This window comes from Cyanistes caeruleus, chromosome 26 (genome assembly GCF_971803275.1).
Source record: "Cyanistes caeruleus chromosome 26, bCyaCae1.hap1.1, whole genome shotgun sequence".
Classification (NCBI taxonomy): domain Eukaryota; kingdom Metazoa; phylum Chordata; class Aves; order Passeriformes; family Paridae; genus Cyanistes; species Cyanistes caeruleus.
Window position 1 is genome coordinate 5,150,001 of NC_141726.1, and position 59,591 is coordinate 5,209,591.

Here is a 59,591-nt window from a genome sequence, read left to right on the forward strand (position 1 = left end):
CTGTAAAATACTTTTCTTTACCTCTTTTTTTTATTACTCTACTACTTATTCAAAAGATGTTGTTAAACTTCAAAGCCCTGATTGTGTCTGTACATTTGGCATCCTCACCTAAATACAGCATTAATACGATGGAGGAAAAGCAACTCTACACTCAGTGCCCCGAGGATAAATCTCCTCAACTATAGAAGTTAGATAGTTGCTTTTCACTGGAATTTGTGATTGTGACAGGTCTTACTCCCCTAGAAGGCGACCCAGCCCGCGGCGCCGGCCGTCCCCGCGCAGGAGGAGCCCGCCCCGGAGAATGCCTCCCCCACCCAGGCACAGGAGGAGCAGATCCCCCGTGAGGCGGTAAGAGCCCTGCTTTTTGAGACAGCTGCAAGTGCTAAACCTGGAAAGTTAAAGGGAACTTGTGGCCATGTTAGCAAAATTCCCTCCTTCATCTCAACCTTAGCACTGGCAGGTGTGTGATGAGAGTGATGGAAAAGCTGCGGTGTCACATTTCCTGAGTGTGTTGTGGGGGAACACAGTCATAGCTGTGAAATTATTTCTTTTGAGTTAGGATAGTGATGAGAATTCTGCCTTTTTGAAAAGTGGCAATTTCAGAGCTTTTTTTTTTCTTTTTTACTTCTTCAAATGGCTCTGGGTAGCTCCCAGCACAGACTGACATGACATCTCTTAGGGCTTTTTTGCTTAAGTCTTAGTACTTTTCTTTCCTGCCTGGGGAAAAAAAATGAAAACAAGTAATTGAATTTTGCTCGTTGGGAATTTTAAATTATGACTTGTATTTCTATGACATAAAATTAAATTTTCAAAGTATGTTTCTTCTTCATGTTCTCTTACTTAAGATCCTTCTAGATTTGCTCTTTGGTGTTGAAAGTCACATTTTTCAGAGCATAAGAATTGTTCTAGAGGCAAAGCTCTTAGCTGCCTTGCAAAGTAAATTATTGCTTTTGGCAGTGTCAAAAGAGACATTTGTCTTCATGGGGAGAGAACAGATTCTGATCCTCTTTATAGGAAGAGAATCAAAGTGATGCTTCTTGTGTACAGCAGTTGTTTTTGAGGAAGGATCACTTCTCTTCCTTTCTGTGACAAGGTGTTGACTATTTCCTGAGTTTGTCAATATGTTCATTTCACACAGTTACTGGGAAAACTGTGAAAAGTATCAAACATGTATGTTGCAAGATGTACAAGAGCTCCCTTTCAGCAAATGTTTATCTCACTCAAGGTAGGGTTTCTTTTTTCCAGGTTCTCAGGAATTCTGCAGCCAAAGGTGGATTCTGCAGGTACACAATTGCAACAGAACTTGCCACAAATTTTGCCGCAGAATTCTGAGGCCCTACCTTTTAAAATTACAAAGTAAAGATGAAAGACTAAAACATAATGATGGATAGATCGATTCTGAATTGTTAAGTTGTTAAGTTGTCCGAAATTTTCACCTCCTGGTGTAAAACATTTTAGTGTGCTCGCACACTAAACTCTTACCCAGATCTGATTTGGAGATCAAGTCACACGTGCTAACACAGACAATTCTCTTAACCACCCACAAGTCAGAGAGCCCAACCAAAACTAATTGTTTCCAGGGGCAAAGCTTAGCTCTAGCCTGTAGATTGACAGAAAGCCAGTGAAGGTGACACTAACAATTTTTAGCTCACTATTATAGTTTAAGAATAACTGTGAAAGATTGGTCATTATCCTCCTCTTCTCCAAACCGAGTGTCGCAGGCTGTCCACCGTGTTTGGGAAGCGCTGTTGTCTGTGGCTCAGTGTCTGTGCTTGCAAACAACTGCAGTTCTTTGTTCTTTGTGCTGAGATGTTCCCTGCTGCAGCCAGGCAGGACCTGACGTGGGCTTTGATTTGCAGGAGAAGACGCTCCTCGGCCTCGCTGTCCGGCAGCAGCTCCTCCTCGTCGTCATCGCGCTCCCGCTCTCCACCAAAGAAGCCTCCCAAGAGACCCGTGTCCAGCCCTCCCCGCAAAACGCGCCGGCTGTCGCCCTCGGCCAGTCCCCCCCGGCGCCGCCACCGGCCCTCGCCCCCCGGCAGCCCCCCGGGCAAACCACGCCGCTCGCCCACGCCGCAGCAGTCCAACCGCGCCCGCAAGAGCCGCGGCTCCGTCTCACCCAGCAGGGCTTCAGGTGAGGGGCGCCAGCAGGGCTTGGCTTCCCTTTGGGGCTTCTGCTCCCTCAAAGAGCACGTGTGCTTTTTGTAGGGGCAGAAAAGCGTGAAGGAACGGCGTGAATTGCAGCTGAGCTATTTTGTTTTGTCTTGTAGCACCCAAACATAAGAGTACCGAGAAAAGAGAATCTCCTTCGCCAGCACCCAAGCCCAGGAAAGCAGAATTGTCGGAATCAGGTACAGCACTGGCTTCTCAGCTCTGCTCCTGGCTGGGGTTTTCAGTCAGAAATACTTGGGCAGTGAGGTGCTGAGCCCTCCTGCAAGTCTGGCATTGAAAGCAAGGGTTTTCAGAACTCTAAAGATGATCATTCCTACTGCCTCATTCTATCCAGATTGCTCAGAATAAAAGTTCAGCCAAAGTGTTCATCCAGCCTTATGTTATCCTGAGGTTTGAGTGGGGGAAAAGCCCATACCTGATGGTCCATAACTTTGTTTCTGCCTGCATAAGACAAACCTGTACCCTTGGTTTAAGTGCCCTGTCCTTGTGTGTCTTTTCAGAAGAAGACAAAGGAGGCAAAATGGCTGCAGCAGATTCTGTCCAACAGAGGCGCCAGTACAGGAGGCAAAATCAACAGTCTTCATCTGGTATGGAGCACAGAAATTCCCTAAAACTAAGTTGAGTTTACTTTTGCAGGAAGTAGCTAAGTTCAAATACAGATTAAAAGTATTTGCTCTGTGCTCTGCAGGGCTATTGTAAACTTAATTACAGATTTGCCACTCATAATGAGGTCACTCTAATTATTGCTTAGGAAGAATAAAAGTATGACTTTAAAAGGTTATTCCATCTTTTGTTAATGGGTTTGCATCTTTAAAAGTTGCGCTTTTAAACTCTTAAGATCACGCACAAATATTGTGTGCTGTGGGTCACTTCATCTTTCCTTAGTTTGGTTCCTTTGTGTTTGAGATCATTCAGCTGGATGTTTTTGTCCACAAAGCTTCACAAAGCAACTGCAGTTCACCTTTTAAATTATCTGTCTAGCCAGATTTTATGGGGATAGATCACTGCAAGTATTTTTACCCATTTCTGGTAGATATATTTATCACTTCAGTTAACCAACACCTTTAGTTGATCTGCTTTTAAATTTTGGGTCCTCATTTTGCGGGAGGTTGGTTTGAACTGCAGCATTACCCTGTCAGTGACCAATATCACAAGGATCATTTTCCAGAGAGTGATTATTCTACGTTTGCAGATTCTGGTTCTTCATCTTCCTCAGAGGAGGAGAGGCCCAAGAGGTCGAACGTGAAGAACGGGGAGGTGGGCAGGCGCCGCCGGCACTCGCACTCGCGCAGCCCCTCGCCTTCGCCCCGCAAGCGCCAGAAGGAATCCTCCCCTCGGTAACTGAACTTAACTCATCCCTTCCTCTTATTTAATGTTTATCTCTCTGCAACTCACACCAAAAACACATCAAGTCATGCCCACTCTGCCCGGTCTTCTTTCAAGATTTCCTTCCCATTACACTCATTTGGTAAAAATTGCTCTGACCTTTATTTGACGGTGTTCATTTTTACCTCAGATCTGTGGCAGATAGATCTGTTTTGTTTTGTTTTCCCTCCACTGCTCTCAGGATGCAGATGGAAAAGAGGTGGCAATCACCAGTGATGAAAAGGTTGGTTAGAAATTCATCTCTTACACAGGCTGTCGTTTATTTTGGCGTGGATAAGCATTTGCCATCCTTTGTCCTTTAAACTTGCACACTCACGGTGAGGGAAGTTCAGACTGATGTTCACCTTCATGTGTTGGACCTGGAACCATTTCACTGGCAAAAAGAGGAGGAGCAGCACCTGCTCTGTGTCCCTCACTTCTCACCCCTCATTAATTCACATCAGCCTGTGACATCAATAACTTTGATGTTATTGCATCTCACTTATGCCTGAAAACAGCTGAACACTTGTGTTCCTCAGGGCTCCTGACACCCAGCTTTGGGTGAGCAGTGTTGGATTCCTGCTGCCACTGACTCAAACCCTCCTGCGCAATTGCAAGGGGGTTTATTAAGCTTATTGCTTAATTAAGCAATTAAGATCTTGATCTTCCGGGTCAGAGATGATTGGAATTTTCAAAACTCTCGTTCTTCAGTTCATGAAATACTTGGAATTGCTAGAAGCAGACAATCAGTAAAACAGCAGTGACTTTTTTATTTGTGACACTTTTTGCTCTGTATTGATCTAGGAGTACAGAAGGTGCAGGAAGCTTGATGGGTTTATTAATTGGATGTAATGACCCTTGAGCAGGCTGTAATTAAGCCCTAGCTAGCAGATACTCACAGCACACATCATGATATAGGAGATAAGGACGACTCCCTCACCAGTGCAGACCTTCCTAATTATGGATCCTGTCAAACATTTCTGTGGAAAACAGGTTGGGATTGAAAGCCTTTGATCTTGTTTTGCAACACACTGAATTCATGTACTGCCTGTTGCATAAATACATGTTTATTAGGACAGTTAGTACATTTGAAGGCTGGGGGATTTCTGGATCATAAAAGAAGGTTGTATTTTGGAGCAAACTCTTATCTATAGAAGTGTGTCTCATTGCCTTGGAGAGCAATACCCAGCATATTTGAAATCAAATCTCACTTCATGTAAATGAGCTGTTTTGCTTTTTAATTGCTCTCATTTTTCTCTTATCCAGTCATTTTAGCTTAACTGCTTTTTTTAACAAAAGGAATATTTCACTTTACTTTATTCTTCTCGTTTAAAATTCTATGCAAGTGTGTGTTGGATTATATTTCCCCCTTCCAGAAGTCTGTCATAAGCCCTGCTAAGCAGAAAATGGCTCATTTGGTGAATGGCTTTAATCCAGAGAGCTGCAGTTTACCAACCACTTCATTTTTTTCACTGCATTTCAAGAAATAAATAGTTTTGGATTTCAAATGGAGCACAGTTTCACACTGTGAAGAAAATTAACTCCACCCAAGGCAAAATCAGCACATGATCCATTGCTTAATCTAACCATTGGGTCTTTCTCTGGCTGCAAGGTGGTGATGGATCAGGTTTTGCAGATGTGGAATTGTGTCCTGGCTGATGTGGTGGGCTCAGGGTCACAGTCAGACACCCGTGGTGGGCTCAGGGTCACAGTCAGACACCTGTGGTGGGCTCAGGGTCACAGTCAGACACCCACAGTGGGCTCAGGGTCACAGTCAGATACCCGCAGTGGGCTCAGGGTCACAGTCAGACATTCCTCATCTCACACTCTTCAGAAGGATTCAAGTCCATTTCTTTCCATTAGTGCTCCCAGTAGAATTCCATTTCGAGGTGCATGGAGGAGCAGATTTTGTGTAGTGAAAGCAGAGCACAAAGCAGCTCGTGGCTCAGCTGGCAGTTTCCTGATCAATCCCTGTTTTCTGCAGCAGCAGGAGGAGGAGGAGCCCCTCGCCGCCCCCCGCGCGCCGGCGTCGCTCCCCTTCCCCGGCCCCGCCGCCCCGGCGTCGCCGCTCGCCGTCCCCGCCTCGCCGAAGGTACCACACTGACCATCACCTGCCTGCCCTGGGCTTGGGGACTTGCTCTGGGCATGGGAACAGGGCCCTGCTCCCAGTTCCTTCGCTGGGGAGCTGAGGGGATGTGTTGTGCTGGTGAGGTTGGGTTTGGTGGCTCCATGGCCTGGATGGCATCGGGTTGCTGCTGCAAATCCTGAATCGGAATCACAGAACCATGGGATGGTTTGGGTTGGGAGGGACCGTAAGGATCATCCAGTCCCACCCCCTGCCATGGGCAGGGACACCTTCTGTGAGCCCAGCTTGCTCCAAGCCTTGTCCAGCCTGGCCTTGGACACTTCCAGGGATGGGGCAGCCACAAACTTTCTGGATAACAGTTTTGTTTTGAACTCTTAGAACTTCTAAAGAATTCTGGTTTAAATTTTGACAAGTTTAAAGAGCTCTAGAGTCCTTTTCCCCCTCTTTGGGTGCACTGCTGACTGATTGCCATGCCTGGGTGGCCCCTGAACATTTGTTTCTTTTGCAGGTCTCCATCACCACCCCCACGCAGACGTTCTCCCTCTCCACGGAGATACTCCCCCCCGATCCAGAGGCGATATTCCCCATCTCCCCCTCCCAAGAGGAGAACAGCTTCTCCTCCTCCCCCTCCCAAAAGAAGGGCCTCCCCTTCCCCCCAGTCCAAGCGCAGAGTCTCCCACTCCCCACCGCCAAAACAGAGGAGCTCCCCTACTGCTAAACGGCGCTCCCCTTCCGTATCTTCCAAGCACAGGAAGGGATCTCCTCCCAGCAGATCCAACAGGGAAACACGTTCTCCACCACAAAACAAAAGGCATTCACCTTCACCACGGCCTCGAGCTTCCCACCCCTCCTCCAGCCCTCCGCCGCCGCGCCGGGGAGCGTCGGCGTCGCCGCAGAGGAGGCAGTCACCCTCACCCAGCACCAGGCCCATCAGGAGGGTGTCCAGAACACCAGAACCCAAGAAAACAAAGTAAAAAATCCTGTCTTGTCTCCTTTGGGTTGATATGGGGTTGTTGTTTAGTTGTAATGCAGTGAAAGTTGTTGAGGAATCATAGAATCCCAGGATGGTTTGGGTGGGAAGGGACCTTACAGCCCATCCAGTGCCACCCCTGCCATGGTGACACCTCCAACTGTCCCAGGCTGCTCCAAGCCCCATCCAACGTGGCCTGGGACACTTCCAGGGATCCAGGGTGCTCTGGGCACCCTGTGCCTGTTGCCCACCTTCACAGGGAAGTTTTTCCCAATATCCCATCTAACCCTGCCCTCTGGCAGTGGGAGGCCATTCCCCCTTGTTCTGCCTGCATAAAAAGCCTCTCACCCTCCTTTTTTATAAAAACCGGGAATACTGACACAAGGTCTCCCCAGATCCTTTAATTGCTGGCTTTAAAGAAAACCTAACTTTGTCTTTAAACCTAACTCTGGAAGGGGACCAACATTTCTCATAAACTCAGAAATAATTTCTTAAGTGGCCATTCCTGATAAACTGCTAAAATTGTAAATATTTTCATCTTTAGTGAGATGCTGCTTTTCTGAGCAGACAGTGAAAAGTATGGTGCTGGCTTATGAATTTTTTCAGAAAGAAAATGTAGCTGAATGGAAAGCCATGCACAATTAAATAGCATTACTGTTCTCTTGACTTTTAATGTGATTATAGCTTAGTTAAACCAGAAAGGCAGCAATCAGTTCTGAGCAGCAGCAGCAGGGTTGTTTAACAGCTTTTCAGGCTGCATTATCCCTCTGCTTTATGGATCCACTCTGCTATTGAACTGTTTTGCCTTTTTATCACATCAACAATGCAATTAATCTGTTTATTTTTTAAAATCAATTTAAATCTTCCAAGTGCAGCTTGGCCAAGTTAAAGCACAGGTGTTCATTTGTGTCTTGTGTTGATATTCCCTTGTTTTGTGTCTCACCTCTGACTCTTGTGTTCCCCAGGGCTTCCACCCCCAGCCCCCGGCGCGTGTCCTCGTCCCGATCTGCGTCAGGGTCACCTGAGACAGCTCCCAAAAAGCACCAAGGACCTGCATCTCCTGCCCGGTCTCGCTCTCCTTCTGCAAACTGGTCACCTGCAAAAAAGGCCAAGAGCCCAACTCAGAGCCCATCACCTGCCAGGGTAATTTGTCTGCTCATAAAGCAGCTCTGCTTTGGATTCTAGGCCAGGCTCGTGTCGGGAATGCTGAGCTGCTGAGCAGCCCCAGGGTTATTCACAGCGGGGGAAAACTGTTTGGGGTCATTCTTTGTAGTTAAAAACTTCTAAAAATAATTTGTAACAAATTTTTCAAGCTTAAGTGTGGAAGAAAATGGTGTTCTATAGAAAATCAGAGTTGTGGGAAGAAGTCTGTCTCATTTCAGGAGTGTACATGAGTTTCATGGTTTACAGAGTGAGGGGGGCTTATTTATGCTCAGTGTCCTATGTGCAAACTCAGAGTATTCCCAGTGGGAAGAGAACAGTTTGTTTGGTATCTTCACCCCTTCTTCTGAGGTGTTTCCCAGGGGCACTTCCAGTCTTTGCCAGAGAAGCTTGAGGCCTTAGAGATGAGTTGTAACATCTGTGGAATTATTTATTACAGAATTCAGATCAAGAAGGTGGTGGCAAGAAGAAGAAGAAAAAGAAGGATAAGAAGCATAAAAAGGATAAAAAGCACAAGAAACACAAAAAGCATAAGAAGGAGAAGGCAGCAGTGGCTGCAGCAGCTGCTACTGTGGCTGCACCAGACACCACCTCAGTACAGGAAGACCAGGAAGCAGAGACAGAACCCAAAAAGGTGAGAATTTGGGACTTTGTAAAGCAAACAGGGTGGGTGTGCACTAATTGCAGAGTGGGATTTGGGGGGGTGGGGATTTCAGTGCTGGGAGGGCTCAGCCTGCCTGGGCCTGGGGTGTTTGAAGCAGCTCTTTGTGTTTGTTTGAAGGAGACAGAGAGTGAACCCGAGGACAACCTGGATGACCTAGAAAAGCACCTGCGGGAGAAGGCCCTGAGGTCCATGAGGAAGGCGCAGGTGTCCCCCCCCTCCTAGGCCAACCCTTTGATATAATGTACATTTTATTTGGTTTGTACTCAGAATTCAATTTCAAATTGCTAAATGTGTTTGAGCTTTAGAATATAACATTTGTTGTAATAATTGCTAGGTTGAGGTTCACCATGTACAAAGGGCATGGATTTACATTACAAAAGGTGTCCACAGTGTACTAGTGACATTCTTTCATTGACAGCATAATTTCATTTAGGGTGAGACTTCTTAGAAGCAGTAGGAATTTGTTTTGGAGGTTTGAAACATGACTGTCAGTTCCCTCGTTTCTTTGAAATCCAACAGAGCCTTGAGCAGAATTTGTGAGGGTCTCATTTGACTTCTTTTGTATCACTTACACGACGCTACTAACCTTTGTGGTTTGTAGGCTTGCCCAGGAGTAAAACCACTGCAGAATTCAAGGAAGTACATCTCTATTTTAATGCTTTCTACTGTTGCCTGTATAGTCTCCATTAAAGCCAATCAAGAATAGCAGTTTAGAGTGGTACATAAATGAAAGCATGTTGTTTACCAGGACACTGTGGGTTTATATTGATGTAACATGTTGATTTGGAACACTGGAATTTCATTTGTATTTTTATGTTCTTTTTTTAAAGGGCAGTTTCCATGATCAGCAATCCCAGAAAAAAAAAAATAATAATTCCTTCAGTTCCATAAATTTTGTTTGTGAGCTGTCGTTGCCCCATTCATAAATCTTGTCTCGTTACGGTTCTTCAGAATGGTCTGAGCAACTTTCAGAGCTGTGTTCTTTGAAAGTTTAGAGGAACCTGAACTTTGGATATTGTCATGTTTTCACTGTTCTTTGTTTTTGTTTTTTTAACTAAAGCTATATAAAGCTTGTGGATTAAACAAAATAAATTTCTAAATTTAAACAGATGTTGGCTATTTTTATCTGGACATTTACATTTGCTAATCAGCTTTGTTTTGTGCAGGGTTAATGACTGCTCAGAGATGAGAAAGCATTTGATCCACTGTGCTGGCTCTGGAAAAATTGGTGCTTTTAACTGGCCTGGTGGAGCAGGATAAGCCCTTTAATTAGTGATGCTCCTGTGGAGTTCTTGCCAAGCAGGAGTCAAACAGCCTCACCTGGGCAGTGTTCTGAGAGGATGGAGAAGCTCAGACTCAGTATTTGCTGGGAGAATTGCTGGTCAGAGCAAGTGTTTGAAGGTCCTGCAAGAAACGAACAGCAGGTTTGATTAACTTGGAGAAGGAGCTGTAGTGGTGTGAGAGCTCATCTGAGGAATCCTGGGGGGCTCCCTGCCTTTCCATAATCATGGAATCACAGAGTGGGTTGTGCTTGGAGGGGACCTTACAAACCATCAGTTCCAACCCCCTTTTAATCACACAGGAAGCTTGCTGGGTTGCTGCTGTGGAGTCCTTGTACAAACTCCAGCTGTGTTTCTGAAATAATTCTGAAGCCTGAGGTTCCTCTGGAAGGTGCTTTTGAATTCTGCTTGTGCTGTAGCTGCAGTAGCTGTGATGTGCACAGTGAAGTGTGGGCATTGATGAGGCTTCCCTTGCCCTTGTGCAGGTTTAACCTGAGGCAGGGCTGCTCCAAGGCTGGGAGGGGAGGTTTCAGAGCAGCTCCTGCACTTCCCTCCGTGCTGAACCTTTTGTTTCTTCACATGAACATCATCGCAAACCTCCTCCAGCAACTGCAATGCTGAGGATCACCTGTTATTAAAACGTGTGTGATAATTTCCAAGAAGCTTCTGGACACAGGCATTTTTCAAAAGCCATCTGGGTGAATCTGGTGGAGCCACAAACCCGAACCTGGGACGTGCTGATCCTCATTCACCTGGGTTTTCCCTGGATGTCCTGGGCAGAGCCCGCAGGGGTGCAGCTCCCCAGGGTTTAATGCCTCCTCCTTTATCATCCCAATCTTGCTTCCACCTGGGTTTGGTGACCTCTGAGTGCCTTTTAATCTTAGCACTAATAGGAGTTCTTTACATTCAGGACCTGAGTCACTGCTTATCTTCCCTCACACCTATTTCCATCTCCTGCCTCCAGGACTGATAAAGGACCTCTGCTGGGTTTAGATGGGCCAGGCCTTCACCTTTCCATCTCCCTTGGGGTTTCTATTGTTGGTGCTCCCTCTGCCTCTTTTTTTCTTCTATCCATAAGGAATGGTGTAGGCTTAAGAAGAGCAATTAAATGCAGTGTTTAAAAATAATATAACCTTTAAATTATGTTTAGCTTAGTGTTTTAATTCCTTCCTACTTATCCATTCAAGTTACTAACATTTCATTTAAATACCAATTGGGATAATGAGCCCCCTCTTCTCCTGAGCTGTCTCTGCTGTTGCTCAGACCCTTTTTAGCAGAGAATCTCTGCTGGGCTGGGTTCCACCAGTGTCTCTGCTGTTCATGACACCACTGAATTCACTCCTGATCCTCTGATTGAGCTCCCCTCATCCAAACCCAAACTTGTCTGATCCCTTCTCCATCCCAGCTTCTTGGTTAACATCTTCTCTCTGTTTTTAAATCCTTGTATTTGTAGCTCAGAAATGACCCTGTAGGAGCTGCCTGGATCTCACTTCTTTTTATCCTGGATCTGCTCATGCTGAAATTTGGCTTCTTCACCCTGGTGAAGTGACAGACATAGGGTCTAGGTAAGGGACTTGCTGCAATAATTGTATCCAACTCCACGAGAAGTTTAATTGGGCTGTGTAATTGAAATGGAACTGAGTCCTCAGGAGTGAGTGCGAGGCTGAGGTGAGTCACGGGCCAGTCTGTGTAGCTGCTTCTGGAAGAAAGATGTGTTTGTTGTGTCAACAGGTGAGGACAATGGCAGGTGTGTGTGTGCTACAGTTCCAAGTTTATAGAAACTCAGGGCTGGATTGTTAAATTTTTCCACTTGTGTGACTTTGGCAATTTGCCTGGGAGTGCTGCGTGGAGCGTCCTGAGCTGAGGGATTTACCTGAATTGCCCCAGGACACAGAAGTGTTCTGCTGCTGCTTGGGCAGGGCCTGCTGCTCCCTGGGAGCCCAGGGATACATCCCAGCACCAGGGAAGAGTTCTGTGCTGGGAGCCATCCCAAAACCTCCCTCAGCTGACACAAATCCATGTCCTGAGCAGTGAGGGCTGCAGGGAGGGACCTGGGCTTGGAGGAGCAGTTCTGCACACTGACTTCATTCCTGCAGCACCAAACTCCAAATCTCTGTGTGTTAGTGTAAAAGCAGCTCTGGGAGGAGCAGCTCAGCAGGGCACAGAGCTGTATTTTGGTGGAGTTCCATTCCAGCTGTTGTGTGTCATAACTGATGATTTGGTACAGGATCATCTCATAAACCATTGGTTTGTCTGCTTGAAGTCCACTGTGGATGTCATCAATGTCTCAAAATTCAATGGAATTTTGTTTCTCTTAGATTAGGTCTTACTCATTCCAATAAATTACTATTGGAAGTAATTATATCTCTTCCAGGATAATAAAAAGATTATTGAATCTCAGCACAATGGGATAGGGAGTTGTGTATTCCCAGACTAATCAGCAGCTTGACTTTTGAACTGGATGCAACAATCCTGAATGAGTGCAGCGAGGCTGGAGCTGCTGGAGTCCCTTCAGCTGGGTGTGAAACAGCTGGCTGGAGGCAGAGGATGTCCTGTACCAGCCTCTCTTATCTGGGCTCTCTCTGGCTCAGGGGTCAGATAGCAACTGGAGCTCCTTCTGCTGTGTGGCACTCAAGGGGTGACACAGCCTAGCTGTTCTGCAGCCCTGGGTTTGTTCTGAGACAGGTTCTGGGGGGAAGAAGTGCTTGACTTTGTTGTTCAGTTTAGTTCTGATTTGAGCCAGAGCATTTCCTTGTGCTGTGAGGGGAGCTCAGGGAACATCCAACATGGTTAAAGATCTTCTGGTCCACTTGTGATGGTTTGTGTTTGCTTTCTTGGGTGGCTGGAGGCAGCCAGGCAGATACATGGTGAATTTTTCATATGTCCTATCCTGAGTGTAGATTAAGCCTTGGGAAGAGGGCTGGGAAAAGTGGGGTTGCTTTTAATTGCTGTTAAAGTAGGGGAACAACCAATACACAGAGGGAGATGATGTTCAGAGGGGCCCCCAGTTCTCACTGCAGGTTTGTGCCTAAACATCCCCCAAGTGGTTTTGGCTCTGTCTCAGGCTGGGGGTGGACTGGAAGCTGTTCCTGACGGGATGAGGATCACAGTTTGTCACGGAGCTAGAAAGGAGGCTTTGGGTTTTTCTTCCCTTTTCTCCCCAATACCTTTTATTTAAAATCAAGAGCCACAAAGTGCCTCCTCTGGGGTTTGCTTGGGTGTCTTGTGTAGGGGCTGTGCCCGAGCAGTGAACGGGAGTTGTGTGGCTCCAGCCCATCTCCCAGGGACAGAAAACGCTGTGAAATTCTTCCTTAGCTGGGAGTGTTGGATTTTGTCAGGGGAACCGGCCAGCTCCCGGGGCAGGTGAGTCAGGTCTGGGTGAAGCCGGCACCGGAGCGGGGCTGACTCACGGTGACGCAGCCGCGGGGCCACCCTCACTCGGCTGTGCTGTGCTTTGGGGTTGTGCCCAGCCTGTTTTGGGGTTTGGGTAATCCTAAAAGTCAGCGCTGCAGGAGGGAACGTGCTGGCTCCCAGAGCAGGGCTGGGGTCAGTGCCAGGAGTGCAACTCCCCACGGCTCGGGATTTGCTGCAGGGGAGAGCACTGAGCCTCCAGTGCAAGGTGTTTCAATCACCAAGTCATTAATTATCTTTAGTGTTCGTGTTGTGGCAGATTCTGTAGGAATCGTGGTTTTTTCTCATTCGGGATCAACGGGGAATTGTGTGGTGAGCACCTCCCAGGGCCAGGTGTGGGACTTGACCTCCGGGCCGGGCTCAGGGGAGGCCGCCCAGCTCGGGATGGGGTCAGAAATCCTTCTGAACTCCCACATCTGCTTCCCCAGGCCGAGGAGCTGAACGCAGGAGGGATGTGGGGTCCTTGGTGAGGGATGAGCGTCCTTCCTCCCACACAAAGGCAGGATGCGGCCGCCCCGGGCAGCTCCTGGAGTCAGTGCGGGCTGTGTGTGCCGGGCCTCGGGCAGGGCCGGGGGCAGCGGGGCTGCGGCTGCCTCAGTGACCCCCTGCAGCCAGGGCTGCTCCTCATGGAGCTCTTCAATCCCAGAGAAGGACCTTGTCCGGCACATCCTGCAGAACCAAGGTTGCTTTTGGCGTGGGGCTGGTCCTTGTGCTGATCCGGGCGTGGGGGGAGCGATGCTCCGAATCCCTGGGAAGTTCAGGATCCTTCTGTTTTTACTTAAAAGAAAACACGGAAAACAGCTGTCCTGGGAAAGCAGCGCTGGGGGAAGGGAATTGTAAGGAATTGTTCATTTCTCCCACAGAGGCTTTGTGTTCGGGCCAGGGGCAGAGCTGCAGCTCGTGTAAATTGTTGTGGCTGTGAAAGAAATGGAATTCTGCTGGGGAATGGCCCCTGGAGAGGAGGGTCAGAGTGAGGGGCCGGACTCTCTGGGGCACGTGTGGTCCTTATCTGCTCAGCCAGACCTTCCTCTGACAGAGCCTCTGGGCCCTGTCCCCATCCCTGAGCCGTGGCACAAAGCTGGGCTGCCTCCGTGGGCTCCAGCCCCTGACCCACACGTGCAGTGGGAGGAGGCAGTGCCTGTGGGGGCACAGCCTGGGGAGCTCTCAGGAGGATTTTCACCTGGGGGGGCTTTTTGTAATTCCTCGTTCAGGCTTTAAAACTTGAGCTTTGGATGAAACCAAAGCCGATGGAGCTGTTGTGAGAAATGTGAATCCCTTTTAAGAATAACCCCCCCAGGCTTCCCCTCTCCAGGAGGGAGGAAGCTCCCATTAAAAATTGATAGTCTCCCTGTCAGCTGGATTTTAATTCAGCAAGTGGATTTGACTACTGATGTGAAAAAAATTACCTTTGTCACCGTGCTGATATTTTTTTAATGAGACAGAAATGGTTTGGCACCTTTCCAGCTTATTAAAACCTTTGTGAGTCCACAGGCACCGGCACAAGGGGATGAGAAGGGAAAATTACATTAAGTGCATGATTGGCAAAACAAAATCGAGCTCTTTTTTATTTATTTTTAATCTATTACAAGTCTGTGAATGAATCTTCTATTATTTATGGGGGAGGATAAAGGGAGCCGTCCCTGTGGCTGCAGGCAGACTCCGCTTTCAGTTCAACTCTTCTTTCCAGACAGGGAAAGTGGACACCTGCTGTTATCCAGGACAGAGATAAGTGAAGGGAGCTGTGTGAAAAGGGAGAAATCCACATGTTCTGTGGGAGAACAGGGCCTGGGGATGATGGATCTCCATGGGTGCTGGGTTTGTGTCTGTGCTCTGCGAGTTCCCAGATCTCCATGGGTGCTGGGTTTGTGTCTGTGCTCTGTGGGTTCCCAGCTCACCACAGGGTGAATTTCTCCACTGGATAAAAACCTTCCCCTCTCCCAAGGGGATCAGAGCCTTTCAGCCACGAGTTGTGTCACCCCAGGGTCTCCATTCTGTGCTGGACCAGCTGCAGGAGCTGCTGCAGCCCCGAGGCTTTGCTGCTCGAGCTCGGCCTGGCCCTGTCCAGCTCGGGCCCTCCGCTCCTGCTCAGCACCACGGACCCACTGCAGCCAAGGCCCATCCTCTTCCCTGCTGCTCACCCTTCTGGGGCCGAGCTGGGAATGCTGACACATGTGGGAATCCTCGTGGGATATTCCCAGTGAGGTAATGGAGATTCCTGTTGATAAAGGGCTTGATGGCACTCATGTGTTGAACATTGTGTGCTGATAACTGAGACTCCTCCACAGCTCAGAGGCCACTTTGCTGAGGAGGGGCTGGCCCTGACCCCTGGGAGAAGGGGAATGTGGAGAGAGGGGTTTCCCCTGCTGCCACCACAGGATTTGGGTTTATCCTCTCTGACTGCACATCCCACTATTAATGAGCATCCAGAGTACCATTTGAATTTTAATGACATCACAGATGCAGCGCTGCTAATTGCTCATTTGCTTATCTGGAATGAGTTTTAAATCTGTGAAAGAAACCTGAATCACAGGAAACCTCTTGTGCAGCTGATCAGGGCAGGGTTAGAAAAGCAGCTGCCTGTGGTTTAACCCCCTCAGTGGCAGTTCCTCTCCTCTCCATCCCATTGCCCACCTTGAAGCACTCATCAGCTGGGATTCATGGCTGGGATAAAAACAAAGGATTTAAAAGGGAAAATCTCCACAGCCTTGGTACTCACAGAGATGTTCTGAGAGCCTGGCTGGGTTTGGATGTCCCTGGCTGGGCCGAGGGACAGAGGAGTGGTTTCAGTCCTCAATTATCTCTCCCAGGTTTGTGCTAAATTTTTGACTCTAACTAGCTCTTATCGTTGCTCAGTAGGAGCCCGAAGAGCCTCACAGCAATCATTACACAGACAAACCACCAGGGTAAAGAGGTGATAATTAAAATTGCAAAAGAAATACCCGATCATCTGAAATACCAGAATTTCAGCCTGAGCAGGTTGAGCGTGTGCTGCAGATAAGGAGCAGGGAGATGGGAAGATTTGGGAACTCTTTGGTCCTGCCCTGCAGGATTGTTGTTGTTCTCTCCATCTGCAGGGCACGGTGCCTTTGCTGGGGACCGCAGCTGCTTTTTGAGGCCGTGACTCAGGAGGTTTGGGTTCTGTTCTGCATCTTGCTGTGGGTATCTCAGGGATTTGGGATGTCATTCCCTTAGCAGTGCCTCAGGCTGCGAGGTTTGGAGAAGGTGGAGGAGTTTCTGTCCCTGTGTTTGGAGAGCTGGAGCACTCTACGTGCTGCTGCAATGCAAATAATTTTATCAGAAAGATTATTTCTAAATCCTGGTAGAACTGCGAAATCTTGGCCTCTTGTCCTGCCCACAATTCCTTTCCTTTGCTGAGTACTTGGAAAAAAATCTGGCTCCTTCCAGTGTGACTCAGGTAGGAGGAAATAAACCCCACATTCATCATGTCACTGCTTGAGTCAGATCAGCATTGACGCCATCGGTCCAGAGCAGGGTGGCTCTGGGAGAGGTGTTCCCTTGTTCCTCAGAATGAATGTCATTCATCCCAGATGTGGACTTTGCCCAGAGAACCTCCTGGAAAGCTCAGGGGGTTTGGGATGCACAGCTTTACCCCACAGGCAGAGCAGAGATGTAAAACAGCAGTGGTTTGGATTTGTGAAGGTGACAGTCCTGCCCTAAACTGGGATGGATTATCAGGTGCCTGCACTGATGGACTCAGAGAATCATGGAATGGTTTGGGGTGGAAGGACCTTAAAGATGATCCAGTTCCACCCCTGCCATGGGCAGGGACACCTTCCACTATCCCAGGTTGCTCATCCTGGGACACTCCCAGGGATCCAGGGGCAGCCACAGCTTCTCTGCACAACCTGTGCCAGGGCCTCCCCAACCTCACAGGGAAGGTTTTTTTCCTATTATGGCTTTGGATCGAGCCAGCCTGGAGATAAAGAGGTTTTATGCTGGACTTTTTTTTTTTTTTTTTGTGGATCTTTTCCTCTCTGCTGTTGGGCTGCACCTCAGAGAGAAAACAGAGTATGTTGGTGTCATTGCTGTGACTGGAGTGATCGGTGCAGATCCATGGGAAGTGTGGCTGGAAGCTGGGAAGGAGCTGCTGCTTCCCTTTTCCCCACCCAAAGACACAGGCAGCACACAGGGCTGTACAGCTGCCCTTCCCCAGCTCCCTCAGACCCTGCAGCCCATTCAAAACCCACAGCAAACAGAGTTTCTGCCATTTCAGCTCCGTGACAGAAGCCAGTCCGCGGTGCTGAGTCCCAGCTGGGATATAATGGACAGGGTTCATTAGGAGAACCCCCAGCTACCGGCGACTTCCAGGCTTTTCAGATGATGGGAATTCAGCAGGAAACCTCGCTGGTGGTGTTTGATTGCTGCTGCAGGGGAGTGTGGCTGACTTAACCACTTAATCAACCTCAGCCAGGCAAAACTGGGGTGGTTATTTTGGGAGAAGTAAGTTGTGTAGTGCTTTTTTCTTCACCAAATCTCCTTATCAGCCCAGGTGTTTGAATCACCTGGGGACTAACCTTAAAAGAAAACAGCCAAGACCTGAATTTATTTACTTTCAAGCAACTTCTATATATAAAGGTGAGGAAATAAGATTTTAATCAGGCTCACAGAACTGTCTTGGGTTTTTTTCCTCTTTCCCAAATAACTTTTCAAACCAAGAATGCAGTGGATCTGGGGTTTCTATTGAAGGACTCCTTGTGTGTGTGCATCTGCACAGCACTTCCATGGGAAGGTTTCCCAGCACTCAGACCCAGCTCCATCTCTGCCTCTTTATCCTTTCCAGGTCTCTTCCTGCAGAAGGGAGAAGCCCAAATCTTTGTTTCCTGATGCTCACAGCAGAGGCCAGGCTGATACCTGAATTTGGAAAGTAGGGCAGCGAGAAACCCCGGGCAGAGCACAGCAACAGCTTCCTGCTGAAAGGGGAGAGCCAGGCATTCGATTACTCCTGCTGTGTGTGGTCCTGGGAGGCAACTTTCCTTTTCCCCCTCCTCGGATATCACCTCCAAAGGCAGGGAGGTGACAAGCAGCACTTCAACTTCCCCCGTGTTCCAAAGGAAGCGAGGTGAAAACTCTGCCTGTGTCAGCATTCCCAAAAAGCTGCCGCCGGTGCCTCCGTGGAGGGGACCCACTGCAGAGGGAAACCTGCAGACAATGCCTGCTTTGTCCCCTCCCTGCTTCTCGGGAGCCCTGAGATGCTGAGTCCAAACATTTAACCACAAAATGCATTAATTACCATCCAGCTCCCCGGGGAAAGGACCATATGCCAGTAACCAGGGGAAACAAAAAAGGAAGAAGCACGCAAAGGCCACTGATTGTTAAATGACTCCAAGTGCAATTACTGCCACTGAAAGTTCTTGATGAGCATTTCCTAGAAACATTGAGTTCTCCAGCCTCTGCGCTCCGAGCGGTGCTAACTTGGACCGTGGAGCAGAGGAGTGACCCAGATACTGTGGGATGAAGTCACCTTCCCACATAATGCCACAGGACGTGTCCTGTGCTGCTCTAACTCTGCCTCAGCCCGCAGCACAGAGCTGTTCTCTGTGGGTTTCTCCCCAGTGGCAGCTGTGAGCTCTGGGGCCGGCTCCACTCATGTCCTCAGCTGCTCACTGCGGCTAATCCTAAAGCCTGGCAGCCACCCCGGAGGAAAATGAGCCATCCAGGGACAGCTGGTTGGGAATCACAGCAAACTGCAAACAGTCTGACACCGGCAGAAGTTGGATTTCCCCCACAGTCCTTGGAAATCTGGTGGGTTCCCACCCTTCCAGCAGCTCCAAACCAAACTCTGCTCGGCACAGAGGCAATAAAAGAGGAATGAGCCATAATAAATTCATCCCTCCCAGGAGGCAGGTAATGGATGGAGCCCAAAATCCCTCTCGGTGCCTGGATGGGAGGGAGGAATGTGGAGCTCCTGGGGTTACTCTGCTGAGGGGGCAGCAGCTCAGCAGAGCATCTGTGACACGAGGGCTGGGCCCGCCGTGGCTGTGCTTCCGCTGCTGCATCCCAGGATCCCGAATTAGCTGTGGAATGGGAGTGCTGGTATTTATAACCAGGGTGTGCCAGTCCTGCCTTTCCTTTAATAGGTGTCCCTGGGCAGGTTCCTCTCCCAGCTGCGTCCAGCACGGCTTTCAGGAGCTCTGATGAACCCGACAGTCAGGACAGGCTCCTGCTTCCAGCCACAGCCAGCACTGGATGCTCTCCTTCCCAAACCACCTCAGCATCTTCCTTCTCACAGCAGTTTCATTATGATTAAAAAATTGGGATGCTCATACATGTGTCCCACTGAGTGACAACATGACCTGTGTGCTGAGCTCCTCCCATGCCTGGAAAACTCCCCGTGGAAATAAAAACTCATTTTTGAGCCCCAGGGTCAGCGTGGCAGCGAATTCCACCAGAGGAACATGCACAGCCAGGGCAGGAGAGGGCCTGCTTTGATATCTTTAACATCTGATGCCTCCAGTTTCAAAAGCACTTTGAAAGTTTGAGATGGAAAAACTGCTGCAGAAAGGCCAAAAATGCTGGAGAAGGGAAACAATCCACATTGTTTTGCTGCTCTGCCAAATGGGAATGAAGCTCCTGAATGCAGCATAAAATAATATTGAGGGAGTGACCCACTGAGCACATGTGGGGGACCAGAGTTGCTTTGTTCCCACTCTGTGGCTCGGTGCAAATTTAGCTTTCAGTAAGCCACTGAACTTTCCTGACTCATTCCTCACTGCTGTTAAAGGTGGGTGATGCTCATTTCCCTATGGATTGTTAGGAGCACTGGTGATTTATTATGTAAAGCGTGGACAAATTAATTCTAAGTGTTATAAAAAAGAAATAAATAAATCCAGTATAATACAAGCAACAATCACTGAAGGAGGAAAGAATCGAGAGCTTTCAGACTGAGCATTGTTAGAGGTTTCATTTGAATGGGGAGCATGAGGGGTTTGGTAAGTGGCAGCTGGAAACAAGCAAAATGTCATCTGAAAGTGAAATAATTGAAAAGATATTAAAGCAGAGCCAGGGCTGGTGCAGCTGGGTATAAATGAAATAAGCTATTAGCTGCTCTGTGAGATACTAGCAGGGGAGAGTTTTTGTTAGAGCAGAAATGCAGCAGTGGTGAGGGAAAAACAGCCCTGGCAGCTCCTTTGTGGGGCTGGGAAACATAAAAAGGCCCCCAGTGCTTCGCAGACCTCAAATTTGTTGCTCTACACCCACCTTTGTGGGTGCTGTGGGAGAGCTGATCTTTGTGCTAAACCACTGCCTGTTCTCGAGCAGGTGGGTCTGGGCTGTGGGGAGCCCTGGAAAGTACTGCAAGTTTGACAAAACCCTGGATTTTAAACTTTTTGGTGAAGCAGAGAGGGAGGCTTTTGGTCCTTGGCTGAGGAGGAGTACCTGGCTCAGCGTTCCTTGTCCTGATCCAACTTTGCTTTGCCCCTCATTAAACCAGTCCCTGAATCCACATTTGGCCCCAACTGGTGCAAATTTCTTACTCTGCCATGCAAAAAAGTGAACGCAAAGCCTAAGACAGATGCTTGTGAAGTCTCTGGGACAGCCCTATTTAACCTTCCCTTCTGTTGGAACCCACGTTCCAACAATAATTGTGGGATGGTGTCCTTCACGGTGCAGGCTGCAATTAATTAATGGGTAATTATCAAGGGAGGTTCCTGGCCAGGGCTGGACTGCACAGCCCCACATCGGTTTGGTTCCAGTGACACATCGATTTCCAGCCCAGACTGTCCCACCCCATGAATCAGTGAGATTCCCTGGACTCTAAACCAAACAGAGATGGATATTCCACTGGCTCCTGGGGAGTTGGGACTGTCCAGAGGCTGCAGGAATGGAAAGGACTTTGTCACATCGGTGACCCAGCCCTATCAGCTCCGGAGAGGAGCTTGCAGCAGTTTTTCCTGCTCGAGATGAATTCAAGGGCATTCAAAGCTGATATTTGTGCAAAGACATCCGGTTATGCAGAACCGAGGGCAGTGAACGCCTGGAGGGCCAGGAGGTTTTGTTACTACCAGCGATCGCTCCGTTGGTAACCACTCCATGTGGAGCCATCCCGGGCTGCATTTGGGTACAAATTACAGGGAGGCTCATCCCGGGTCACAGACGGCATTGAAGTCACTCCGTGTCACCTCGGGGGATGCCACAGCCCCGGCCTGCCCTGGGAACGGCTCTGCCGAGACGCTCAGGTGCAGCTCCACTCAGACTATTAAAAATAGAGTCTGGGCTTCCAAAAGGAAAGGCAGGGCTGGCAGCAAGGGCGGGAGGCGCCGGGGAATGAAAGCCGCTCTGTTGCCGAGGGCTGGGCTCGGCAGGCGTGAAGCCGCATGGGGAAAATGTGATCGCGGGCTCTGCTCTTGTGGTGGAAAGGCTGGAAAAAGCGCGGTTTCATCCCTTTCCGACGTTTTACCCAGTTCTCCCGCTCATTTTTTCGTCCGGCTTCTCAGTCCCTGACCTTAATAGTGAGGGGAAAATTAGGCTGGTGACTGAACTGCCTCTTGGGACGGATTTTTCACCCTGCCGGGAAAGGAGCTGTTCGTGCTGCTCTGGCTCGGTGCGTCTGTGAGGGGGAAGTCTCTAGATTTTAAGTTTTTCACTTGAGGGTGAGGCGGTCTGAACCGATGGCGGAGGGGACACATACGCCGACCCTCTCCTCGGGGCTGGCAGCACTCACCGGGCTGTGGCACCTCCAGGGCCGCTCCCAGACATTGTCACCGATCACGGCACCAGCCGCGGGCGGTGTCGCACAGCCGGGGAGCCCATGGCTGACACGGGGGTGTCCCTGCCGCCACGGGGGGGACCGCGGGGACCCCCGTCCCTGAGGGGAATCCGCGACCGCCATGGCCGGTGCTGCCCCTCAGAACTGTCCCCTCACGGCGGCCACGCCCCTCAGCGATGTCCCCTTACGGGGACCACGCCCCCTCATGGAGGCCACGCCCCTCAGCTATGCCCAGCATTGTCCCCTCAGGGAAGCCACGCCCCACAGCATAAACCACGCCCCTTTAGCGACGCTCATCAATTATTGCCCCGCCCCCTCCTGAGGCCCCGCCCACCCCCGCGCGGCCCCGGCGGGCTCGGAGCGCGGGGCGGGGCCGCTCTCAGTCGCGCGCAGGGCGGGTGAGGGGAGCGGAGCGGCGTCGCCGTCCCGGCTGTGGCAGCGGCGGGCGAGGCGGGGCAGGGGCTGCAGCAGCGAGAGCAATGGCGCTGTCCGTGCCGGTCAACGGGCTGAAGGAAAGCGACAAGGAGCCCGTCATCGAGCTCTTCGTCAAGGTACGGCCGAGAGGAGGCAAAGGAGGGGAGGGGAGGTGGGGCGGGGGGAGTCTCGTCCCGTCTGGGCGCCGAGCGCGCGCGCCGCGACCGTTGGGCGCTCCCCCCTCCTCCCTCCCTCCGCTTTCCCGCCCGGGGGGCTCCGGCTCCCCTCACGGCTCCCTGCGGACCCCGCTCCCAGCGGACCCCGCTCCCCGCCCGGGGAGCCCCTCGGAGCTCCCCCGAACACCCCTCGGGCGCGGCGGGCTCCGCTCGGGGCGGCTCCCGGCGCGGTACGGGCACAAAAGCGGAGCCGAGGGCGTGTGCCCGGCGCCGGGAGGGAGTGCGGGAGCCGCGGTGAGTCAGAGAGCGCAGATGGAGCGGCCGATAGCGCCGGCGGACCGTAAGCAAAGTCACTTTTTTGGGGGCGAAAAGTGCGACCCGGGTGCGTTTTGCTGGAAGATTCTCCGGCCGGAGCAGAAGGTGCCGAGGGTGCGGGGCAGCACCGCGGGCAGCGCTGGCACAAGGGAAGAAGCGAGCGCCACAATGGATCGCCCTCACTCGGCATTGTGTGCCCGGCAAGGCGCAGGGAGGCGGCAAAAAAAGGCAGCAAAAGCACGAGTTACTCCTCGCTCCCCGCCCCAAAAGTCTACTTTTTATGACGGGAAGCGAATATGTAAAGTAACACCGGGTTTTTATCCAAACTAGAAGAATGAGCATGTGTTGTGCTGCCCTTATCTGGTAAAGATACCATATGGTATCTCCACATGTTTTGCATTCATTTATTGCTGTATGATGCAATATTTTGCATCCTCCGGGGCTCTGGTGATGCAGCATCTTGCTTTTACTTCATATCAAAAGTAACACCAATTACTCCGTGCAATCTTCTCCTTCTGTGCTTAAACGTCCTTTAATGAAAGCCTCTGCCGAAAAGTATTTAAATTCTTCAGATGAAGTTTCTTCCAATTGCATTAAGAAAATCAGATCTCTTCATCTGGGAACTTGGGAATTGCTTTGTATAAAAACAACGATGACAAACATGAAAATTTCCAGCTAAAGCTTTGAAAATAAGTTATTAACTATAGATTTTAGTTCTTAAATGATACTCTAAAAGTGTTGAATTTTTCCTCTTTTTATATTTCATAATATCAAGAGGCAGTAACGGGACCCAGGGAGAGCATTGCAGTGGAGGATTCCAGACCTGATTTTGGTCAGAATATTTAGGCTCTTAGTGCAGAGGTTAGAACTTTCAACTGCAGCAATTAAGTTACACATTACTTTGAATTATTTATAGCAGTGGATCTTTAATATAAGATGCCAATTTATCTTCATCTATCCTAAAGTTTGTCAGCTGATTTTTCTTATTTTTAAACAAACTCGAGCAGTGATTGATGGCAGAATAATTTGGGGGCAGAGGAAAATCAGCTTTGTGGGTGTGCTTAAAGAGAGTATTTCATGCATGAGGAGTGGCATGGAAGAAGCTGTAAAAATAGTTTTGAGAGAGAGGAGTTCATTCTGATTAAATCAGAATTGGACCAATAAAGCTGTGAGATTATATGAAAGGGGGAAATCAGGGATTTTTTCTGTCCTTTTCAGTTGAAATTTCTTTATTGGCATGGGTATAAGAAGGCTAAATTTGGGGTTATCAGTGAGAATTTTTTTCCCTTAAGGAAATATTTTTCCATTGTTATGGATGACTGCTGCACACTGAGCACTCTGCCCTAAGGATAAAGTTCACATTAAAATAAGTTATTCTTGCCTCCCTTCACCATGGTCTTCAGGTAAGGGACAACCCCCAGCCCACAGACCAAAATCGTTGTTTCACCTGGGTGTTCCTGCCTGTCCCACACTTTACTGAAGCTGTTGAGGGTTATCAGGACAGAGTTTTTGTAAAGCCAATAAAATCTCATTTTCTGAGTCATTTAGTTGCTCGCTCCAGAAATTGCTAGCAGAATATATTTATTGAAGACATCCAGCAGCGTCTGTCTAGAGGAGCTCTAAATTTGGATTTTAGTGTTTATTTTTTTCCTCTGAACAGGACGCTCACTTGCAGTTTTTCTAAGCACTTGTGGGTGCAATTTAGAAAAAAAAAATCAAATTACTGAGAGTTTCTCCACGCAGATAATCACTTTTCAGGCCGTGTCTGGGATCTACCTGTGCCCTGTTAGCCAGGGAAGCTCTTCAGGTGGAGGTAGTGGAAAAAGTTCTGGACCAAACTCGAGCTCTCAGCCCAACTCCTGCAGCCCAGGGGCGGTGACTGCATGACCTGAGCACAAAGGATTGTAGCAGCCAGACTTGAGATGAAACAAAGGTAGGGATTAAAGCTTGAGAAACAAACCTGTGAAGCAGGAGAAAGGGGCTGGCTGTGTGCCCAAACCGTGGGGTTTGAGCCTTATTAAATTGTGATCAGTAACAGAATAGGATGGGCACGGCGTGGGGAGGAGCACACACAGAGCTGGGTTCAGTTCAGAATTACTCGGTCAAGGTGTTGTCACCAGCACATTGACACGGTTTTTTCCCACAAGACAATGTATCAATCTGCTGTAACTTGTATTTTCGTAGTCCGTGCACTATTAGGGTTCTTAGGTAAGAAAATCTGTTACAGAATCTGTTTCCTGGTGTTACAATGAAAACTTTCAGCACTTTTTTATTCCAGAGCTGGTGGGCTGCCTGTGGTCTCTTTTAAACCAAGTGTAAATATTTTCTGAGTCTTTTCTCTTGAGAGCTGATTAGGACAAAACCAGTGATGTATTTGATTTCATTTAGTTTCCTCGTCTGTTCCATGTTTTATTAACGAGGGAGGCTTCTATTGTCTAACAGGAATATTTTATGTGCCCTAGTGGCATTTCAGAGCAGTGAAGACTGCATTGTGGTGAATGTGCTCAGAGAAACTTGAGCTCTGGGATTTGAGTGCAGCTCAGACAGGTCACTTGGAATAATAGATGCGCTTTAGTCGATGGTGTGAGGAATTTTATTGTAAATAAAAAACGTGGTGAAGTGATTGGGTCAAATAGACCCACTCACCTGTGGAAAACACAGGACAGGTATAAAACTGCCTGTGCAGTTCCTGTAAGGGAGGATGGAGCTGCCAAAAGCTCAGCCCTGGGCGTTCTGGAGGGCACTCGGTGATTGCATCCTCTGCTAACACCGAGGTGAACAAGTTCAGTGTTAAAGGAAACAAACAGCAGACTCCACAGAGTAGACACAGTTGTGTATCTCTGCAGGCATGGCAGAGGCTGGAGCAGGGAACCAGTGAGCAGCCCCTCTCCACTGAGTAACGTGTGTGTACTCGCTAATTAATCAGACCTTGGATTTCTGGCAGCTCTGAAATAAGACATCATTGCGAAATGGGGCACCTGTGTTGAAAATCAGAGTCTACTATCTATTTACCTTTGAATTGTCTGTCAGTACAAAAGAAAAAACTGCAATTTCACATTTAATAAATATCCCACTCTGAAACACTCCCAGTGATTGTAGCAGAAGCTTGTCTCTGTTTTTGTGTGTCTGAACTGAACAGAGGTTTGGCAGGTGAACTGTTTGTCTTCCGGGCTCGGGGTCTGTTTTGTTCAGTGCAATGCTGGGGCTGAGGCAGGAAAGGGATGTGAGCATCTCCAGCAGCAGCTCCACAGGATGGATTTGTGTGGATTCAGGTCTGCCTTTGTCTCACCCTGTGCTCATTCCCTTACGTAAGCTCTGCTGTGACACTCTGCAGCTCTGTAGCTTTATATATTGGTTTATAACAAACCGTCCCTGAGCTTGTCATCAATTTTTGGTTTTTTTCACCCACCAAGTAGCTGTACAATTTAAAGGCACATCAGTACAAGGAAATAACAGGATTGGAGACATGCAGTGCTGCTTCTCAGAGATAGTCTTGGCAGGGTTATTGCTTGATAATCTTATTAGATAAGTCTCCTCCTTATGCACCAGATCATCCTTGGAGGGTTTGATGTAACCTCGGCAGCTGAGAACCTCCTCAGCCAGCCTTTGATATGTGTTTGGTGTAGACAGCAAAATGTCATGTGAGGGTTATTGGGAGTGTTGTAAAGGAGCCCTTTGTAAACTGAGGTGTAACCATTTAGTTATATCCTGTGCTCAGTGGGCATAAATCAGGCCTTTTCCTTCTCTGGCCAGCAAACTGTAATTCCTGTAAAATCTGCCTGGGAAAGTCCTCACAGCCAGAAACATCCTCAGCTTTTTCATTTGAGTCTGGTTGCTGATACAGGGACTGCTGCTCTCGGTACAGAGTTGTTTAAAAGTACAGAGATGGTCTCAAGTGTAAATGTTAATTTTCTTTTTTTTTTTTTTTGCAAATCATTGGTAAGTAAGCTTAAAACCTCCTGGCAATCATTTCTAGAGGGATTACACAGATGAGCTAGCTTTCCTTCAGTCAGGAATTGCTTCTGAGTAATGGTTGTATTCCCTGGCATCCCATCTCCCCTTCCCAGTAATTAACATCCAGACAGCTCTGATTGTCAGGAGAACTCGTGTTTGACTTTGCAGCTGAAATGTGTCTTAACACTCAGGCACTTTTCCTCCTTTCCCCTCAGAGGGATCTAAATACTGTGTGAATTCCCAGATTTGAGCACAGGCTGAGGGTTGGGCTGGATGGCCACAGGCAGCGGTGCTGGTGAGTCACTCCCTCCGTGGGACACACGCCATGGACACATTCCTGCAACACAGATCCTGCTACAAAAGACAAATCTGTCCTCAGTGTTCCCAGCTAGGATTTCTTAGGGTGTGCATTGAGGGCTTGAAGTAGAAGGAAAAGCCTGTGTGTCACAGCACACTCTGTGGGGCAAACTTTAGGGCCTGGAGGCTGTCAGAAGTCAGTGATAAAGGAACACTGAGGATCCAGACCTCGTCCTGATGTTTGTGTGTCAGGGTGAGTGTGCAGTGATGAGTTCACCAAGCAGGGAAGGGTATAGTGAGCAGCATTCTTGTGAAAAATGTATAAAGAGAGTGGGATCCTCTTTAAACAGAGTTTTGTGTGGAAATAAAGATACTTGATTGTTGAGAAGTAACGAGATAGGAGAAATCCCCACATCAGCTTAGGGAGTGGGTGGCAGGCCCTGCTAATCTGGCAGTGGGCAGCACTGGGACAGGATTAGCATGCTGAGAAGTTGGAAATCATCCCTCTCCCAGCCTGGAGTGACTCATGGCACTGTCTGGTCCTTCCATGGCTATCCTGACCTCATCTTGGGCATGGAAAGAGTTCTTTATTTGAGAAGCAAGCCTGTCTTGGAATGGGCAGAGCAGAGAAGTTGCTGGTTCCCTGGATGTGGATTTCTGAAGGCTGAGTTGTCTCTTCCAGAAATCTGTGCTTGGAAGAATCTAACTGGGGAATTCCTTGAACTCCAAGCTAAACAGTAAGCTGTGTACTCTCAGAAGTGACTATTGGACTCTGAAGTTTGATTTTTTTAAAGTGTTCATTAGCTCAAAGGGACAAAAAAAAAAAAAGTGCCCTGGACTGTTATTTTCTCACCAGTGTGTGTTCAGATTGTGTTTAAATGAAACATTTCTTGAGATGTGACAAACACAAGGCCTGCAAGCTTTTGTAACAGTGCCTGCATCAATCCCAGCTCCTGGCCAGGCTGGACATACCACTTAAAAATCCACAAGAATGACTTTAAGGACTGGTTAACTGTACTTGGCAGTGATTGGATTTGTTGCCTTGTTTTGGTAGATGTTCTCTTTTCCCAGTGAACTGAGCAGTGCAATTCTGTAAAGCCTGAACTGGACAGTGTGGGAGAAAACAAGGTGGTTTTTGTCTGCCAGGGGAGGCACTTAGTTTGTCTAAGACAACAAAATTTAATTAAGGTGGTGGTTGGTTGCAAATTGATGGTTCATGGAAAAATAGTTTACATCTGTGTTTGTTATCCATCTAATTTGATTTTTATCTTCAAAGTTCTTGGTAAATGACCTGTAACAAACAGCTTATTGTCCTAATCAGGTTTGAGGATTTTTTCCCCTGCATATTCTTCAGTATGGTATTATGTAATTTTAGTCTTGAAATAGATGCTAGGTGCTCCCTTGTGGTATTAAGAGTTTGTGCATATTTTAACAGTGAAAACACCCAAACTCAAAATTATTATGTTGTCTTTACAGGGGTTTCAATAGAGGTCTGACTTCAGGAGCTTTAAATCCTTTATTTAGAATATTATTTTCTCTAAAGAAAAAGATAACAGTTGATTTTTTAAAACTTGCTTTGAGTAGTTTGGGGTTTTTAATTCAGGTCAAACACATTTGTGGCACAATCTGGATTTTTAAGGTGTTTACTTCTGCTGAAGTGAAAAACATAAGTTAAATGCTGTTAATTACAAACATCTTTGTGTGGGAATTCTCTGGGAGTTCAGGCTTATTCCTTGTATTGTTGGCCAGACAAAGGGCAAGGAACTTTCCCGAGGAAAGGAAATGACTGAGTTCTGCACACTGAATCTCCATATTAGGTATAAACTAAATATAGGAGTGTAATCCAGGAGTGAAGTCATATCTGTATATTTTCCCGAGAAGAGCTAATGGGATCAGTCAGTGCTACTGGACCAGCCCCAGAGTTTTTTGCTCTCTTGGAGCTTTACTATTTTGGCTGGACTTTACTGCTCTGTCCTTTGGAGAGCTGCTTTTCTGAAATACAGGAAATAGATTTTTTTTTTTTTAACATGGGTTTCATCTAAAAATAAAATCAAAGCAAGCCTAAGGAGATTTCTGCAGCCTTTCAGGGTGTTGCTTTAGGTGTCCTGGTGAGACACGGTGTTCTGGAGCTCAGGGAGATAAGGACACATCCCAGAGGAGAAACTCTGATCCCATCTCCCAGGGGAGGAGGAATTCAGGGAGGTGCCTTTTACCTGTGCATTGCTTGTGTTGGAGATAGAGCAATCCTTCCCCAAAGCCTTCAATCTGAAACAGAAACTCCAGCCCCACTCTTGGGTTCAGATAATATTTCTCCCCCCTGAGGTTCTGAACGTGCTGCTAGCAAGGGAACAGGTTCAGGACTGCAAAGGTTTTTGGGAGGCTGCTGAGAATTTGGGCAGTTTGTCTTCACTGACACCTCTTTCTGTGGGCACTGCTGCTGTGGTTTTAGCTGTACATCCTGTGTTTTACCAATCTTAGAAGCTGCCAGCTGGTGCCTTTTGGGCTGGGATTTTTGACATGAAACTCCTCTGGGTTTTGTTGCTCCTGGGAGGGTTCAGTCCAAGTCAGCTGGGCTGGAATGACCTGGAGGAGGAGGAGCAGCCCAGAGTGAAGCTGGAGCAGCTCTTGGTTGTTCTCTCTGCTCATCTGCCCAGCCCCTGGCTCATCTCCCTCTAAATGAGGTTATAAAATACCACAAACACAGCTCTGTCTTTTCCTGTGCCTCGGAAGTGATGCACAGTCAGAGGTTTATTTGAAGAACTCTGAAATGCCACAGATCCAGATTTGACTCGGTTCTTCTGAGCCCCAGTGACAGAATTTGCAGTTCTTTCCTCTTTGGTGCTTCATGATTTGGTGGGGGAGGTTTGGAAATGGATCTCTTGGGCTGTAGCCAAGGCACACACTGTACTTGAACAAATTTAATAAGTCCAGGGAGAGAGAATCACTGTCATGAACAATTCCTGCTCTAGGTTTATGTGCTAGAGACCCAAAGGCAACTTTCAGGCAGTGTAAGAGAAACCCTCAGTGCTGCAGAGTTGATTGTCTGCTTACAGTTTCCTACCAGGATATTGCAAGATGCTGTCAAGATGTTCCCCAGCACATTTTAATCAGTGTGGCCCTGCTGATCGTATTGGATTTGTTCAACACGAGCTCTCTGTTCAAGGTATTGCCACAGCAGAGATGCCAGGCTTGTGCTATTAGTGAATAATTGGATTTTCCTGTGCCAGGGCAGGAAGTGTCTGTCCTGAGTCTGTCCACAATAAACCCAGAGTTTTGTGTTCCTGTCATTAAGCTCATTTCTTCGCTGAAGAAAATGGTGATTTGTATTTAAAGCAGGTTTGGGACTCTCCATCTGATTCTCCCAAAGGATGAGCATGGAATAATTCCTGTTCTCCAAAGGACTAAAAGCACTTAATTAAATTCTGCTGAGTTATGAACTTACTTCCACACATCATGAGAATCCCACAGCATTTTCCAAAACTTTTCAGTGAGAATTAGGCAGCAATGAGCAGTTGCAGGACAAAACTGCTAATTATTTTCTTGGGAACAGCATCAGAGGGCTAAAAATAGCATCATCCCAACATGGTCAGTGGCTGTTGCAGTCCAGTGTGTGACACAGTGGGGGCTTATCAGAAAGGTAATGACTGGAGAGGCTGACAAACATTCCTTTCCCTGCTGAAAGGGCCAGATCTCAAATAAATGCAGGGACTTGAGTTAATTATTTTGAAGTATTTTGTGAGTTTAAAGGAATTTCAGCTGAAGTGGAACTTGAGTTGGTTACAAATGGTGATAGGGGCCATGAGAGGCAGTGGTAACTCAGGTTGGTTTTGCCCTGGGTGTGTTAATGTCAGTCAGCATATAGCAAATATACACTAATTATCTTGGGCTAATTCTCTTAGAGAATTCCAGGTGTGAGCACTGACCTGATGCTTTTTGTTTTCCATTTTCCTATGTTTTTTCCCAAAGGAATGACTATTTAAAGTAGCAGTGATGGCCTAACTTGTTCAGTAGTGCTAAATTTGGGCAGGGTGTGGTGGTTGTGACTTGAGAGTTTACTTTGACACAAATTAAAAATTCGCTTTCTAAAGGCACTTCTGATATCCTGAACCCTTTGCAGGATATGCTGTTGGTTTTTTCTTCCTAATTCTCCCCTTTCCTGATTTTGTTCATCATGGCAGGGAAGTTCTTTGGGCTCTCAGCCTCATTTTTGTGCCACCTCTGTGTTGAAATGCTCTGTCCATGTGTGCTCTGCCTGGTGGCACAAGGAAAACCTTTGCCCTGGAGGTTGTGGCCCCAGCTGTGCCCTGTCCTGGAGAGGCAGAGGTGGCAGGAGGAAGTGTCCCTGTCACTCAGCCCTCTGATTAAATCTGGTTCTACCGGATTTAGGGCCTGACTCTGCCTTGCTCCCTGACCTGTTCCTCCCCTAAAAACACAAACCACCTCCCTTCTCAAACTGCAGGTCTGGGAGGGTGAACACTATTGCAGATAAGCCTTTCCAGCCCTGCACCTCCCCACCTTGACACTTGTTTTGCTCTTTGAACAAGAGGAAAATAACAATATTCATCAATATTTGAGCCACTTTAAGGCCTGCTTTGTTTTGCAGAGTGAGAGTGTGCACAGAGCATCCCTGAGGCTCATCCAGCCACTGCCTGAGCACAGGGAGCACTTGGAATAATGGCACTGTGGGGAATACTTGTTACATGGATTATGGTCACCCCTTCCAAGGGTGTAATTCTTTACATGTTATCTGAAAACACCCTCAATCAGCACCACGGAATTCTGTCTGTTCAGCTTGGCAAGATAAAGGTCCAAAGGATTTGGGCTGATCCAGCCAGACCCTTTTCACGTGTGGCACATCAAACCACTCCCTTCTGTATCCTCTCTTCCTTTATCTCAGACCTTGGAATTGCTGCAGGTTTTTCACTTGAATCGCCTTGTTAGTTCACCTTAAACCATTTCCTCTCAAAACAGTAATTCTTAAAGGATTATTATTAATTACTCAGTTTTGGAATGAACTTACTGCTCATTAAACATGCAAAATTGATTGTTATCTGCTGGTTTGAGGCAATGGCTTTTCATCATGCTGGGTTGCTCCTGCAGTTTTCTCAGCAGGTTTGGTTTTCATTGTTAGAACTCAAGACCTATTTGAAGATTACTGAGTTCAGAATTTGAACATATTCTCTCATTTCTTTTCATTTCCCCCCAATCTGTTTATTGGCTGGAACATTATTCTTGTAGACTTTGCAGATTTCCTCCTCGGGGCAGTGGAGATTTCCTTGGTGCTGCAGTCAGATGGATCCAGTAGTTGTCTTTGGTGAAAAGTATTCTGTGAGATGCTTCTAAAATATCTTTATCCCTCTTCATCTAAAGTTCTTTTACCACTTCTGGTATGTCAGATCTGGGAGAAATTCCCTTGAGACTTTTGGATAAATTAAGAAGTGCTCTTCTGTTGTTCTGCCCTTTCCTTTTATTTTTGCAGGCAGACACTGAGCTGTATTACATTGCTCATCAGATGAACTTTGACTTAATTATTTTTCTGCAGTTATTTCATCCTCTTTGGGAAACCTGTAGTGGGCTCTTTTTAACTGGTTCATATTTGAAACAATTTTGCAGAAATCTTTGTGACCAAGGATTTCTTGAATTCTCAGATCTGTGCTGGATAAGAAGGCTTCTGTGCCCTTTTAATGTTTCTTTCCTTGTCTGGCTTTTTGTTAGTCTTGCAATAAACTTCAGCACTCCCTTGCTAAGGTAAATCCACACAGGTCCTCGTGTCAGCACTCAGGTTAATTTTTATGCAGCTGTAAAGACAAACATTTCACAATTTAAATGGATTTTTTTTCTTTCTCTTAGCTTGTTCAGCCACTCAAACAGATGTTTGATTACTTGTGCTCTCTGGGGTTTTGTTTTTTTGGAAAAACAGTCTCATCTGAATGAAATCACTGTTCAGAGAAAGGGAGGAGGTGACTTCTGAGCTAAGCTCAGACTTGCAGACACTGGGATAAGTAGTTTTTTAGGGTTTTTCCCTTTCCAAAGGGAATTTCACTGTGGAAATTACCAGGAATTTCACTGTGGCTGTGATAAACCAGGCTGATTTCTCAATGAACAGCTGATCTGTGTTACTGCCTTGTACCCTCCCATTCTTGTTTGAACTTCCTTTCTTATTTAATGTTTCTTTAAAAATAGCTTTATTTGTTTTCACAGAACACTGTGGAGCAGTGCTCTGGCGGGGTGTGTGCTCTGCTCTCCCTGTGCCACGTCTTACAATTAACAAGGTCCTTTTTGCCACCTTTTCAGAAGCTTTTTGAATTCAATTCAGTTTGTAGAGGGTAACACACAAGTGAAAAATTCCATATTTCCTTGTTGTGTGAGAGGTGTGGCACTTTTCCTCTGTCTGGTCCTAATCCCAAACTCACAATTACAATTGAAAACCTGAAATTCAGTGAAATTAGAGATATGTTGAGGTTTTTGAATACATATCCTTCAGTGGATGATGGTAGAATTGGAAATTAGCCCTAATTGCAGGCAGTTTGGCATTAGTAATATTACTGGTAATAAAGATTTTTAGTCTGGTTTTAAAAAGGATTTGAAAGAAAACCCCAAAGCTTCTCGGTATAAAATGACAATAAACTTGTTAAATAGCAAATAACCTATGCTGAGGTTAGTGCAAAGAGGTCAACATTTAATATTTGCTTTATTCTGATGGTGAGGAGGCTCAGACACTGGAATTTTATGGCCTGAATTCAAAGACAGGGTGATGACAAGCAACAACAAGTTATTCTGTGATTAGGATTAGGTTATACCCTGCATGACAAAAATCGTGTCAGATTTCAGAATATTCTTGTAATATGTAAAGTTTAGATTTTACTGCCAGCACACACTGCACAAACACTCTGTTCTAGCAGAGAAAATCAAAGCCAGGAGTGATTCTTGCAGGAGCATCCACCAAATGCTGACCCTTGGAAGAGAATCCAGAGCTGGCTGTTCCTGAGGAGGGGCTGGAGCATCAAACACAGAGCCACAAAATGGGCCTCTCAGGCAAACAGTTACAGAGCAGAATTCCTTGGCTCCAGAGCACTGGAGCCAAAGTTTCTTGGCATTCTGTGTGCATTCCTTTTCCAGTATGTGCTCAGAATAACTTGGGACTTTTTGGAGCAGAAGTGGGACAAACGTTTGCAGACAGAAAAGTCTGGGCTCCGTTTGAGCTGTTGGGCTTTGAGAGTGCATCAGGGTTTGTTCATAGCACTGAGTGTTATTGGGCTCTAATCCCCTCTGCTGGCTCAAATAATCCAAAAAGCCTGCCTTAAACTACAGCACATGCTGTTGGTTGGCTGTTCACTTTGAGTGTTGCACTTGTGTTGGGAGAGAGGGAAGTTTGGGGATAAGTAAATGCATTTGACCTTTCTTGGTCACTTTAGGAGGATGGACCTTAATGAAAGCCACAGGTCAGTGTTATACCCAAAATTTTAAACAGCTTTTTGTGCAGTTCCATGGTTTTAAAGTAGCTTTGGTTTGGATTCCTGTGGATCAAGTAAAGTTGAATGGGGTGGGGGTTTCAGCCTGTGCTGTTACTGCAGTGTAAGTCAGGCTTTGCTTGAAATTTGAAGACTCAGATCAGTTCTGAGTCAAAGGATTATTTCTCCTTCAAAGCATGAATTACCCTGGGCAATACAAAACATGTATTTTCCTTAGATGACATGCAGTGTTGTGTTTTTCAATCCCTTTTTTCCAAAGGTAGATCAGATCTGACACATGACAACAGAAGAAGCAGATGAATATAAATCTATAATTTACCTGTAGGAAATGGCAGTTCCAGTGTAAACACAGGGATCTAACTGTGGTGGGAATTGCTGAAATCCAGCCTGCTGTGTGCTGGGGACACAGTGATGGGTTAAATATTAACAGGTTATCCTTTTTCTGGATGCTTCCAGAATTCAGTCTCCTGAGCAGACACATGGCAGAGTTTAAGACAATCCATTAACAATAATCTGCTGCAAGTTTGACTCTACTGTCCAAAGATAAAGTGAGGAATTTGTAATTTATGGCAGAAAGACAACTTCTTTTTCCTTTCAAGTCTTCAATAATGACACTAATAAAGGTTTGAAGAAAACTGACTCTGTATCTACAGCCAGGCCTTTGGAAACTCTGACAGGAGGGACACTTGCAGAAATTAGTCCATTAGCTGTAGGAACATTAATTAATTTATAAATCCTAAAGAAACTCAGCTTTATCTTCAAAGGCCCCATGACTTTGCAAAAACATCATTCTGACAGTTTCACTGAAAAACTTTCTCTTTTCCTGGGCTTTGAAGATCCTGCTGTTACTCTTCTTAACTTGCAAAGTCTTTCTGAATTCTCCTCACTGCGATGATGAAAGGATTGGCCAGGCTTTGAGAATTGCACTGATGAAAATCACTCTTGGAAGGACTCTAATAATAATAATAATAAGCAAAATAATCTAATATAAAGTACATATCAGGATAATCTGATATATATGGCTGCTCTAAGTACAGTTCTCAGAGGATTGAATTTTATAACAAAGGTTTCCAGTGCCTCATTCTAGCCCAGTAAAAACTAAAATTTTCCAGCTCAGCAATGCATCCTTCATTGTCAGAGAGATGATGAGATGTGTGCTATCACTGGGGAGCTCACTGCTGCTTTCTAATGGGCCTTTGTTGTGCTAGGACAAAGACTGATTGATAAATTGCCTATAAAAAGTGGCTTTGGGATATTATTTAATTGTCAGTGAAGTCTCTATGTACTCACAGTTATGTCTTTCCTCACAACACCTGCAGTACAATCAATTCTCAGTTCCTGGCTGCACTTGGCTCCCTGGAGTGCTGCACAGGGAGAGATAGAAGCACTGAACTGGAAGATGACTCCAATTAATTAGCTATGCCTTGGAGAAGAAAGAAAAAAAGAATAATAAAGAGCAAAGAACAGCATTGACACTGGAAAACTGCCATCAGAAGGTGTGGCTGCTCAGAGGAGGATGGCAGCTGCAGCATTGTCAGTGGCAAAGATAACTGAAATATTGTTCTATACAGTTTTTGAGCTCCTAGAGGACATGACAAACAAAAAACTTGACAAATGTGGCAATTTCAGTTGTACTGAGTGTGTGTTTACCTACAGATGTTGCAGTGTTTGTGAGATGGCACAGCCCTACCCAGATTAATCTCTGTTCTGTCCTGCAGGCTGGCAGTGATGGAGAGAGCATAGGAAACTGTCCCTTCTCCCAGAGGCTCTTCATGATCCTGTGGCTGAAGGGAGTCGTGTTCAGTGTCACAACAGTGGACCTGAAGAGGTAAGAAATACTTGATTTATTGGGCCAGCAAGAGCTCAGCACCCTTGGTGGAACAAAGCTTTGGCCAGAGCTTTTATGGCCAAATTATATTTCTGAAATTAAAATCTGTCCTAATGAGTGACTGAGGAAACTTGGGTGTAAATGGTGCATTTATTGATGGTTTAACCAAAAATAATGGGTCTGGTAAGTTCTCCTGAATTTGTTCAGTGATGCTCTTCTGTAAAACTCACACAAAGTCTTTTATAAGTGAATATTGACTTTTTCTTTAATTTCACATCAAGATCCCCTAAGTGGAGACAGATGGAAATTTTTAATCAACCACCCTCTGGTCAAATCTCCAGTGATGGATAATTGTCACAAACCATGTGCAGCCTCCTCCTTTTCTTTTTAAGATTATTTTAGTTATTGTGCAATAATAATGAAAATACCTGCCCATGAGGTAAATCCAAGTGAAATGGGTAGGAATAAAATGTGAAATATTCTACCTTTGTTCAGTGTCAGCCAGATAAGTCATGATGCTGTCACCTAAATTGCAGCTGCTCTATGAAATGAGTACCTTGGTGGCTAAAAACAGTGAGGAGCGAATGCAGGAGTCTTAATTTCCTCAGACTGGCCATTCTTTTTTATGAAAGTGCTAAATTCAGCAGGGGCCTTGTGTTTGCTTTGGGTGTGAAGTCATGTTTTCCCAGCACTGATGGAAAACTCTGTTGGTCACAGCTCTGCAGAGAGGAGGAGGCTGCCAGTGCCTCCAAACCTGAATTTCAGGAATAAAGCCAAGAGAAACAAAGTGTTCTGCACTGAATCCAACATAGAAAGGAGAAATCACCCTGCTGGACTTAACCTCTTGTGATTTTTTTTGAGGGAGGTGACTTGTTTGGGTTTTAAAAATCACTGAAGTTGCTGCTTCAGTGCTGGCAAGGAGTGTTAAAGACTTCCTTGTGTGGTGAGGGGCAGAAAGCAGCTTTTGTCAGCTCTGGGTGCATTTGGAGCTGCTCAAAGAGCTTTTTCTGGCCAGTGTAGGATTTCCCTGCAAATATTGGTGCTGCCAGCCCCATAAACCAAATGTGTCACATTCTCCACCGAGCCCTGCCTGTGGTTTGTGCAGACTCAGGAGCAGAACTTTTGCTTGTGGGCTGTTGGTAGTTTGGGATTTCCTTTTCCTTTAATGATGGGGTTGTTTAAACCCATTGCAGTTACTGGGGATGGGCAGGAGGAGGTGGACAGAGATATTTTAGGCTTGGAAGGCTTTTTACTGCTGAACCAGTTTAGATATCATTAAAATGCCAAATATTCCTGATGAATTGGCTTTATTTTGTGTCCCCTTGGCAACTTGGAGTTAATTGGATGGGGGAATGGGATGTAAGACTAACTTTTAGCATATAAATTGGTTGCAGATGTTTAAAGTTGACCTTCCTTACACAAGGAAAGCTTTCTTTCAGTTTTTTTGGGGTTTTTTTTTTCTGTTGAGGAGGGGAAAACACAAAATAAGTGCAAAATTAAAGATCTGCAGGGGAAGAGGTCAAATAAACCACCTTTGTGTTGTGCACTGAAGGGGTTCTCTGGGAAAGAAAACAAAGGACCACTGAAGCTAATTCGGGTTGGAATAGATATTGATACAAACTTAATTCCTTTTAGACTTTATTTAGATGTCCATAAATACAACTTTAACACTGTGGGTTGTTCAATACCCAGTGGCAGAGTGGTGCAGCTCATCCAGCCAAGTGCTCAATAGGAAAAGTTTGATATCAGATGGCTCTGTTTTCCCTTGTTATCACTACCAGAATGATAAGAGATGTTAGGTGGTGCCTTACTATTGCCACAAGAGACTGCTTTTATGAGCACATTATTCAATCCAAACGATCTCCTCTGCTCTTTGTTCCTGTTAGACACAAACTCAAAGAGCAGAGCAGGAATTGTTTCAAACAACTGAATTTATTTTGTTGGCCAAAACCAGAAAAAAAGGCTTTGCCTGCCTTTGCCTCGTAACATCAGTGCTGCACAACAGCAAGGCCAGTGCTGTCTGTTTGTGAGATGAAAAGGTCATGGTTGGGTACAAATTTCACAAGTGAGGGACTTGGGACACAGGAAAATCTGAGCCTGCCGTGTGTTTTCCCCTCCAGAGCTGCCCTGTGCTAACAAAGGCACATTCTGAAGTTCTCAGCCCTGCTCTCAGCACACAGAACATGCACATAGGCAGAGGAGGAGGAGGGCAGTCCCACCCTCTGCAAGGAATCAGCCATTTCTTCCCTCTCTTTGGGCACACAGAGGCTTCATTCTTCCCTTCTGGGCAGCAGCATTTCAGTGCTCACAGCTCTGGCTTGTTCTGGAGGCCAGAGCAGAGCTGCAGTGCACAAACCATTTGTTGGGCTTGGAACAACACTCAGGGCCAGCTTGCCTTCAGCTGAGTGCTCAAATCCTGTTTGAAGCATCCTCAGTTGGAGTTTTTGCAGATCCTTTGACAGGCAAAGCTTAAATAATAATATGAAATATTAAAATTAACTATTAAAGACCACCCAGAGTTGAATCCAACTTCAACAGTGTGAAATTCAGTTGAGGAACTGGGGTTTTAGCACTGGCTTTTTCCCATGTTACTCTTCAGATCCTCATTGCAGTTTTTGTGTCATTTATAAATGTATTCCATTTGGGGGCTGGATTTTGTCTGCTCTACAAGAAATAATTTGCATGCTAATTACTATTCTGGTTTGTGGCAAAGCCAAGATGTGTTTACACCTTAACTCTGGGGGTAGTGATGGCCACATAATTAATGTGGCCCTGCCTCCAAAACCCCTGGTAAACTTTGGGGTAGGCACAAACCATCTTGGAATTATTTGGAGTGGTTACAGAAGGATTTTTTTGTTTGTTTGTTTGGGTTTGGTTTGTTTTTTAAGCTCTCCAGCTTTATCTTTGAAGTAAAACTTCTCTGTTACTTTAATTGCCTTCTTGTTTGCCTGTTAAGGGAATTTGTACTCTGAGCCTTTTAAGGCTGTTCCTGTGTGTTTGTGCTCCAAGGGCTGTGCTGAAGCAGGGCTTGTTTAAAATCCCCTGGCAGGAGTAGCAAACTGGAAGTCAAACCCTGAATTATGTTTGGACCAGGGCTGTGGGATCTTAATCTCTGCTTTCTTTCTCTTGAAGGATGCAGGTGGTGTGACTGGATGAGTAAAGTGCTCTGAGATGCACTCTGGTTCTTTGGAAAACATTTGTTGGTTAGTTCTTTGGAATGATCTGGTTTAGAGCTAAAGTTTGCCTTTGATAGTATCCCTGCAGATCCGGTGGTCTTGCCCCTGTTTGTTTGTAAAATAACATTCCTTCTGAGGAATTTTATCTGGCCAACATGGGGAACTGGAAGGGAGCCACGACAACTTCCTGTAATTGTTGGGAGTTACAAAGCTGTATTTAAATGAAGTGTTAAGCTACTTAAAGCATTACCCGATGAGAGATTTTAAATCCTAAAAGTGAGAGAGGGGTGGCAACTCTTAGTGAGAAATAACTTCTCAGAAGCTTAAAAATTGAAAAGAGTTGAATTCTTGTATTTATAAGGTTTCCATCCACTGGTTTAAAGCAGGGTGTGGAGTATTCTAAAGTATGAAAATCACTTTTCTCCTTCACACTTTGGCTCTATGAAAGGGCAGCAGCGGGCAGGACATGAAATTCTGGCAGGAGTTGTTAATTTTGTAAGAAATGGAAAACAAGATAGACTTGTAAGCTGGGCTCAGTTTAGAGTCCAGCTGCTCTCCCTGAACACGCTGCTTTCTCATGCTGCCCTGCAGGACATGTTGCCAGTTTAGTTTCCCTGTCTGGTGTTGTCAGGAGGATTCCTTGAACTGCAGTTCCAGTTTCCAGTAAATCCAGTTCCTGCATGCCTGGAGCTGGCTCAGGAACGTGGCCACGCTGGACAAGGCTCAGCCCCACTTCAGGCTTCTGGTCCAGCCTGGATTTGTCCAAGCAGGAACCAAGGGGCAGCTTTACCTTGGCAGAGTTTTCAGCTGGGCCAGCATTTGTTGTTGCTGGGCCAGTAGGAGGTGGTGGCCAGGCTGCTCTGCTCTGCCTGAGAGAGTTATTAGTTAGAAATAGAATTAGAAATAGCTGAGTATTTCAGCTTTTTGCTGTTTTTCTCATGTCCAATCCTAATGTGGGGATTCCTCTCCCAGGTGTGCTGCTCTTGTTTGTAATAACTCTTTTTTCACTGCAAACTGAAGAATAATTTTAAACACGATGTTCAAACATCTGCCAGCCTGCCTGGAACCAAACTCCCTGGGCACGTAATAAATGGTTTATACACTGGGCTGTATCAGAGCTGCCTCTTTCCAGAGCAGCTCTGTGTGAGGGGGGAGGATTAACACAGATTATACTATATATAAACTGTTCTGTAGGGAAAGAGGGAGAGTGTTTGTGTGGTGTGTGTATAAATATCCCTCTTCCAGTCAGCATTGTATTGATTTGAGAGTAAACACAGCCAGAGGTAGGAGGAAATTGTTTTAAACTGTTTTAAATTAATTGTAAGCAGGTGTATTCAAAAGGTTTAGTTGTAAACTCACTTTTTAGCAAGAAAACCGGTGGTGTCTACTTAAAACTGAGGATGTGAAAACCTCAGCAGTGCTTTTGTGGTTGTAGCAATGAAATTTTGTCCCCTGCTTACTTTTTCTGGGTTTGCATCTCACCCCAGGAAACCAGCAGACCTTCAGAATCTGGCTCCAGGCACTCACCCACCCTTCATCACATACAATGGGGAAGTGAGAACAGATGTGAACAAGATTGAAGAGTTCCTGGAAGATGTTCTGGCCCCACCCAAGTAAGTGTTAAACTGATAATTTGTCACCTCAGATAGGCACAGTTCTCACAGGGGATTTCTGCCCTAATTAAGATGTTCTTCAGCATCAATAAACTGAAGACATAGAAGTTATTCTTGCTTGTCATACCTCCCTCTCCTCAGCTCCCTCATCATTATATCAAAAGCTGTTTTCTTTCAAAGATTATTTTTAAATTATCCTTTGTATACCCTGGTCATCCCATCTGCACTTTCAAGCTCTTCCTTTTGGTGACAGGCACATTTGTGTCTAAATAATGTGAATGAGGATGAGTCTGCTGTACAAAACTTAGTCCTAAACTACAGTGAGAATCTGTTTTAATGTGTTCAAACTTTCTCCAGACTCATGGCTTTCTACTCCTCAGCTGGCAGGCAGATCTAGACACTGCCTTTAACAGACTGAACTGTTTTGCCTTTTTAGCATGGCAAAACTTCAGGCTTTTAAGATGTGGAGTCCATAATTGTCTGATGGAAATGGAAAACCCTGAATTTTGCTTACAGGTGCACGGTGTGCCTCCTTGGCAGCACTGGATTAAGGGAGCTCTGGTGCCCCTGGGCTGCCTCAGACACTCTGCCTGTACCAAATGTCTGATTCAGAAAGCAGGAATGTGCTTTGGAGTCCCTCTGGAAAGTGCTGGGTTTAAAAACCTTAGTGGGTGATGCTTCACTTCAGAAACAAATCTGGAAAAGGATAATTAGTAACAAAGTGCCATTTTGGGCTTGTTAATAGATAATGAGCACCATTCTGCTAAATGTGCTGTAGATCTGCTCCTTGCTGCTTTTCAGGTACCTGAAACTCTCACCAAAGCATCCAGAATCCAACACTGCTGGAATGGATATATTTGCCAAATTTTCTGCATATATCAAGAACTCTAGACCAGAAGCTAATGAAGGTGGGTCACTGGGGGGGACAGAGCTCTCCTGCTTCCACTGCCTCGTGTTTTTCAGAGCAGCTTTGTGGGAAGTGTCTCCCTGACAGATTTAGCTGCATGTTGGTGGACACTTGAGAGTCTCATGAATGAAAATCTTATTTAAGTTTAATGTCAAAGATTTCAACATTTCAAAGAGATCTTCAGTTCAATCAGAATTTCAGTGGGGTGTGCATGGTTTGTAAATATCCCTGGCACTGGCTCTTTGTGCACTCAAAACTCTTGAATGAAGGATAAATATTTCAACATCCAGAAGCAAATTTCAGGCAGAGTTTGTGTCATGCCCCAGTGGTTGAATTTCTGTGCATCTGTGAATTTTCTCCTGCACAGAAATTATTTCACCTCTCTAGGACTGAGGGCTTCCATTCACAGTTCTGAGCTAAGCTTAGTTTGTGTCTTTCTCATTAAAGGATAAAAACCTTTCTGTGTGGAGGGAAAACAGGAGATTTCACATGAGGGATCAATAAGTAGTAAAGAACTCACAGCTGGACCTTTAAGTAGTTCAGTACAAATCAATTTTGTCCTCAGAGTACTTAGAGGGAAAACCAAACTCAGGGAATCAGGATTTCCTTCTGCTGCATTTCAAAGGGAGAGATGCAAAGTATTTGTAAATAAATGTAAACTTTGCACAATAAATAATTGGAAATAAATGGGGATTTGATGGGATGTGCTGCCCTCTGCTGCTGCATTCCATAAACCTGCTGTTGCATTCCATATCCTGCACCAGCCTGGGTGCTCTGGGTTTGCTCAGGGCTGTTTGCTGAGCATGTGACATTAAACAGATTATGTTTAAATGTATATAAACCCCATCATAGCTTAATTCTAATCAGTTTAAGCCAGTTAGGCACAGTCTTAAGAAACTGACATAAGCCACTTTTTAAACCAAAAATAAACCCTTGTGGACAGTCTTACAGAATTTTAAATTAGTGCAAACTGCTGTATTAGCCAGCTTTTAAATAACCTGCATATGTGGGATATTTGAAGAGATTCTGGTCCAGCTGCAGTGTTCTGGTGAGCACAGAGGCAGCTCCAGCAGTGCTCTGACCACAAAAACTGACCAAGACTTACAAATCCTTCAGTGTTTCTGGGTAGCACAGGGATGTGGGGTTTGTATTTCAGCTCTGCTACCAGTCTCAGTTTAACATTTGTTTTGGAATCATCCCTTCCTGCACAGCCTTAGAACGTGGCCTCTTGAAAACCCTGCAGAAGCTGGATGAGTACCTGAACTCCCCTCTCCCTGATGAGATCGATGAGAACAGCCTGGAGGATGTCACAGTCTCCACCCGCAAGTTCCTGGATGGCAACGAGATGACCTTGGCCGACTGCAACCTGCTGCCCAAACTGCACATTGTCAAGGTAAAACCTGGGGGGGTTCAGGGGAAAATGCAGCAGGAAATAGCTCTGGTTTGTGACATTCCTGAGCCCAGCTGATTTCAGCTGAGCTGCACTGTTAACACCTGAAACCGTGCAAGGTTTGAGTCATTCCCAAGGGCTCTGAGCAGTGGAGCTCGGTGCAGGTGTGAAGCAGCAGAGGATTTGGATGGCAGGAGCCAAACTATTTCCCTGCCCTGACCCTGTGGTCTCAGGGAGCTGCAGAGCTCACAAGAAGGAGGAAGGTGAAGATCAGGTAATGGCTGAAGTGTCTGCTCACTTCTGCGAAGGAAACTGCTCCAGAACAAAGTAAATACACGGTGGGAAGTAAAGGGATTGTAAAAAAAAACCAAAACCAAGTTGGAATCTTGGAAGAGGCACCCTGAGGCAACCACAGGAGCGCAGATGTGCCCACATCAGTGTGGTTTGGTTGCTCTCCCTGCCTGCAGTGACCTGTGTCAGTTCTGTACTGCAGATGGAGCCACAGGCTCAGTTTCTGCCTCCCTGGGTGAGGAGAAAACCCCAAAGGGAGCGAGGCAGGAACAGCCCTGAGGAACAGCCAGGGCCAGGAGCATCCCCCAGGAACAGCCTCTGGAAATTTCAGGAGTCATTCCAAATATCCAAGTTGGAAGAATAACTTCACAAGAGAGTGACCAGGGCTGGAAAAAATATTTTAAGTTAAGAACATAAATTCATAACGTAATTCTTTCATTCCAGGTGGTGGCCAAAAAATACCGCAACTTTGAGATTCCCAAGGAGATGACAGGGATCTGGAGATACCTGACAAATGCTTACAGCAGGGATGAGTTCACCAACACCTGTCCTGGAGACAAGGAGATTGAAATAGCTTACAGTGATGTAGCCAAGAGACTCACCAAGTAATCAGCACTTGCGAAAGGATGACGTCCTGCATATCCCGTAACAACGCTTCTAACAGACTGCTCTTTTCATATCAAATAGCAATTGTTTTTTGCATGAACTCGCAGTTACTCCAAGTCACGGTGGATAGACCAGGTACAGTAATTACCTAAAGTTTGCAGACTTTAATTACAGGCTTGTTTTTCCTGACCTCCTCTCCCAGCCTTTGAATATGATCGATGCAGTCGTGTTCCCGTTGCACTGGGGTGACTCTGGATTCTTCAGTGTGAAGGCTTGTCTTGCCCCTGCTGCTTTTCTCTGTAAACATCTGGTCCATGATTTGTCCAGGAATTGGTTTAGGATCCTGTCTCACTGTATGGTACAAGGAATATTTATGTATTTTGGAATTTATTGCTTTTCCAGAAGATCTGTACACAGCTGTCACACCTGTGACACACTGAACTGTACCTGCTTGTCTATCCTATTTACATAGAGAAGGGAACTTAGTATCCAAAAGAGCCATTTGCAAAATATTTGGCAATGTTTTGTTGGTTTCTTTTGTTGTATTTTTTTTTTTTTAAATCTCTTGGATTTGAAGTCACAGTAATGGTTGAGAATGGACTCAACGTGAACCTTGGATTTGGATGACCTCAGCTTCAGGGAAGTTTGAATCCAGGCTTGAGAGCTGGGGCAGGAAGCTCAAAGCTCAGAGTTGATGTTTATTGTGTCTTCAGGAGCTTGAGGAGATTTAAACACCTGCATTGTCTGAATTTTGAGTTGCAGCAAACAAATAATTGTCAGGATTTACCATCAGGAAACAGCAGAGCTGGAAGCTGCTCTCTGTTCACTTTAAGAATTGCAAGTGGCTTTCTTTTTGGTAGTTAAGAGCCTTTTTTGTTTTGTATAGGTCTTTTTGGTGATTTTTACTTCAAAATCTGTTCTGTCATAGCCCAAATCCATGGAAACTGTAGTGTCCTAACTCTGGGTGGGGAGTAGCAGTGCAATGATTAGTGATGCAAAATGGACTGAGAGCCATGAAATGGGAATTTTTTAATGCCCTTTCTTCCCTGAAGAAAGCTAAAGTGACCTTTAAAGAGAACATTTGCCTTAAATGATAGCAGAGTTTGTTTTTTTTTTTTCCTGAAAGGAAATCTGGGAATTTTGTAAGGAAACGGTGGTGGAATTGAATTTATCCCAATTGTTTCTGTGCACCTGGACTGCAGTTTTGCATACTCATAATCATTGCACTACTAAAATCTTTTTACAGCAACACTGAGGAATAGCACTACAATTTTTTTAAAAGCAATTTTCAAATGTTTCTAAACCAGGGAATAGTTTTCTTGTTTAAAATTAATGGTTTTGATGCATGAAATAAACTGCTAGGTTATTTTTAAAAGACCATCATAAACAACTCCAAAGAATTCTAGACTTATATGCCTATTTTTTTGTAAAGATACTTTTATATTTAACTGATTTTAGAAGCTGGAAAGTGCTATTCCTGCTAGGTTGTTCTTGGAATATTTAACATTCTGCAATAACGTGGAAATGCTCACATAAACACTTTTATACACTAATTTTATTTTATTTTATTTTTTGGTAAGCACTGGCTTTCTAAAAGCAGCCTGACTTTTCTGAGCATCCTGCTTTTGCTACTTTATGTACCCCTGGAGTTAGCTCAACATAGAAGAGGTAGAGAACCAGATCCATATTTGTACACCTGGCTTGTGGTGCCTTGCCTTGCCTTCCTCGAGCTAGAATTCAATATAAAGGCACTTAGCAATCCTGTCACATCTCTTTCAAAGGCAACTCTCTTAGATACATTTAATCCCCGTTCTGAATTTTTACAGGAATGTTTAGGCACAGAGGGAAAATCCTGGGGAGCAAACCCAAACTGTAGCCCTTTAATAATTACTGTACTCTGATGTCACATTCCCCTCCTGAGTAAAGTTCCTCAGCCATAAGAACCCTCTGTAGGGCTTCAGTCTCTGCTACAACGTGACATCCAGAAAAAGGAATGACTTTTTTATTTAGAGAACAGCATTTTTAATGACACATAGGGTGAAAAAACCCCAAACCCAACCCTCCTTGGTTTGGTGCTCTTTGCAGTCATAGAGTTGACAAAGCTGTAGGAAGCAAGTGTTTGTGGGCATATCTTGAAGTTTTTAGCTCTACTTTTAAAAACAGATGAGGATGGCCCTTGGAAGTTGTGTTGATGGGGTTGTAGGAGTCAGGCTGTGCTCCCTTTCCCAGGGAATTATCCCTGGAGTGCAGGGCACCCACAGCCAGGAGCTGCTGGGGTGCTGCAGCTTCTTCTGGAGATAATCCATCCCCTCTGCTGTTCAGGCAGCCTTGAAACCATTCTGCTTCTCCCTCAGCCTTCTAATTGTGTCTGAGAGCTTGTAAACAGAGTTCAAGCTCTGGCTGTGACCACTGGGTTCCTTATCTGGGCACAGCGGAGCCTTTCCCTCGGAGGTGGAATTCCAATGAGCACCAGCTTGGCACTGCAAACTGTCCTGGGTGTCTCTTTGGTTTCCTGCTGCAGTTTTGTTGTGGCAGGAGCTGCCCCAGCCCCTCCTGGCTCGGGGAGGGAGCAGGAATCTGGTGGAGAGGAGCAGCTCCCAGCTCCGTAGGTGATCCCTGCAGAGCAGCGGGGAACGGCAGCGTCTGGTGTGGGCAGAGCACTTTCATCTGGCCCCAATCACCAGCTCCACACTAATTAAAAAAGCCCTTTCATAACTATGTAAATTCTTGACTTCTGTCAACTTGTTTACAATCTGATCTTTAAATGCATTTTTAATTTCATCAAACAGCAATTAATCTACCCCCTGTTTAAATTTAAAATGCTGCTTCTAGCCCCTTCTCCAATTTAAAAACAGCAGTTGCCCTTTCAAGTAGGCATTCCAGTTTGCAAGTTGGCTGCATGTATTAGCATGCTGAATAACTTACTTTATTCTCAAGCTGAAATATGCTTAAATTCACATGAAAACAGGTGACTTGTGTATTTCCTGAACACAAAGGGAAAATTCACCACCTGCACCCTGTTTTTGTGTGGGAGAACAGATTATCTTAGGTGCATTATTATTTTATTTTTCACTTTAACAAAGTTTTCCTTCTGCTGCCTGTTGAACAAGAGGCACGTGGGGCTCGTGGAGCAATTCCATCCCCTCCACAGCTTCCCTGGGTGTCCCACACGGGCAGTCCCAGCTTTTAGCTTCTCATTTTCCCATAAAATCCCTGTTTTCTCCACACTGGGCATGTCCAAACTGATCAAGAGCTGCGTGATAAGGAGAGAGATGTAATCAAATTTTTATGCTAAAGCAGCAAATTAGCATTTGGTATCAAAGGAGCACAGAGAGGAATAAATGGGAGCTGCTGGAGCCAAAGCCAGCGATGCCTATCTGGGTGCAGAACAAAAAGTGGTGAAGTGCAGGCAGCTCTGAACAGCTGAACACATCCAGGGAATGTTTTCAGGAGAAAGCTGGGACCAAGTGACAAATGCTCCATCTGCCTCACAACCTGTGCCACCAACTCTTGCCTTTTGTTCCTGGAGGGGGTGGGAGCAGGATGAGGGGATGGAGCCTCCCAAGACATCAAGGATTGGAGCGTGGTTTGGAGAAATACTTGAAGAGTTGATTCAATTTGTTGTAGTTTGCTTATGTCTTTCACTTTCTGGAACATCTTTTACAGATATACCAGTATACTGCTGGCAGCTATTGTTAAATAAAATTATATTTTCACTACCAAGCAGATCTTTCTCTTATTTCTGAAGATTTCATTCCAGGACTGCAGGTAATGAGCTGAACTACACAACTTATTAATAATTATATTCTCTATTTTTTTGGCCTTCAGGTTTAAGGGTTTTTCAGTGGTGATGTCATTTAAGGCATCATCATTAAAAGTGTTATTTCTGACATTATAACCAGCTGTGGTGCCTCTGAAAATTTAAACTTCCTTAAAATGAAGAACAAGTTGAGAAATAATGGCTTTCCTCGGAAATTTCTTTAGGAGAAGTGAGATTTTTTTTCAGATTTTCAGTGGAAGGTGGAAAGAACAGATCTGGGTTGCTCGTTTTTCTGTGGAATACAGGTTTCCAGAGATGTGTCAGATTTGATTAAAAAGACATCAAAAAAAATATCTCAAGTTTGGTTCAACCTTATCCCCTGAGTTGCCATTTCAGGAGTTGAGATTGAATCGATTCCCATTACAGAATTCCTGGATTTCAGAGCTCCAGAAGGGTTTCTTTGCTGTCTTTTGATTTCAAATAAAATGCAGCAGCTCTGGCAGCACCAAAGTGTTTTAATCTCTCAGTGTTTCTCCAGGGTTGCCCAAAGCTGAGACTGAGCAAGTTGGGGTCGTGATGGCAACATTTAAAGCTAATCAGAGTCATGGAGGTGAATGAGTCATGAGGTAATTAATAAAAAAGCCTTAATTTCAGAGCACAGCCAGAGCCTGGCCTATACCTGGGAGAGGGGAGCAGCTCCTGCACTGGGATAAATTTGGGATGAGCTCCCCAAGCTGATGCTGGATGTTTTCCAGAGCTGGGAAAAGAGAACTCATGATTCTTTGACTCAAGAGAAGAACTGCTGTGTTCTTACCACTGGACAGGGCGATGAAAACAGTTACTAAACAAAGATCAAACATGTGAACTTTATAAATAAACAAACAAAATTGATGCTAAGGGACGTCTCAGCTCCTTTGCCTGCGGCAAAGGGCTTGGCAGGACCTAGGGAATGACTTTGTCAGTTTGCACACGGAATTCTTATTTTCAAGAGGCTGATTAAAGTGATACTGCTCCTCTTAATGAGTCTGAAGGCAGCCCTGGTGAAAACATCCCTGTCCATGCACGGGGGGAATGTGGGGGAGAGGAGAAATCATTTATGGGGCTGAGCTCTGGCTGCAGAGCACAGCAATGTTCTAAATCTAAATGATCCTCAGTGATTAAAAATGCTGATTGGGGCAGTCAGGCTCTCTCTGGAGAGGTTTGAGAGGCTGCCAGGGCAGCAGGGCCTGCTTTGATCTGTGCACTGCCAGCCCCTGGGAGATGGGACCTGGACCACGGGGTGGGACTGTTCAGTGTCTCACACAAACCTGGTGCTCAGGGAGGGAGCAGAACCAGCAGCAGACAGATTTTATTTGGAGTTTTCTTCCTCCTGCCCAGCCTGCAGAGGGACATGAAGTGGTGTGGGTCAGAGCCCAGTCCTGGCTCCCCACTCCAGCACCTTCCATCCTCCACAGCCTCTCCTGCTTTCCTCCCTTGCTTCCATGGCTTTGCTGCTGCCTCTGTCCAGATGTTTCTGAGGCAGAGCAGCCCCAGCCTCCTGCAGGGAGCTCGGGAGCTCCAGACAGCTTCTCCCAGCTGCTCTGGGCACATCCAGCTGTGTGCACAGGGGAACTGCAGCTCCTGGACGCTCCTGCCATTGTGGGATGCTAGGAGAAAGATGAAGACCCCTCAGTTGTGTTCCTGAACCATTTTCTGCCTGAGCTTTGAGCTGCTTTAGAGGCTTTGCTGCCTTTAAACTCTGAGCAGAAGAGCTGGAGCCTGTGAACAGCCACGTGGAGCTCCTGCACAGCTGTTGGAGGTTGTTTTTGGGGTGAAGTTCTTGTTGGGAAGAGCCTAATGAGGAATGGGGTGATCTGGATCCCTGGAGCTGACTTTAGAGGCCACAAGTTCATTTCTTGTCTGTGTCAGGCAGGCTGTTCCCATTTGTTGTGAAAACAGGGTAATGAAAATGTAGGGTGAGCTATTCCCATTTCCTTGACTGGGTGTTTTTTCCATTTCAATTAACTTATTTTCAAAAATTCAAAGTAATCATTTCCTTTGGAAGGTTTTGATGGTATTTCCCAGCTGTAGCTACAATCTTCTCCCTCTGAGAGCTGAGTGGGGACCCTGTGGAGGGCAGAGCTCGGCTGCTGAACCTGCCCTGGCCCAAACTGTGGCTCCAGACGAGTCCCAGCACTGTCAGGAGGCTCCTGGGGTGAAGAGGGGAGCTGAGGTCGCTGCCCTGGAGGCTGCTTGAGGACAAGGACACGTGCTCTGAGGAACCTGGCTTTTATTAGCAGTGCTGGTCACAGTGACTCCAGTTTATCATCTCTGGCTGCTGGCAGCGAGGTTCCAGCAGAGCTGTGTGAGCACCCAGCCCCTCTCTGTGCCTTGGAGCCCACTTTTTCCATCCAGCCTGGGAGGGTTGGTCTGGATCCGTGGGCTCCTGCCCTGGATGTGTTTGGAGCACAGCTGGAGGATGCAGCTGTGCTGTTCTTTCTGTCACTCAGGGCACCTGGGCAGCTTCAGCTGCTGTTTGGCATCACCTTGGCACAGGAGCCAGGCAAGGACAGAGGGCAGGAAAGTGCTGGGAGCTTTAACAGCTCCTGCTTTTGGGGACTGAAAGTGTGGGCAGGCATGTGCTGCTTCAGCTACTTCTGAGTTTTAATTTCCTCAGGCAATAGCTCTTACAGGGACTGGGAGTTCCTGCAGTCTGTGTTTGGGTGGTTTTTAAGGCAGTGGTTGGCTCTTCATCTTGCTGCACCCACTCACCCAGGAATCAGATCCACAACAGCACAGGAGCATTTACTGCAGGCTCTGTGCATGGGCTGGGTGGGTTTGAAGTGTTCAGGGTGAGATTTCTTCATGGGGCTTTAATTTCCCAGCTTTGTGAGGCCTTGGAGCCAGTCAGCACTCAAGGAGGAGTGTGAAATAACGCTGCTCTGACCTTTGGGTGAATTCCTCTCTGTGAGGTTCCTTGAGGAGGGGAATTTTGCACACTTGCAGGAGCTCACAGGATGGAGATTGTCCCCGGATCCCTCCAGGCACCAGAGTGTGACAGCCCAGCCCAGGCACTCTGAGATCCTTTTGTCCCAGCGAGCAGTGAAAGATGCACATGAGCAAAGTTTCTCACAGCGTGACTCGCCCGAGGGGGCATCAGTGGCCAAAATCCCTTCTTGGGCTCCTTCTGGCCTTCCCCTCCAGCCCAGACTTCCCTTATGAGCAAAACTTGCTCATCTTCCCCATGAAACCTCTGGGCTGGTGCTGGCTGCTGCCCTGCCCGAGCCATTGGCGTTTCATTGTGTGCAGGATGGGGTCAGGACAAACCCTGGGGGTGATGAGAAACCCGCTGGGGGCTCCTGAGGGCAGCTCCAGAGCTGAGCTGCAGGTGCCTGACTCTGGCTCCGGATGGTTTTAAGGCTGTGCTTGAGGAGGGAGAGGCTGCTGGAAGCTCTGGATGGCTGGAAGAGAAGGATCCCGAGTATCCTAACGCGACTCGGTGTCTCGGGAGCCTTTGAAGTGCTCTCCTGACATCCCTCCCGGAGCAGCACCTTTCATCCCTCGCCAGCGCTTCCCCAGCTGGAGCCATGAAAGGGAAACTACAGAAGCCATAAATCCTGGCTGGTAACATCTCCAGTGGGGAGATTTCACAACGAGCCCGAGCTGCTGCAGGAGATAAGAGAGGGCCTTGAATCCCAGGCAAGTCAGGGCTGGTTCCTGGGAAAAGCTGAGCTCCACGGCATCGTTGGGGGTCCCTCCGGCTTCCCTGGGCACAGGAGCTGCCTCTGGGTGCCCTGGGCTGAGTCCCCAGCCTGGGGCAGAGCTCCCCAGCCCCAACCCCGGGGCAAAGCTGTGTTTTGGGTGGAACAGCCCCTCTGCATGGTCCTGCCATGGTTTCCCTGCTCCCAAGGGTTGATGTCGTGCCTGCAGGAGCTGGGCTGAGAAACCCCTGCTTCAGCAGAACCCCCTGTGCAGCAAGGCCAGAAGGGAATCCAGCAGTCCTGATCCCCCCAGGATCCCCCCAGGACCCCCCAGGATCCCCCCAGGATCCCCCAGGACCCCCCAGGATCCCCCCAGGACCCCCCAGGATCCCCCCAGGATCCCTGCTCTCTGCTGGCTGGCTGGCACAGGGGATGAAAGGCAAAGGATCTTTGTATCTCCCAGCTTTATCAGGAGCATTGGTTCAAAAGAGGGGAAAAAGCAGCCTGAGCTGCCAGACTCAAATGGGAGCAATTCCTGGGAATGTTTCCTGGAGTGAATGGGAACGCTGTTAGTGGGCAAGCTGCAATCAGTGCTAAAGTCCTGATTTTATTTACAGCCTCGCTGTGCTGCTGCTCTGTGCCCAGCCCTGGCTGAGTTTCTGTGTGGAGTTCACGTGGCAGAGAACACTTGGCTCTGCAGGATGTGCCTGCACATCAAACTGTGCCAGGGGCTTCCTCTGCTTCCCATGGCAGCCTTTTCCTCGTGTCCCCACAGCACCAGACAGCAAATCTTGTAAACTGAGGCCAGGAAGGAGGGGTCAGTGGGGTCACAAGCCCAGTGATGCACAGGAGAGGAGCAGAGGCACAACAGCCCCACAAGGCCTTGAGGCTCTGTTTCCCCATTGGCATCGCTTGTTCCCACGTTAGGAGAGGGAAAACCTGGCCCTCGAATGCTGGATGTGCTGTGGACATCCCCTGCAGTTCTCTGGGGGTGGTTACGGTGTTGGAGGGACAGCTTGGGCTGGGCAGCTCTGAGGGAAGCTGGAAATGGGGCTGGGAGAGGCTGTGGGGGACACGGAGCAGCTCCCATCACATCTGGCCAAAGTCCTCCAAAACCAGACCCACAAACCTCTCCTGTGACCTCGGCTTTGCTCTGCTCGCTCTCCCCAGGCATCAAAACGAGTCTCTGGCTGATCCTCCTTTGATTCCCTTGCTCTGAAGCCCCCCAGCAGCAGCAGCAGCTCCACGAGGACCTCGCCAGGTTTCCCTTCCCAAGGCGGGGAGGGCAGAGCGGATCCGCTCTGGGGTTTGGCTCTGACTCCCAGACAATCCCGGGGCTCTGAGGAGGCAGAGGTTGTGTCTAGGAATTCACAGCAGCAGCTGTTGGTGCAAACCTCAGCCAGGCAGGAGCTGCCCTTGCCCTCCAGCCATGACTCGGCTCTGGCAGGGCTGTGCTGGCTCAGGTTTTCTTGGAACAGGAGTCTCGGTATCAGCTCCACCGATGGCATCTTTCCCTCTTTTTGAGCTGCAAACCAAATCCTCAAACTGCTGCCTCATTGATTATATAGGATTATATAGGATTATATAGGATAAGCCTTCCCAGTAATGCAAAGTGTGAACAGTCCTTGCCTGCTGGGGCAGGGGATGCGGATTTGGGGAGGTGGGATTTATGGATCTGCTCCAGACCTGGAGAGATTGGGAAGATCCCTGTCAGACCCACAGCTCCCCTGTCCACAGCATTCCCGTCCCTCACACCCCCTTCACTTCCAGCACAGCAGGAAAATCCGGGAGAGACTCCCAGGGAGAGCCCTGGCTGTACCAGAGGGATGGAGAGCAGAAAAAGCAGCCCAGGATCTCCCGTGTCCCGAGCGGGGCTGTGATGATCCCGCCGGCCTGCGGAGGTCAGCCTTGGCTCGGGAACCTCGGGATCCGCTGGGGCTGCTCCTCCCTCCCTCCCTCCCTCCCTCCCTCCCTCCCTCCCTCCCTCCCTCCCTCCCTCCCTCCCTCCCTCCCTCCCTCCCTCCCTCCCTCCCTCCCTCCCTCCCTCCCTCCCTCCCTCCCTCCCTCCCTCCCTCCCTCCCTCCCTCCCTCCCTCCCTCCCTCCCTCCCTCCCTTCCCTCCCTTCCCTCCCTTCCCTCCCTTCCCTCCCTCCCTCCCTCCGCATCCTCCGCGTTTTTCCTGCTGCTCCCCAGGGGAGAACTCGGGCACCTTCGGGCTCGCCTTGGAGAAATGTCTGTGCCCCCATCCCGAGCTGCCACATCCCTTGTGCTCTGAGGATGCAGAGTGGACCACAGACGGACTCTGGGACTCCTTTTGGTGCTTTTCTGTGCTTTGAGTGGTGTTTTTTTGGGGGGGTTCTCTGCATCTGAACCCTTTGGGTGTAATCAGAGCAATAATTCTTCCCATTTCCCACCCAGTCAAGCCAGGAGAGCTTTGGGGGCCCAGCAGCTGCTGCCAGGCCCTGCTCCAGCACAGCCAGGAGATGTGGAGAAGGTTTTGGATCCCTGTTTGAGACGAGCTCGTGCTCTTTGCCATTCCCAGGTTTCTCTGGATGCCACAGAGTGTTATTAAGCAGATGAAAGGCCAAGGAACGAGTTTGCTGTGCTTGTGCTTGCCCAGGGCTGAGCTTTCTGCCCCTCCCCAGGCTTTTAGTGCATCCATCCTGCATCAAAGTCACTCCAAGAAGGGTCTGTGCTGGTGGCGATGGAGCAAAACCAGAGCGAGTTTTGCTGCCTGAATGGCTGAGCCCAGTGACGATTTCATCTTCTGCTTGCTGCAGCCTGATCTACCCAAAAAAAGGGCAGCCCTTCCTTCCAGAGCCCCCTGCCCTGCTCTCTGCTGATCCCTGCACTCCTTGCACGTGTTCCAAAGAGGAACAGCCCCAGCTGGAGGGGCCAGACGAGGTGTGAGATCTCTCTGCTCGGCCTTTGGGGCTCACCTGGCCAAAATGTGCAAACTCTTGGAGCTGGGCTGCTCCTTGTCAGGGCACAGAGCTCCTGCAGGAGGGATTGCTCATCCCAGCATCCACAGCTGCCTCCTGCTGCTGCAGATCCCAGGATTTACTCGGGAGAGCAGAGGGCAGGGAATGCTGCTGTGGGGCAGGAGAGGCTGATTTCGAGGAGCAGATAAATCCCTGCAGGGCTGGGGAGCTTTGCTGGCACCGTGGTCGGGGTCTCTGGTCTCTGCTGTGCCCAGGGCTGGTTCTCCCTGCTTTTCCATGGATCCTGGAAGTGCTGGGATCTCTGCCAGAGCTCCTGGGCTCCTCAGGTCCTGGAGAGCTTTTGGTTCTGCACCTTCTCTCCAGACCTGAGGCAGTCTCGGAAGCACCAGGGATCCTCCTTCAGCCGCATCCCTCAGGATGTCCAGCCCCAGCCCCAGGAATGTGGCTCCTGCTCCCCAGGAAGGACATCCCGAGCATGGGAAGAGGCTGCAGGGGCTGGCCCGGAGCTGCTGGAGGCTCCCCCGAGGCTTTTCCTGCCCGGAGCTGTCGGGGCTGGAGGCTGCGAGGTCAAACCTGAGAGGTTAAAGTGGCTTTTCCTGGAATTCCATGGAAGAGAGGAGGGACTGGGAGGCTGCCGTGGGATAAATGAAGGGAGAGGGAGCAACACCTGGAGAAAGAAGGACTGGGAAGAGGCACCAAGCCCGTGGAGGGCACTGCTGTCCGAGGGAGAGGAAACCAAAGGCGCAGATTGAGGTTGGAAAAATCTGCAGTGCTGGGGCAGTGCCCCCATGGGGGTGAAAGCTGAGCTGGAGCACCCAGACGTGCTCTGGGTAAACAGCAGCTCCCTGGGGGCAGGGAACAGGTTTGGTGACTCCAGCTGGGATTTGTGGGCTCATCCTGGCCTGGGCTTTCCCTGTCCCACCGAAAGCACACGCGCTGGATCTGGGACAAAAGTTCACATCCATATTCCTTTGCCTGGGCTCTGTCATCTACTGCTGCTCTTGTTGAGAGCTGCAAAACAGCCCCCGGCCCTGAGAGGGATTATACAAATGAAGCTGTTGTAGGGCTGTAATTTCAGAGATTTTTTTTTTTTTTTTCTTTTCTTTTCTTTCTCCTTTACTAAAAAAACCTTTTGTGCACTTTGGAGCAAGCCTGTCATATTTCTTGGAGTCTCCAGTGACTCCTTCATCCTACAGACTTTCTGGAGTCCTCCTTGTTAGGCCAAGGACTGCATGATTCATTGTGTGCTGGAGATTTAATACTGCACGGAAAACAGGCCCAGTTCAAATTTGTTTTCTTTCTTTCCCCCCCCCTCCCCTCTTTCTTTTTTATTTTTTTCCCCTTTTTCTTGGCTTCTCACTTACATCCTGGAATTTCTTTTTCTTTTTTTTTTTTTCCCCCAAGATATAAAATAAATACGTTCCCAAATATGTCCAGGAGGAAATGATCCCGTTGGATTTTTCAGCTGCTGTTTTAAGGCCGTTAAAAACAACTTGGAGCTGTTCAGCTTTCCCAAGGGCTGGCTGTGTTTTGGGAAGATCCTCTCCCATCTCTCCTGGATCTCCATGAACAGCTCAGCATCTGCAGATGTGTATCCCCAAACCAAAGGATTTTGGGGTTGCTTTTCCAGGGGGGAGACATCGATTTTTAATGCTAAAAGGGACCTTTTTGGTTGTTGTCCCATGCTGGTGTGGATCAGCAGGGTCTGGAGTCACCCCTGTGCTCCCAGCCGTGGCTGGGATTGGGATTTTCCCAGTACAAAATCCTCTGAGGGGCAGTGGAGCGGTGACCTGACCCTGGGAAGAATTAGTTGAACCCTTTAATTAGAGGTTGCCTGCAGTGAGGTGTCTCTGTCCTGCCCAAGCTCCTCTCCATCTGCATTTTCCAAATCCATGGAAATGAATTCCCGTCCCTCTCGGCCACAACCTGAGAATCGATGTTTCGGAGGAGCCCAAGGCTGGGTTTCCTGGGATTTGGTTCTGGTAATGAGCTCCTTGAGCAGCTCCTGACCTTTCCTGCAGCACTCCAGGAGCCTGATTTCCCAAAGGGCCTCGGCATTCCCACAGCAGGGCCAGCCTGGAGCCCATTCCCGGGATTAGGAACGGCCTGGAGCCCATTCCCGGGATTAGGAACGGCCTGGAGCCCATTCCCGGGATTAGGAACGGCCTGGAGCCCATTCCCGGGACTCAGGGCCGGCCTGGAGCCCATTCCCGGGATCCAGGGCCGGCCTGGAGGCCATTCCCGGGACTCAGGGCCGGTCTGGAGCCCATTCCCGGGATTCAGGAACGGCCTGGAGCCCATTCCCGGGATTCAGGAACGGCCTGGAGCCCATTCCCGGGATCCAGGGCCGGCCTGGAGCCCATTCCCGGGATTAGGAACGGCCTGGAGCCCATTCCCGGGATTAGGAACGGCCTGGAGCCCATTCCCGGGATTCAGGGCCGGCCTGGAGCCCATTCCCGGGATTCAGGGCCAGCCTGGAGCCCATTCCCGGGATTAGGAACAGTCTGGAGCCCATTCCCGGGATTCAGGGCCAGCCTGGAGCCCATTCCCGGGATTAGGAACAGCCTGGAGCCCATTTCCGGGATTCAGGGCCGGCCTGGAGCCCATTCCCGGGATTAGGAACGGCCTGGAGCCCATTCCCGGGATTCAGGGCCAGCCTGGAGCCCATTCCCGGGATTCAGGGCCGGCCTGGAGCCCATTCCCGGGACTCAGGGCCGGCCTGGAGCCCATTCCCGGGATTCAGGGCCAGCCTGGAGCCCATTCCCGGGATTAGGAACAGCCTGGAGCCCATTCCCGGGATTCAGGGCCGGCCTGGAGCCCATTCCCGGGATTAGGAACGGCCTGGAGCCCATTCCCGGGATTCAGGGCCAGCCTGGAGCCCATTCCCGGGATTCAGGGCCGGCCTGGAGCCCATTCCCGGGACTCAGGGCCAGCCTGGAGCCCATTCCCGGGATTAGGAACGGCCTGGAGGCCATTCCCGGGACTCAGGGCCGGCCTGGAGCCCATTCCCGGGATTAGGAACGGCCTGGAGCCCATTCCCGGGATTCAGGGCCGGCCTGGAGCCCATTCCCGGGATTAGGAACGGCCTGGAGCCCATTCCCGGGATTAGGAACAGTCTGGAGCCCGTTCCCGGGATTCAGGATCCCTGCAGGAAGGTGGATGAGCTGCCTGAGCCCGCTGGGTGCTGCCCATGCTGGGGCTCACCCCGGGATGCCGATCCCAGCCCCTCTGCTCATTCCCATGGGAATGTGGCCCCATGGCAGAGCTGCTGCCCCTGTGCCCTCAAGAAAAGCCTGTGAGAGAAATGGTTTCCACCACTCTGAAGGGCTTTTGGGCCACCCTGGAGCCACAGCTCCCACACCAGGACCCCCCCAAGCCGCTGGAAGCGGAGCTGGGCAGGGCAGTGGGGCAGGAGCCGCAGCTCCAGCTTTTCCTTTCCCCTTGGAGCGGGGCCTGGGCTCCTGCACAGCCGAGAGGTCACGGCCAGGAGCTCCTGCAGGTGCATCCACCCATCCCCTGGGGCTGCCGCCGCCTCTGCAATCTGCAGCCATCGCGGCGGGGCCGCCGGGACCGGCCCGGGCTCCCCGAGCTCCGCTCCCGCCGCCAGCCCCGAACCGCGGCCGCTCCCGGAGCGGGGGCTGCAGCCGGGGGCTGCCATTGCTTCAGCCTTTCATCCCCGGCTGAGGTGACTCAGTGCCCCGGGGCCCGAGTTAGGGCGCTGTACATGAGAGATGTTTATTCCTGGCTCGGGGCCCGGGGAGCGAGAGCCGCCCTGGGCAGCTCCGCCAGCCTGCCGGGCCTAAAGCCGGGCCTAAAGCCGGGCCCAGACAGGGAGCCCATCTGCGGTCTCCAGGGCAGCTGAGACTGCTCCTCAGAGCCGGGCTTTGCTCCTCAGAGCCGGGCTTTGCTCCTCAGAGCCGGCCTTGGCTCCTCAGAGCCGGGCTTTGCTCCTCAGAGCCGGGCTTTGCTCCTCAGAGCCGGCCTTGGCTCCTCAGAGCCGGCCTTGGCTCCTCAGAGCCGGGCTTTGCTCCTCAGAGCCGGCCTTGGCTCCTCAGAGCCGGGCTTTGCTCCTCAGAGCCGGGCTTTGCTCCTCAGAGCCGGGCTTTGCTCCTCAGGGCCGGCCTTGGCTCCTCAGGGCCGGCCTTGGCTCCTCAGAGCCGGGCTTTGCTCCTCAGGGCCGGCCTTGGCTCCTCAGGGCCGGCCTTGGCTCCTCAGGGCCGGGCTTTGCTCCTCAGGGCCGGCCTTGGCTCCTCAGAGCCGGGCTTTGCTCCTCAGGGCCGGCCTTCCCTCCTCGGGGCTCTCCCGGCGCTGTCCCCGCTCCTGCTCCAGCCCCGGCGTCTGCAGCTGCTCCTGGGGCCCAGCTGTCCCTGGCACCCCTCGGAGTGTCCCCAACACCCCTCAGAGTGTCCCTGGCACCCCTCAGAGTGTCCCCGGCCCCCCTGGGAGTGTCCCTGGCACCCCTGGGAGTGTCCCCGGCACCCCTGGGAGTGTCCCCGGCACCCCTCAGAGTGTCCCTGGCACCCCTGGGAGTGTCCCCGGCACCCCTCAGAGTGTCCCTGGCACCCCTCAGAGTGTCCCCGGCACCCCTCGGAGTGTCCCCAGCACCCCTCAGAGTGTCCCTGGCACCCCTCAGAGTGTCCCCGGCACCCCTCAGAGTGTCCCTGGCACCCCTCAGAGTGTCCCTGGCACCCCTCAGAGTGTCACTGTCACCCCCAGCATGTCCCCAGCTGCTTTCCATCCCATTTGCAGAATATTTGGGCTGCTGTGGTGGCCGTGTCCCCTGCAGAGCACGCGGGCACTCAGGGCTGGAGGTGCCGAGCACGGGGCACAGAGGTCCCAAAAGTCCCTGGGTTTAAATCTAGGCTCCCTCCGAGCACACTCGGCTGCTGGCAGGGATGTAGCAAATCCCAGCACACATGGTGGTGGTTTTTGAGGGCTAA

The 59,591-nt window shown here is 48.3% G+C and overlaps 2 protein-coding genes and 1 long non-coding RNA gene across 21 annotated transcripts in view; all 3 read left to right on the plus strand.

The window, feature by feature from the left end:
• Positions 1 to 9,525, plus strand: part of SRRM1 (serine and arginine repetitive matrix 1) — a 17,148-nt gene extending 7,623 nt beyond the window's left edge. For 2 of the 18 annotated variants that reach the window (XM_086863545.1, XM_086863560.1), the window contains 11 exons: positions 244 to 348; positions 1,860 to 2,131; positions 2,268 to 2,348; positions 2,670 to 2,756; positions 3,362 to 3,506; positions 3,737 to 3,778; positions 5,519 to 5,626; positions 6,129 to 6,590; positions 7,556 to 7,733; positions 8,191 to 8,385; positions 8,533 to 9,525. In XM_086863545.1, coding sequence (XP_086719671.1) covers positions 244 to 348; positions 1,860 to 2,131; positions 2,268 to 2,348; positions 2,670 to 2,756; positions 3,362 to 3,506; positions 3,737 to 3,778; positions 5,519 to 5,626; positions 6,129 to 6,590; positions 7,556 to 7,733; positions 8,191 to 8,385; positions 8,533 to 8,637 — 1,780 coding nt within the window. In that variant the 3' untranslated portion in view covers positions 8,638 to 9,525. The remainder of the gene's footprint in view (positions 1 to 243; positions 349 to 1,859; positions 2,132 to 2,267; positions 2,349 to 2,669; positions 2,757 to 3,361; positions 3,507 to 3,736; positions 3,779 to 5,518; positions 5,627 to 6,128; positions 6,591 to 7,555; positions 7,734 to 8,190; positions 8,386 to 8,532) is intronic. The other 16 variants (XM_086863551.1, XM_086863562.1, XM_086863553.1 and 13 more) reach the window with 14 other exon arrangements.
• A 5,908-nt stretch (positions 9,526 to 15,433) lies between these two features.
• On the plus strand, positions 15,434 to 19,990 carry LOC111939105 (uncharacterized). 2 transcript variants are annotated; one of them, XR_015279379.1, is made up of 3 exons: positions 15,434 to 15,913; positions 17,908 to 18,971; positions 19,205 to 19,990. It is a non-coding gene; the product is annotated as an uncharacterized LOC111939105 (long non-coding RNA). The 2 variants fall into 2 exon arrangements; XR_015279378.1 differs by lacking the exon at positions 15,434 to 15,913 and adding an exon at positions 17,231 to 17,702.
• Positions 19,991 to 22,219: 2,229 nt separating this feature from the next.
• On the plus strand, positions 22,220 to 47,993 carry CLIC4 (CLIC family member 4). The gene is made up of 6 exons (XM_086863565.1): positions 22,220 to 22,382; positions 36,178 to 36,287; positions 40,951 to 41,076; positions 41,878 to 41,984; positions 43,195 to 43,376; positions 44,109 to 47,993. Exons 1-6 carry the CDS (start codon positions 22,311 to 22,313, stop codon positions 44,271 to 44,273), a joined length of 762 nt encoding a protein of 253 aa, XP_086719691.1. The 5' UTR covers positions 22,220 to 22,310; the 3' UTR covers positions 44,274 to 47,993.
• Positions 47,994 to 59,591: the final 11,598 nt, after the last annotated feature.

Bases quoted from the DNA above. Each gene is read 5' to 3' on its own strand.
- CLIC4 (XM_086863565.1), top strand. From the start codon at position 22,311: ATGGCGCTGTCCGTGCCGGTCAACGGGCTGAAGGAAAGCGACAAGGAG. The intron at 36,288-40,950 runs GTAAGAAATACT...ATCTCACCCCAG, and splicing joins ACAACAGTGGACCTGAAGAG to GAAACCAGCAGACCTTCAGA. The intron at 43,377-44,108 runs GTAAAACCTGGG...CTTTCATTCCAG, and splicing joins CCAAACTGCACATTGTCAAG to GTGGTGGCCAAAAAATACCG.